Source organism: Amblyraja radiata, chromosome 20, assembly GCF_010909765.2.
Source record: "Amblyraja radiata isolate CabotCenter1 chromosome 20, sAmbRad1.1.pri, whole genome shotgun sequence".
In the NCBI taxonomy this organism is placed as follows: Eukaryota; Metazoa; Chordata; class Chondrichthyes; order Rajiformes; family Rajidae; genus Amblyraja; species Amblyraja radiata.
This window is the reverse complement of record NC_045975.1, coordinates 28,262,193-28,334,281: the sequence shown is the minus strand read 5'-3', so window position 1 is coordinate 28,334,281 and position 72,089 is coordinate 28,262,193. Positions and strand designations below refer to the sequence as shown.

The 72,089-nt window shown below is 43.3% G+C and overlaps 1 protein-coding gene across 1 annotated transcript; it reads right to left on the bottom strand.

Moving 5' to 3' along the window:
* Positions 1-40,235: 40,235 nt before the first annotated feature.
* On the bottom strand, positions 40,236-50,815 carry igf2 (insulin like growth factor 2). Its single transcript, XM_033039158.1, has 4 exons — positions 50,649-50,815; positions 48,469-48,622; positions 45,831-46,000; positions 40,236-42,241 (listed from the first exon to the last, which is right to left on the bottom strand). The coding sequence occupies exons 1-4, from the start codon at positions 50,715-50,717 to the stop codon at positions 42,002-42,004; spliced, it is 633 nt and encodes a 210-aa protein (XP_032895049.1). The 5' UTR covers positions 50,718-50,815; the 3' UTR covers positions 40,236-42,001.
* Between the last annotated feature and the right edge of the window lie 21,274 nt (positions 50,816-72,089).

Genomic DNA, 72,089 nt, shown 5'->3' with positions numbered 1-72,089 from the left:
CCACTACCTGCAACCTCCGGCAACCACCTGCAACCTCCGGGAACCGCACGGAAACCTTGGGTGGGGCGCAAAGTCTCCAGAGGTTTCCGTTCAGGTTTCCCAAGTGGGAGAGGGGCATAAGGCAGCAGGTCTACCACTGCACCACTGAGCCGGTCTGATTGGAGAAGGAGCAGTGAGCATGCAGAGCAGGAGAGGCTGTTGGGGAAAGGGAACTGGAGTTGTAGAATGGCTGCAAGTGAGAGTCACATCCACCCAGAGAGTACACGGGGCAATTCTTCTTCAGCGGGATCGACATTTGAGGTTCCTGTGCTCACTAACAGGTTGTAGCCTCCAGCATCTTGTTTTGTTATTAACTGCCGAGGTCACTGCAAAGCACAAACTTTGATGCATCACATTTCTTCCAGACGCATGCTGGAGGTATTTGCAAAGTCTTGTGGCTCACCATCTACTGTCAAAAACATTCTGTGCAAAAAGATCTAAGCGCATTGAAGATTTCCCAATCCCATCTAGTGCAGGGTTCCTTGATCATAGAGATGAGATATTGCAGGCACCACGTGCCAACCTAGAAACCATTCGATGAACAACTAAAGTGCAGTCCTGAGCTACTATCTACCTCATTGGAGACCCTCGGATTATCTTTGATCGGACTTTACTGGACTTTATCTTGCATTAAATATTATTTACATTATTCCCTTTATCATGCATATGTACACTGTTGATGGCTTGATTGTAATCATGTATTGTCTTTCCGCTGATGGTCAGCATGCAACAAAAACTTTTCACTGTACCTCGGTACACGTGACAATAAACTAAACTAAACTAAACTAGATTACTTGTGATATTAGGGATAGAATCTTACACATTAAAAAAAATATCGAGTTTAAATGGTACAGGATGGCAACGTGGTGACTCTTGTGTACGGACTCAGTGTTCTACTTACACTCTTATACAGCTCCACCACCGATTTTCTGGCAACTGAGGATCCGCCACCTCCTTTAATCCAGACAAAATTACATGAGCGCACTAACTTCTCTGGGCGGCCACAGATGGCGCTGTGTGCACTGTGTGGACTTGTCCCTCCGTCCCGAAACAGTTATTTGTTTACATCTACAGTTGTTGGTGATAATCGCTCTGTTTTGTGTGATTCTTTGCTTATCTTGCTTACATGACCCTATCTATGGCTTCTAAGCAAGGTCCCAGTGACAGCCATGGTGTAAAGCGTAAGCACATTTAATTTACATTTAATATTTGTTTTATTTAAGTTTCTAGCAGTCCATGGTGCTTTAGAGACATGGGAGGGGTAGAATTAGTGGGTCAGAGATGTATTGTTGTATCATTATTACATGACCTCTGTTGGTCAGGTAAAATGGATATTCCGGCAAGGTTCTGGAAGCAAGGATGCCGGGAAATCGGTGGTGGACCAGTACTTAGTGTGATTGTGCTGAATGTATGGTAGGATTGTCACTGAGCTGTATGCAAAAAAACGGGTTTCATTGCACTTGGATACATGTGAGAATAACGTACCATTGGACCAGTAATTATGTGAAGATATTGAAAGAATGCACTTTTGCCACAAAGGCTGATGAGAAATTTATAAGAGAAGCTACATTTCAGTCGCATATTTGATGAAATCCCACAATTATCTGCAGTCAATGAATACTTTTGTAATACAATCCTTCTACAGGTGTCGCTGCCTCAAAAAAGCAGCCAGTATCATTAAAGCCCCACACCATGCACTTAAAGGCCATGCTCTCATTTCACTCCTGCCATCGGGAAGAAGGTACAGGAGTCTGAAAGCCATGACCACCAGGTTGGAGAATAGCTTCTTCCCAAAAACTATCAGGCTCTTGAACACCACACAGCACTAACCTCCACAGATGCTGCCTGACATGCTAAGTTTCTCCAGCACCTTTTTTTTTTTTTACTCAGGATTCCAGCATCTGTAGTCTCTTATGTCTATTTAATTGAAAGTTTCCATTTGGTTTACTGGGAGAAGTCAGGAGAATGGGGTTGAGAAGGAAAAATAGATCAGCCACGAGTAGACTCAATGGGATGAATGGTCTTATGGTTTAATTTCAATGGAAACAAATGAAAACAAAGCACAAAAGGAAATGGATGAGAGGAGATCAATGAACTAACATGTAAAATCAATAACCTTGGCAACATAAACTCACACATGAAACTCTGCACCTGAAAAATAAAGAAATTGCATAAAGACCATGGGGTACTTGAAGGATTGTAGATACCATTTAACATCAAGCAATAGCGCCAACTATCTTGATAATTGGAGAAGCAACTTTGTGGCATGGTAGCACAGCGGTAGAGTAGTTGCCTTACATCGCCAGAGATCCGGGTTCAATCCTGAGTACAGGTTCTGCCTGTACGGATAGTGTTAGTGTACGGGATCACTGGTCGGTGGGCCTGTTTCCATGCTGTAAATCTAATCAAAACTGAAAGCCAAGCCTAAAGTCTGAAGAGGCCAGTCTGAGGAAGGGTCCTGCCCCAAATCTTCATCTATCCATTCCCTTCACAGATGCTGAATTCCTCCAACATCTTGCACTTTCTCAGGAACTAATGTGCTACAATGCTGAGAACCATATTCCACACTCTGTATCTTCCCCATGCTCTATCTATTGTACTTGAGTTTGAACTGAATGTACCAATGCATGGTACATCTGATCTGTTTGGATAGAATGCAAAACAAAGCTTTCCACTGTACCTTGGTGCATAAGACAATAACAAACCTAAACTTCAACCTAAACCTGAATTATAGTATCTGCAGGTCCTTGTATCTCACTCTTAAAACCAAGGGAAATGGTAAATCCATTTAGCTTTTATTACAATTACAGACTATGTCTCTAATTTTATAATCTAGTACGCTAGTACTTGTGGTGAAGTGTTCAAGAAGGAACTGCAGATGCTGGAAAATCGAAGGTACACAAAAATGCTGGAGAAACTCAGCGGGTGCAGCAGCATCTATGGTGAAGTGATGTTGTTTTGTACATTCCAAGTAGAAGTGACTGCACGATAGGTTGGAGATTCAGGCTGCCAATGAGCACAGTTAATATTCTCAAACTTGTTTCCGAATGTTCAAAGAACAACAATAATGGGTATATGGAATGAGCTGCCAGAGGAGGTAGTTAAGGCAGGTACTATAACAGCACTGGGACAGATGCATGGATAGGAAAGGTTTAGAGGGATACGGGCTAAACGCAGGCAAATAGGTGGGGCATTTCAGTCAACAAGGGTGAGTTGGGCTGAAAGGGCCTGTTTCTGTGCTGTACCACTCTATGACTAATACATACATTGATCTACCACTACTAATGAAAGAAAACAGCATCTTTGGAAATGTCTGTGCGAACCGACTGAGGAATATATTCATTTCTAGATAGCACAGCGGAGCAGAGGCAAACACCGCCAAAGACCCAGCTTCGATCCTGACCTCGGTTGCTGACTGTGTGGAGATTGCATGTTCACCCTGTGACCATGTGGGTTTTCTCCGGGTGCTCCAGTTTCCTCCCGCATCCCAAAGATGTGCGGGCTTGTAGGTTAATTGGCTTGTATAAGTTGCAACTAGTGTGAAGGGAGTGGATGCAAAAGTGGAATAACATAGATCTTGTGTGAATGGGTGATCAATGGTTGGTGTGGACTTGTTGGGCTGAAGGGCCTGTTACCATGCTGTATCTCTGAACTAAACTAAACTAATAATGCTGTATGAATATCAATGAGTTCAATAACTAGTTAATGTGTTAATTAACGTGTTGGCTGAGGCAGGAATGTTGGTAGCATTAACACAATGGGATAGCTTAGAACTAAGTGGGATAACACAGAACTAGAGTGAACCAGTGATCGATGGTTGGCATGGACTCAGTGGGCTGAAGGGCCTGTTTCCATGCTATACTTTGCAATCAATCAATCAAAGTATAATTCACCATTGATATGTGTATAAACCTATGTGTATATAACCAGGTTAAATGGTGAGGCAAGGACACACACAATAACAATCACCTTATTTATTTTGGACTTTAGAGATACAGCGTGGAAACAGGACCTTCGGCCCACCAAGTCCGCATCTCCCAATGATCACTCACCGTACACTAACACTATCCTACACACAAGGGACAATTACAAATAAATAACCAAAGTTAATTAACTTACAAGCCTGCACGTCTTTGGAATGTGGGAGGAAGCCGGAGCACCCGGAAAAAACCCCGCTGTGACAGGGAGGGCGTACAAACTCCATGCCGACAGCATCTATAGTCAGGATTCAACCTGGGTCTGTGTCACTGTAAGGCAGTAATTCTACCGCTGAGCCACCGTGCCACCCAAATCGTTCAGGACCACTTCAGACATCTTGATTGTGCGCAACACGTCAATGTGACATCGAGCTAATCCTGACCATAAATCTTCGGGTTCAAGTTTCCTACGATGCCTGGGTGACAGTGACAAATTCCATCACACTTTAAGTGTGTTTTCAAATGCCGCGTGTTAGACCACCACTGTTTACATAACTTGTTTGCGTTGTGCTTCTGATTATAAACATGTGCAGCGTTACAGTATTTTGAACTGTTTACCAGAAAATTCTGCCTCATTCATCTTGGATGAGGCTAGATTTGATGTCCCTCCAGCAAACAAGTGATTAGTTCAGACTGCCTTTCTTTGTACTTGCCTCAATTGCTTTGAACTTTCACACAATTCCACTTCCTTTTGTCAGGGAACAACAATAGAACTGTGGTGAACTAAACAGTCTTCAGCCAAATGCAATGCACCAGACAAACAAAATAACAAGGTACTTTTCAAAGTGAACCACACAAGGATTTTTACTTAATAGTCCTTCCATAACACAAAGTGAATTTCTTTATTCGATCCCAGTCTACAATTCATTTCAAATATTCATTTTACATTATATATTTGCATCTCACGCTGCCTCGCATCGCATGCATCACAGCATGGCTTGGAAATAGCTTCACCCAAGACCGCAATAAAATTGCAGATAATTGTGGATGCAGCCCAGACCATCTCACAAACCAATCTCCCTTCCATTGAATCCATTTACACCTCATGCTGCCTCGGCAAGGCCACCAGCATAATCAAGGACGAGTCGCATCCCAGCCACTCCCACTTCTCCTCGCTCCCATCAAACAAGAGGTACAGAAGTGTGAAAATGCACACATATCCCGATTCAGGGACAGTTTCTTCCCAGCGGTTATCAGACCACTGAACCATCCTATCAACAATTAGAGAGCAGTCCTGATCTACCATCTACCTCATTGGAGACCCTCAGACTATCTTTGATTGGACTTCACTGGACTTTGTCTTGCACTAAACGTTATTCCTCGTATGTTGAAAATCAGACTTGGCTAATAAAGTATGATTATGATTATGATTCATGTTCTTCCCTTTATTATGTATCTGTACACTGTGGATGGTTCAATTGTAATCATGAATGGTCTTTCCGCTGACTGGTTATAGTACAACAAAAGCTGGTCATTGTACCCCGGTTCACATGACGATAAACAAAACTCATATGGCACAGGACACTTTTGTTTTGTTGATGTACAAGACACTGTAGATGTTGGAATCTGGAACAAAACACAAACCACTGGAGGATTCTAAATGCTGGAGTAACTCAACGGCTCGGTCAACATCTCTGGAGAACAAAGGTACACAAAATTGCTGGGGAAACTCAGCGGGTGCAGCAGCATCTATGGAGCGAAGGAAATAGGCGACGTTTCGGGCCGAAACCCTTCTTCAGACTAATTGCTTGTTTGCTGGAGAACAGATAGGTGACATATTGGGTCAGGACCCTTCTTCAAACTGATTGCAGTGGGGTGGGGGGGGGGGGGAAGAGAGGACAGGAAGGACAAAATGTGGACACAGGCAAGGGGGGTTTTGATAGGTAGATGGTTGGAACAAACAAGCCCTTCGGTCCATTGAGTCCACACCGTCCTGCAATCCCCATACACTAGTTCTATCCTAGACGATTTACAGAAGTCAATTAATGTACAAACCTGCACATCTTTGTCATGTGGGAGGAGACCGAAGGACCTGGAGGAAACCCACGCAGTCACAGGGAGAATGTACAAAGTTCGTATCGACAACACCCATAGTCAGGATCGAACGTGTGTCTCTGGTGCTGTGAGGCAGCAACTCTACCGCTGCCCACTGTGCCACCTCTTTTTTTAAGTGCCTCGATTAAGGGTCCCAAACTGCAGCATCGACTATCCATTTCCTTCCACAGATGCTGCCTGACCCATTGAGTTCTCCCAGCCGGTTTTCTGTTTTGCTGTCTCCTTATTTTTTTAAATTTGGTTTGGTTGAGTTCAGTTTAGAGTTACAGCATGGAAACAGGCCCTTCATCCGACCGTGTCCATGCCGACCATCGATTACCCATGCGCTAGTTACTATGTTATCCCACTTACGTATCCTACGCACTAAGGAGCAATTCACAGAAGCCAATTAGCCAACAAACCTGCAAGGCTTTGGGATGTGGGAGGAAACCGGAGCACCCGAAGACACCCCACGAGGTCGCAGGGAGAACAATAAGAGCATCCATGATCAGGATCAAATCTGGGACACTGGCATTGTGAGGCGGCAGCTTTACTGCTGCGCCACTGTGTTGCCTCATATAGGCATGTCTAATTTTTATAAACTCACATCTACAGTTCCTTGTTTCTCCATTAAACCCTAGGATTTCAGTTTGTAAATCACTCCTCACGGGCCATAATGTTATATATAAACCAGCAGAGCTCTACAGCTAAATGTTATTCTGCACCCTCTTGTCGATGCTCACTATTAAAGACTGAAGCTCGTAAAGGTTACTGCTGGTCAATTTTTCCCACAGCATTGTTTATTTCTACATGAAGAATTTCTGGCAAATTAAACAGATAGTAAACAGCAATGAATCATTATTGCCTTCATTTCTATGACGATTTCAACTCCCCAATGCCTTGTGCCTTTGCTGTTGTGCCACAGTTTAATTTAACTTATTAGAGGTCGAAGGAATTATTCCAAAGTGTCGTAATCATACTTTTGTAAGTTGAGTTTAAGATTTTGTTTTGTGCACTTTAAGTCTTCCTGACGCAATGCAATGTCACCATGTGTCTTTCTAGTTATTTATTTAACTCTAATATGACTATTTTTTTTTCCATTTTTCCTGCCTCTAATAGTTTTTGAACCATGTTGGAATATGACTGGTAGAATTTACATTCATTTTTAAATCTTCATGACCTCAGAATATCCTCCAAAGTGCTTCACTGCTAGTTAAGAAGATCTTGAAAAATAGCCAGTGTTGCAATGTGCAATAGGACATTGGCTTTTTTGTGTGATTCGGTCTTTCTGAAGGGAATAATACTGTCAGGCTGTGGAATTAGGGACTCTGTTGGATTTCGTGGTGGGTTTGCAAAATCCAATTAACCCACCCCCAAGCTCTTAGTCAGTTAACATTACTTCAGCAGAAAGCCAGAGGAATTGGGTTATTGATGGCGTTACTGATTCATCAATGTATCACCATGTCACCGTACCTCATTCTTCAAACAATGATAGACACAAAGTAACTCAGCGGGCCAGGCACCAAGAAAAAGGACGGGTCAGGATCCATCTTCGGACAAGTGACCCGTCTACATCCAATGAACCTCTTCAAACAGCAGATGCTGGAATCTCGAGCAAGACACAAAGTGCTGGAGGAACTCAATGGGCTATTCAGCCGTCGAGAGCAAAGACGGATCTGGCGGTCACCATCAGCGTGGACCCGGTGGGTAGCCCGCGGCCACGTGCGGCGGCAGGCCTGGTTCACCGGCGCGAAGAAGGACCTGGCGGGGGGAATCTCGGAAGATGCTGAGATCAGCCCCGAAGACCGGAGAGTTGAGGAGGAGGGAGCCGCTGGCGACTATGGACGCGAGAAGTGGGCCAGTTGGAGAGGGAGCGGGTATTGCCCCCAGCGCCTGCAAGGTCGTCTGTAGGTGGTTTACCCCTGGGACAAGAGGCAGTCGGGCGAAGAGAGGGACATCGGTTGGTGGGCTAAGTCGGTCGAGGGTGATGAGGAGACCCTGCAACAGCCTGGGGCTCACCTGGATTGGGAGCACTACAGTACATCCAGCATGTGGACTGGACTTTGGACTTTGGACTTTGTCATTTGTAAATGGTGCCAAAATATGGCGACTTGTGCATGTGTGAGCTATGCAAAAAGAATTTCACTGTGCCGTGCATACGTGACAATAAAAAAAACAGTGAACCATTAATTTGGGGTTCAGTTTGATTTTACTGAACCACTTGTCATCAATTTGCAAAATCCTATTAACACACCCTCAGAATATTCAAGCTCTTAGCCTGATATTATGACCTCAGCAGCCAACCAGAGTTGAGTTGAGTTTATTGTCACGCATACCGAAGTACAGTGAAAAGCTTTGATTACATCCTAACCAGTCAGCGGAAAGATTACAATCTTGCCATCCACCGTGTACAAATACAAGATAAAGGGAAATAAAGTGAATAATGTTTAGTACATGATAATGTCCAGTAAAATCCAATCAAAGATAGTCTGAGGGTCCCCAATGATACAGATAGTAGCTCAGGACTGGTCTCTAGTTGTTGATAGGGTGGTTCAGTTGCCTGATAACAGGACCACTGGAGTTTAGGATGAGGGGGGATCTTATAGAAACATAAAATTATAAAAGGACTGGACAAGCTAGATGCAGGAAAAATGTTCCCAATGTTGGGCGAGTCCAGAACCAGGGGCCACAGTCTTAGAATAAAGGGGAGGTCATTTAAGACTGAGGTGAGAAAAAACTTTTTCTACCAGAGAGTTGTGAATTTATGGAATTCCCTGCCACAGAGGGCAGTGGAGGCCAAATCACTGATGGATTTAAGAGAGAGTTAGATAGAGCTCTAGGGGCTAGTGGAGTCAAGGAATATGGGGAAACGGCAGGCACGGGTTATTGATAGGGGACGATCAGCCATGATCACAATGAATCGCGGTGCTGGCTCGAAGGGCCGAATGGCCTCCTCCTGCACCTATTTTCTATGTAATTCTATCTATGTAATGAATTGGGCTATTGAATGCATTAGTCATTCATCAATGCATCACCATCTCACTGCACCCTATTCTACAACCAATGACCTCCTCAAACAGGAGGCACAAGGAACTGCAGATGCTGGAATCTTGAGTTAGGCATAAAATGCTGCCAGAACTCAATGGGCCAGGCAGCATTTGTGGAGGGAATGGATAGGCAATACTTCAGGTCGAGATCCTTCTTCAATCAGGACACTGGCACTGCCCCTTCATATCCTTACCACTGCTCCCGGCCTCAAACCCTCAGTTCTCAGCATTGCAAGGACATACCTTTAGAAAGGAGATGAGTTTCCAATTGAGATTGTCAAGCATTTGTAAGATGCCCCACAAAATCATGTGCTTGGTGCATCAAGACAATGGCCCCAGTTAGAACATAGACAATAGACCAGGACAGCGCAATAACAGGACCTTTGACCCCACAATGTCTGTGCCGAACATGATGCCAACACAAACTAAGCTTATCTGCCTGTACATGATCCATATCCTTCCATTCTCTGCATTGGGAGAGTCTAGAACCAGAGGGCACAGCCTCAGAATAAAAGGGTGTACCTTTAGAAAGGGGATGAGGAGGAATTTCTTTAATCAGAGGGTGGTGAATCTGTGGAATTCATTGCCATAGAAGGCTGTGGAGGCCATCAATGGATATTCTTTAAGGTGGAGATTGATAGGTTCTTGATTAGTACAGGTGTCAGCGGAAAAGATAGGTCAGCCATGATTGAATGGCAGAGTAGACCTGATGGGCCGAATGGCCTAAATCTGCACCTATAATTTATGAATCTATGAACTTACAGGGCTGTTTCACTCCATTTGCAAGCGGCAGGATCATGTTTTGATATTTGCACTTGCGTACAGTACATTGCACACTGCATCAAGTAACGAAATTATCTATTGGATGAGGTATTTGCTAACCAACATTACTCAAAGGCACGATGGTTAATTCTAATCATTGTATATACAGCTAGAGTAATAAACATTGCATGGGAATTGAATAATCTGCTCCATGCAATGACGTTGATCTTTGATATCGTATGAAAGCAGAGAACCTTGAGAAGATTAGAGCGTTTGCTTCACACTAAAACCCTCTACATCCTATCAGCTTGAAACACACTGAGCACTATCAACATAGCTTCCTTTGTATGGAACTCAGTGCAGCTGCTTTGTAACTTTGGTCACTATCGCAGTCTGAACCAAACTATTTGCAACCTTGGCTCTCTCTGACCCTGCGATGGCTTCTGATCCCACCTTTTCCATAACAACTGCTTAGTTTCACTTCCGTATCATCTCCCATTCGGTCCCTGCCACAATGCACCTTATATCTGAGTGTTGTGGCGAGGTTTCTGTTAGCCCAAACTAGACTTTTCCTTTATGCCTTCCCACCCATACCCCTTGCCACCCCAGGTACCTTCCACTGGAACCGCAGGAGATGCAACACCTGTCTTTATACCTCCTCCCTCGACTCCATACAAGGACCAACAATTCTTTCAGGTGAGACAGAGGTTCACAAGTACCCCCTCTAACCTCATCTACCACCTCTGGTGCTCCCGATGTTGGCTCCTGTACATCGGCGAGACCAATTTACTAAACACTTATACTTGGTTCATTTAGGCCAATGGGATCGCCCGGTTGCCAACCATTGCAACTCCCCTTCCCATTCCTATACTGACCTTTCTGTCCTGGGCCTCCTCCATCGCTAGAGTGAGTTCACACACAAATTGGAGGAACAGCACCTCATATTTTGCTTGGGTTACTTATGACCCAGTGGTATGAATATTGAAATTTCTCAGTTCAACTAACCATCTCATACTCCCCTCCTTTCCCCCTCCCTCCTTGCCCCGTTCATCCACCCAAGTCGTTTTACCAGTTCAACAGCTCTCCACATTGTTTCTCTTGAGATCACATCTTCCCTGGCCAACAATGGACCTACCAGGCACCCCCTGCCTGTGGACATTTGCGCATGGCCCTGATTAGTCCTGGTCTTTTCTCGCCTCCAGCTCTTAAACTCCTACCCCCCACCCCCTACTTTCAGTCTGAAGAAGGGTCCCGACCTGAAATGTCACCCATCCTTTTTCTCCAGAGATGCTACCTGACCTGACCCAAAACGTCACCTCTCCATGTTCTCCAGAGATGTTGCCCAACCCGCTGAGTTACACCAACATTTTGTGCCTTTTTTTCCCTCCATCACCTAACTCATCTCCAAGCTCCAGAATTCTCCATCTATCCTCTTTTCCAATACATCTTAAACCGAGCTCTTTAACTAACTTTTAGGCTCCCATCTTAAAATCAGTCTCTTAAGGGCCTGTCCCACTTAGGCGACTTTTTAGGCGAGTGCAGGAGACTCAACGCTCGCCACATGACCGCCACGTGTTCGCTGGTGGTCTCTGGTGAGTCTCCTTCATGGTCGCGAGGAGTTCCCGCATTCTGGGAACTAGTCACAGCCTCGGTATGGTCGTCGCAAATTTTTCAACATTTTTCAAAAATTGGTCGCCATGGAGATAATCGATAATCCTGTAGTCGTAGGTGCAGTTGTAGTTGGGTCACCATGTAGTTATAGGTAGTCGAGTAGTCGTAGGTAGTTTTAGTTAATCGCCTTTGCTGACTGGTCATTTTCATTGGCTCATTGGGGAAAAAAACCGTAAGCACGTGTTTTCCGAACCAAGGATAACCGGCCGGTAATGTTAAATGTCCGCCAAACCTCACAGCTGTGTATATCTGGCTTATTAAAAGTTCTCTGGCTTCTTAAAAGTGTCTCCACTCCTTCTCCCCCCTTCTCTCCCCTTCTCCCCTCCCCTCCTCCACCCTCTTTTAAAGGACTTACTGTACACTGTGCTAGCCGTCTTAACCTTCCTGTTCATCTGTGTGTGTCTGTATCACCTTGGCTTTGCACCGTGTGAATTTCAAAGAGTGCTCCCCTCGCTTTCCCCGGCCCCCGCCTTTGCTGTGTGTGTGTGTGTGTGTGTGTGTGTGTGTGTGTGTGTGTGTGTGTGTGTGTGTGTGCGTGCGTGTGTGTGTGTGTGTGTGTGTGTGTGCGTGCGTGTGTGTGTGTGTGTGTGTGCGTGTGTGTTCCAGTCTGACACTCGCCATTCCAGTTCCCGATTTTTCAGGCGAGTGCTGGGAACTTGACAGTCGCCTGAAAAATCGGGAACTGGAACATCTGAAAAATCGCCTAAGTGGGACAGGCCCTTAACGTTCAGTGCCAGTGTTTAACTGAGGATGTTCCTATAGAGAGTGTTACTGGTGATATATAAATGCAAAGGCATTTTAATATTTCAGACAGAAAAATGAAGTCTGAGGAAACCCGTCAATTTATTTTCACTTTACTTCTTATTTCGATGAATATTATTTTTCGTCACAGAGACATTCGAAACTTAGAAGCTTAGAAACTTAGAATCTTGAGTAAAACACAAAGCGTTGAAGGAACTCGACCGATCAGGCAGCATCTGGGAAGATAATGGATGTTTCAGGTCGAAAACCTTATCCAGACTCGAAACGTCACCTGACCATTCCAGTGTCAGATTCTGTCGATTCCAGTGCCTTCTAAATTCTTCCTGCTCTTGTGTTTCAATCACACATCATTTCTTTGGAGGAAGGGCCCCGACCCAAAACGTCACTTATCCATGTGCTGCAGAGATGCTACTTGACCCGCTGTTACTCCATCACTTTGTGTCTTTTTGTGTAAACCAGCATCTGCATTTCCTTATTTCTCCATTCCTTTACTCATCAAAATGTCACTGTCTTTTTACTACTTGGGTAATAAACATTAATTTTCCTCTGTGTAACTAGCATCCTTTTGCTGTAGAACTAACAAGCCATTTAGTAACTGAGTAACCACTGGATCCTTTTAATAATTGTGCAAGGAGCAGATTATTGATTAAATGAGTAATTACTTGGCCAGAGAGCATCTATTGAGACTTAACCGCTGTCAAACAAACAGGCTTTTTTATTTAAAATGTGATCTCTCAGACAGTTTCTGATGGAGCTTTTTATTTATTTATTTATTTTTTATTATATATTTCGAACAGAATAAAAGAATAAAAAGCAAGTGTGAAACAGCAAACAAAAAAACAAAACAAGAATAATTATAAAGTGTCACAAACAATATCTATAAATAAATGAAATCGTATGTGTCCGAAAAGGAGCAGGAAGAAGCCAAAGCTTATTAATTCCCACCCCTTATTCAACTGCTTGTAATTATCTTATACAAATTTAGCAGCTATATGTACACCATATGTACACCAGCCACTATATGTACACCAAATTATTTACATTTATACACTAATCAAATATTTACAAAGCCATACAAAAAATTTAAAAAAGAAACAGAAAAGAAAGCTTGATAGCATTTTGCTTCCAATTTCTGGAGTCAGTTTTGAGCACATGATATGACTTGTACAATGTAACTAATTGGCTATTCAAGATAGACACAAAAAGCTGGAGTAACTAAGCGGGACAGGCAGCATCTCTGGAGAGAAGGAATGGGTAACGTTTCGGGTCAAGACCTTTCTTTAGGCTAGTCCATGGCTACCCATCCACGTCAGATGCAGAAGGGAGCCTGAAGGGATTTGTATATGAAGCACCATTATTTGTTATGCTCAGTTTGTGAATGAATTTCCACCACAAAATCCCAGTGTAGCACTGTAAAGGCATGCAATCCGCAGTAGAATTTCTGGAATCAAGAAAGTGGTGGTTGGAAGTTGAGGGATTGGCTGTTTACTTTAGGTTAGTTTTGTGATACAGTGCGGAACCAGGCTTGTTAGCCCACCGAGTCCGCGCCGACCAGCAATCCCCATGCACAAGCACTATCCTACATAGTAAGGTCGATTCACAATTTTTCCCAAAGCCAATTAAACTACAAACCTGTACGTCTTTGGAATGTGGGAGGAAACCGGAGCACCCGGAGTAAGCCTACATAGTCACAGAGAGAACGAGTAAACTCCGTACAGAATGCACCCATAGTCAGGATCGAACCTGGGTCTCTGGCACTGTAAGACCGCAACTCTACCGCTGTGACCCTGTGCCGCCCTAGATCCTGGTGTCGCACTTCATAAACATGCAATCTGCAGGAGAAATTCTGGGATCAAGAAAGTAACCTATAGGTGAGGATGGCAGTTGAGGGACTGGATGATAATGGATATTTTGTCACCATCTTTAGAAGGTAAGAAGTAATGTTGCCATTATATTTAACTGATCAGCACGGAATTGGTGGGCCGAAGGGCCTGTTTCCGCGCTGTATCTCTAATGTAAAGTACAGATATGTAAAATAAGGGAGACAGTATTAAATGGTTTAACATCTCTGGTAGTACATAGAACAAGGAAACAGGCCCTTTGGCTCAACTAGTCCAGGTCGACTAAGATACCCATCTGTGCTAATTCTATTTACTCACCTTTGGCCTGTATTCCTCTAAACATTTCCTATCCATGTACCGGTCCAAATGACATTTGTAATTCCTGCCTCAACAGGTTTTTCTGGCAGCTCATTCCATCTACCCACCACCATCTGTGTGCAAACATTGCCCCTCAGGATCCTATTAAATAATTTCCCTCTCACCTTAAGCCTATGCCCTCTAGTTTTAATTCCCAAACCCTGGAAAAAAGACAGCATGCATTCACACTATCTATGCCCCTCGTGATTTTATACACAAGATCATCTCTTACATTCCTGTACTCCAAGGAAAAAACCCTAGCCTACTCTAACTCTTCCTATATCTCAGGCCCCTGGCAAACTCCTCGTAAATCATTTCTGCACTCTTTCCAGCTTAATGGTATAAATACCTTGCACCTCATGAATTCCTCTTCTTGCATATGGGGTGCACAGCCTAAAGTTGTCGGACAACTTGTTCTATTTGATCTTATTTGATTGTGCATGCCGGGTTGATTGCATTCGTGAAGGTTGCAATCTTACACCCAACCTCATGAATTGATTGCTCAACTACAGAGAGTGGCGAAGAAAGTCATAAGAGTACAAGTGTTCTGCTCTGGACCAGAAGGGTACAAGTTAAGTGGAGTTATTTAAAAATGGAGAAAAGCCCAGACCAAGAAAATCCAGATCTCATCACTGACAGTTAAATTATGAGAAATCAAAATCAAGGGCAGTTTCAAAAATTAAATAGAAAATTTAGTTTGGTTTACTTTTCACAGCTTGGAAACAGACCCTTCGGCCCACTAAAATAGACAAGCCTTAACCACTTCTGGTGAGATTTTTGTTTTCATTTAAGTGGATATGGGCATAGCCAATAAGGCCCAGCATTTATTACTCTTGAACCATTGCTGTCAAGTCAAGTCAGGATTTAGAACAGAAATATAGAAAAGAAAACACTGCAGATGGTGAATAATCATTAAAACCAAATACTGCTTGAATTCAAAGGGTCAGGCAGAGCCCATACAGAAACCAGCTCTAACCTTCCAGGCCAATGACGTGAGTTGTGCTGAAGTATTTACTTTGTTTCTCTCCTCACACGAGACATTGAATAAGAAGTTGCGTAGCGCTATTTTACATTTTCGGATCAATGTACTCGGGTTTCATGAGTAGTTCAGCTTCCTAAACCTCAGAGTAACTCAAAATCGCACTTTATGAGAACAAGATGAATCCCTAACAAAGAAATACTCTAGACAATTAGTTCAAGGCTTCGGGACAATTTTTTAGTGGCAATGATTACTATTCTTTATGACACAATCTTCTCTTGTTCTGATAGCACACAATGAATGGTAAGGGTCTGGGGAGTGTTGTATAGCAGAGAGTACTAACTGTACTAGGAGTACAAGTACTGTACACAGTTCCTTGAACAGGTAGATAGGGTGGTCCAAAAGGCTTTTGGCACATTAGCCTTCGCCAGTCAAAGTATTGAGTACAAAAGTTGGGAGGTCATATTGCAGTTACATAAGACGTTGGTGAGGCCACATTTAGAGTATTGTGTTCAGTTCTGGGCACCATGTTATAGGAAAGATGTTATCAAGTTGGAAAGCGTACATAGAAGATTTACGAGGATGTTGCCAGAACTCAAGGGTCTGAGCTATAGGGTGAGGTTGAGCAGGCTAAACTCTATTCCTTGGAGCACAGGAGGATGAGAGGTGATCTTATAGAGGTGTATAAAATCATGTGAGAAATAGATCGGGTAGCGCACAGAGTCTCGTGCCAAGAGTGGGGGAATCGAGAACCAGAGGACATAGGTTTAAGATGAAGGGGGAAAGAATTAATAGGAATCTGAGGGGTAACGTTTTCAAGAAGAGGTTAATGAGTGTATGGAATGAGCTGCCGGATGAGGTAGTCGAGGCAGGGACTATTGCAACATTTAAGAAACAATTAGACAGGTACATGGATAGAACAGGTTTAGAGGATTATGGGCCAAATGCAGGCAAGTGGGTCCAGTGTAGATGGGACGGTGTGGAGAAGTTAGGCCAAAGGGCAGTGTCCATAATGTATCAAGCCTGTTGATTTAAATTATTTGTTGTACCCATTAAACCAAGAGACCTTGGATTGGATTTTTCAGTCATCTGCTCACCTCTTTGGCATCCATCTCCAATGTCAAATAAGTTCATATGGATTACCAGCATCCAGTAGCCATGATGTTGTTATGTTGGTTGACAGGACAATCACATTGAATCAATTCACTGACAAATAAATAAGGAAGGAAGAGTCACGATGACAGCTAGAATCTTGAGCAAAATGTGAAAAAAGTGTTGGAGGAACTCAACGGGTCAGGCAACATCCATGGAGGGAATGGATGGAAAATATTTTGGGTTGAGATCCTTCTTCAGATTGCTGCCTATGGAAACACAAGAAGCTACAGATGCTGGAATCATGAGCAAAAGACAAAGTGCCGGAAGAACTCAGAGGGTCAGGCAACATCGGTGGAGGGTATGGACAGACGACAATTTTGGACTCGATCCAAATCATTGCCTGGCAATTCCCTCCACTGATGCTGCCTGAGCCATTGAGATCCTTCGGCACTTTGGTTTATTTTGCTTGTATTTTAAACATCTCACAGAACTGGAAAAGAAAATTGAAGGATATATAATTAAGGAAGAGGCTGAAATATCATAAATACATTTTTAAAATTACTCTAATTACAATGCAAATGCATAAAAATATATATTTTTGGTGCTAGAATGTTTGCTGAACAGTAATTCTAGGAATTAAACAAATAAAAAAAAATCTGTTACAGCACTTGCAACAAGTGTAGGTTTTGCTGTATTTTGCAATGTGACTAGTTAATAAGTAGGTAAAATGTCCTTAAATTTAATGATTTCCTGTGATAGTGATGTAGAATATGGAATCGAGGGCAATCTGGACGTTTTGCTGAATCAGCAATGCTTCAGGATTTCCACACTGCACGATATTGATGTGAATGTACTGAAGATATTGTCAGTTTCACAAGCTTATAAAGACAAATACACTTTTGCGAGGTTACATCTCCTTTAGAGAAATGGCAGACAGTTTAAACCTAGCAAGTTTGAGCTGTCGCATTTTGGGAGAGCGAATATAAGGGGTAGGTATACGATTGTTTGCAAGACTCTTAACAGCATCAATGGGCAGAGGGGCCTTGTGGTCAAGATCCATAGGTTTAGTTCAGTTTATTGTCATGTGTACATAGGTACAGTGAAAGGCTTTTTGTTGCATGCTCAAAGGAAAGACAATGCATGATTACAATCAAGACATCCACAGTGTACAGATGCAGGATAATGGGAATAAAGTTGAGTGCAAGATAAAGTCTAATGAGGTAGATGTTAACTCAGTTGGTGAAAGGATGGTCCAATTGTCTGATAACAGCTGGGAAGAAACTGTTCCGAATCTGGAGGTATGCGGTTTCATGCTTCTGTACCTCTTGCCTGATGGGAGAGGGGAGAAGAGGGGTGAGACTCAACATTGATTATGCTGGTGACCTTTCCAAGGCAGCGTGGCTTAGATGGAGTCAATGGAAGGGAGGTTGGTTAACGTTACCTAGCCACGTTCTCCAGAGATGCTGCCTGACCCGTCAAGTTACTCCAGTACTTTGTGGCCTTCTTCTCTCCAAAGAATGGCTTGCTGCCACGCACAATCAAAAGAGAGGTAACAATCTCAGCTTCAGGTAAAGAGTGATTTTGATGAAAAAAATAATCGCACCGTGCAAAATGGTGGAGAAAGAGATGGAGAATGATGAGATGGGTGATGTCCAGATTGGTGTTGTCCAGATCTGCTCCTGTATATTTACAACTGATTCAACAGATGCATTCAGTAAACACAATGACTCACTTTGTGTCCCCACTTGATGACTCAATTGTCCCTCATTGTGCGACTGACAAACAACTTGTTGCAAGATCAGCCGAACAAAGCTGGCATCTTTCAGGCAAGATGCTTGAAGATCCCCAGAGGCCAAGCATCATTTATCCCTCAGCCACCAGCAGTAACTGGCAGCTTTGGCAGAAACGAGGAACTGCAGATGCTGGTTTCCCACACCTCCCCACCTACCCCACACGCAAAATGTATTTGTGATTAGTCTGTTTGAAATACATTACATGATCAGACACAGCAAAAGAAAGATAGATATGTTTAGAGGTACAGTGGAATCAGGGCCTTCGACCTATCAAGTCTGTGCCTCCAAGCAAACTAGTTCTATCCTACAGACTAGGGACAATTTACAGAAGCCAATTAACCTTCAAATTTGCATGTCTTTGGAATATGGGAGGAAACCGAATACCTGGAGGAAACCCACATGATCACAGGGAGAACGTGCAAACTCCGTACAGACAGTACCTGTAGTTAGGATCGAACACAGGTCTCAGACGCTTTAAGTCATCAGATATCTTCCTCCATGAGTACATGAAGGGCTGTAAAAACTAAAGCATATTCCCAGAAACTGTAGGAATAGAACCAAGGAGAGAGTTTGTCCTCTTCTTGTTTGAAATTGTGAAACATAATTGGCAGTATGGAGAGTCTCTGGGCACAGAAGTGATAAGAAAATGTTTACTCAGCTAACCAGCTACGATCCATATGACTAAATGAATAACTATTCCATTTTGAAACTACTCTTGACAAGATCCAGAGCATAATTTCAAATATGCGAAGGCAATTACATTGAATTAATCCTTTTTTACAAAAAAAAACACCGTCTGTTTGAAACATTCTTTGTTGTAACAATAAATCTAAGTTCAAGTGAGGAAATTGTTCAATATTAGATTATTTTTTGTAGAATGCACCATTCAAAAGAATCTGATTGAGATTTATATATGCAGAAACTGAGCAAACGTAAAAGTATGGAGTGCAATAAATCATCCCAATTATTTTTGTACGGTTGTTCTACATAAAATCCACAACAGAATATCAGAATCATGGAGCATGGAAGGAATCCATTTGGTCTATTGTACCTTTCTGAAAGAACTAGTCAATTAGTCCCAGGCCCCTTCCTTTTTCTCAAAGTCCTGCATAATTCTGTCCTTTTCAAGCATACAGTATATCCAATTGAGATTGTCAAGCATTTGGAAAATGCCCCATGAAATCATATGCTGGGTGCATCAAGACAATGGCCCCAGTTAGAACATAGACAATAGAACAGTACAGCACAGGAACAGGACCTTTGACCCCACAATGTCTGTGCCGAACAAGATGCCAAGATAAACTAAGCTTATCTGTCTGTACATGATCCATACCCCTCCATTCTCTGCATATCCATGTGTCTATCCAAAAACCTCTTAAGTGTGGAGAGGATGTAGCCACTAGTGGGAGAGTCTAGAACCAGAGGGCACAGCCTCAGAATAAAATGACGTGCCTTTGGAAAGGAGATGAAGAGGAATTTCTTTAATTAGAGGCTGGTGAATCTGTGGAATTCATTGCCACAGATGGCCTGTGGAGGTCAAGTCATTGGGTAGTTTTAAGGTGGAGATTGGTAAAGGGCATCAATAGTTATGGGGAGAAGGCAGGAGAATGGGGTTGAGAAGGAAAGTTAGGTCATCCACAATTGAATGGCAGAGTAGACCCGATGGGCCAAAGAGCCTACCTCTGTTCCTATGACGTACAAACTTGTGAAATGCCACTATCATGTCTGCCTCCTCTGGCAGCACGCTCCAGGTACCCACCACTCTCTGTGTAAAAAAACCCCTGCCCCGCACATCTTTAAACTTTGCCCCTCTCATCTTAAAGCTCTGCCCTCTTTGACGTTTCCACCATGGAAAAAAGGTTTGCACATCCTGCCATACACAAAGACCTTTGGAGCGTGTGAAAGTGGTCCACAAAGTAGAGTCCAGTTAGATTTTTTCCTTGAGCAAGGAGCTTCTAATTCTCCTTGGTATAAAGGATTTCAGTGCCCAAGATGCGAGTCCTTATTTCAAAATAGCCATTGATAATCATTCGTTCACAATATAGACAAATTATTATAAGACATTTGTGGTAATTGTAGTAAAATTGCAGTAATTATCAGGACCCAATAAGTTTAAGGCAATGTTGTGACTCCCTATCTTAACTCTCAGTTTCCATGTATTATGCAGCTGAACACAAGGTTTTTTTTAAGAAGAGCAGAATTGCTGCTTTATATTTGTCAAGTCTTAAACCTGCTTCCTCAAAACATGTTTCAACCAAGAACAGCTAATTCTGCAGCTCTTATGTCACTCTTGTGAACCACAAGGCACAAAATGCTGGAGTGACTCAGGGGGTCAGGCATCATCCCTGGAGAACATGGATAGGTGACATTTTGGGTCGGGATTCTTCTTCAGACTGGTTGCACGGGTGGGGAGGAAGAAAGCTAGAAATGTGGAGGGGTAAGGTAAAGCATGGCAGGACATAGTTGAACACAGGCCAGGGGAGTGGTTTGGTAGATGGATATTTGGATGAAGGGCAATGATGAACACACACAAGGTGAGACAAAAGGATTAGAGTTGTGAATTGTGAAGCTAGAGGATTGATGAGATATGAATTGTGTAGCTAGAGGAAGGAAATGTAGCTGATGTTTTTGCATGAATGAGTTAAACAGCATCAGTGTTATGAAGCAATCATTCAGAGGAGAAATTGAGCAAAATAAATTCACTCATATCTACATATCTTTGAGATTCTGTGAAAGTGCATTAATTACTGCAATCATTCTTCACCCATAAAATACCTTCAAAGTGCAGAAGATAGGAAAAGATGCAATCCTCCCGTGAGAACGTTCTCAAACAACCCATCTCTCTGACTTCAGACATTAGAGATACAGAAACAGATACAGCGCGACAATGCTGTAGATTAGGAATAGGTGATGGTTCAGGTCAGAACCCTTCTAAGGTTCTGATCTGAAATGTCATCTATTCCTTTTCTCCAGAGATCCTGCCTGACAAACAAAATTAATGTTTTAGGTCAAAGGCAACTGAGTGTTTTATGTTTTTTTACCAGAGATTTTTGCAAATTTAAAGGGGGCAGTGAGGTGCAGCTGGTAGAAGGCCACAGCGTCAGAGACCCCGGTTCAATCCTTGGCTGCTGTCTGTGTGGAGTTTGCACGTTCTCCCTGTGACTGTGTGGGTTTCCTGTGGGTGCTCGTTTTCCTCCCACATGCTGAAGACGTGTGGGTCTGTAGGTGAATTGGCCTTTGTAAATTACCTCTGATCTGTAGGGTTTAAGAAGGAATTGCAGATGCTGGAAATTCGAAGGCAGACAAAAGTGCTGGAGAAACTCAGCGGGTGAGGCAGCATCTATGGAGCGGCGACATTTCGGGTCAAGACCCTTCTTCAGAGGGAGGAGGTTGTTAAACTGTCTTCGGAGAGAGGAGGAGAACTTCTTCAAAGTAGGCATACCTTGAGGAGATTTCGCAGTGGAGTAGACAAAATGATTAAGAAGGAACTGCAGATGTTGGAAAATCGAAGGTAGACAAAAATGCTGGAGAACTCAATGGGTGAGGCAGCATCTATGGAGCGAAGGAAATACTCAACGTTTTGGGTCGAGACCCTATTTCCTTCACTCCATAGATGCTGACTCACCGGCTGGGTTTCTCCAGCATTTTTGTCTACCTCTGATCTCTTGGTAGTGGGATAACATAGATCTATTTTGAATGGGTGATCAATGGTCGGCATGAATTCAATGATCCGTAGCACCTGTTTCCATGCTGTATCTCTGAACTAATTAAAACCAAACTAAGTTCTGGAGGAACTCAACAGGCAATGTATGTGGAGAGAATGAACAGGTAATGTCTTGGGTTGGGATCCTTCTGCAGAGTTTCTGAAGAAGGGTCCCAAACTGAAATGTCACTTGTCCACTCCTTCTCCAGATGCTGCCTAACCCTTTGTGTTCCTCCAGCACTTTTTTTGTTGCTCATGACGCCAGCATCTGCAGATCCTCGTGCCACCAGAGGCTTCAGGATAGGTATTGCAGATGACTCCTGCAGAACGTGGAACAGTTCTAGTAATGGCCATGTGGGAAGATCAGATGCACAGATATCTTTGTCAAGAGTGTTAAATTGTATATGTACCAACAATAGAATAATGAAATTCTTCCTGCCCTTTAGCACAAAAGGACAGTTAAAGATCCTGAACTCTGCACAAAATGCACTTTCCTTATAGGATCTCAATCTTCATGTAGTCCAGAGTCTCTTTGCATTGGGCTATCATCAACAGCAATCCTGAACGTTCACCATTGTATCCTATGCCACTGAAGATAGTACACATCCCGATATCCCATTCAGATTGGTCTGTGAAGGATGGAAGATGGATAATGGGGTTCGCATTGCAAGCCAATGAAGTCCACATTCATTCAATGGTAATAAAATACTCGGTGAACTCCATTTGCAGCCGATGGAACTTTTCAAAGCACAAAATGGGAAATGGCGTCTTTCAGATTGAAACACCACATTTCAATCTGTTCACAATAAAATAGCTGTCATCACTGTATCCAGCAATGGAACAACACTAACTAACTTGTTTCTGTTGCTTTTTGCCCTGTGCATAAATAAGGGCACCTAGGGATTAGAGCAGACTGATCAGATATTTCCTCTCATGATGTTAGCAGTGGCTTGCTGAGAAATTTCAGAGAGAAATTCATTATCTATCTTGTTGTAGGACAGGAGTAGGGGAGAGTTGGACATGTGAGAAACAATAGGTTGCAAGGAAACTAGTCAGGATTGATGCCGTGGATACAAGGAATTACAGGGAATAGAGGGATATGGATCATCTACAGGCAGATGAGATCAGTTCGGCAAGGCATCATGTTCAGCACATGATGTCTAATGGGAAAGTCTATGACCAGAGGGCATAACATCAGAATAAAAGGATGCACCTTTGGAAAGGAGATGAGGAGGAATTTATTTAGCCAGAGGGTGGTGAATCTGTGGAATTCATTGCCACAGACCAGGTCATGTTAGGTCATTGGGTCATTGGCGGCCATGTCATTGGGTATTTTTAAGGTGGAGATTGACAGATTCTTGGTTCGTAAGGGTGTCAAGGGTTATGAGGAGAAAGCAGGAGAATGGGGTTGACAGGGAATAATCAGCCATGATTGAATGGCAGAGTAGATTCGGTGGGATGGATGGCCTGCTTCTGCTTCTATTACCTATGAACATGAATTTATGAACAAATATTAAAGACAGAAGGGCCTGTTCCTGTGCTGGACTGTTCTATGTTCTATGCAGATGCTGGTTTACAAAAAAGGGCACAACGTTCTGGTGTAACTCAGTAGGTCAGGCAGCATCTTAGGAAACCATGTATCCATGATCTCCAGAGATGTTGCCTGACCCACTGAGTTACTCCAGCACGCAATGTCCTTTTATTTAAGGAATGATACTGCTGAGAATGATCTGAGAACTGGCATAGACTCAATGGGCTGAATCGCCTCCTCTATTGTAAGTAAATATGAGAAATGTGAGAAAAATATAATCCACCAGGTAATGATTTATTTCCATGAATCACCTGTAAACCTGTTGGGCAAACCATTGTCATGGCAACCAGGGTGTTGTTCCTTCCAGGTATTTTCATTCTGATAATAATTTCACAAACACCATTGGCGGGGATGAATATGTGTTGTTATTTGGGTTATTATTTATGGATTATTATTACAACAAAACACACAAGTGCAACCTTCTTGCTTTTATGAATAATACATGGACAAATCATTGAAATTATTACCTAAGATAGACACAAAGTGCTGGAGTAACTCGGCGAGTCAGTCAGCATCGCTGGAGAAAGGGATAGGTGACGTGTTGGGTTGGAACCCGTCTTCAGCCTAGCAGGACTGATCTCAGTCTGAAGAAGCGTTCCAAATTGAAACGTCATCTATTCCTTTGCTCCTGGGATGCTGCCTGACTCGCAGAATTACTCCAGCATTTTGTGTCTATCTTCGGTATAAACCAGCATCTGCAGTTTATAAGGAATAGAAGTAGAATTAGGCCATTCAGCCCATCATGTCTATTCCACCATTCAATCATGGCTGATATATCTCTCCCTCCTAATCCCATTCTCCTGCCTTCTCCCCATAATCTATGACACCTGTATCAGTTCCTTCCTAATACAGAAATAATGACCTTTTTGTACATCGTGTTTAGAAAAAGGAATTAGAATGTAAAATTAGTTACTAAAGATGCTTATAAGAATAAAAAGTTTCTCTTGAGCAACATCTCAATTGTCCTTATTCGTCATTTTTTTTAGTACACTGAGATTCAGAAACGTAGCTTCACACATTATTTTCTAAGTGAAACCACACTGCTTTATCATCGTGAATTAATAGAAACCCTTGGAACCTGATCCCTTGTTAGTCATATAAACAAGTACTTAAGTGACGCTCAGATATGAGTCATTAATTTTTCAGTGGCAACTGATGTTAGTTGATAATTATACAGAAGCATTGGCCTGGAAATTCATTCACACACAATGTCTATCAGCACAGTTCAGTTTCAGCAGTGCCATATTATGCTCAGCTAACTCCCAGTTAGCATATTCTAATTAGGAAAAAAACATTATGATTTGAGATTCATAGGTGTACAGTCACTAGAATGATGCAGTCCAGGTAACTCATGATAGTGAAAGGTCTAGAAAGGGTGTGGATAATGAAATACCTAGAAAGGATGGAAAGGGAAAGATGATTCCAGTAATGGGAGAGTCTAGAACCAGGAGGGCACAGCCTCAGAATAAAATTAGGTACCTTTCATTATTGGTATTAAAGGACGTACATTTTAAAAGGACCTACCTTTTTATTCTGGAGATGAGGAGGAATTTCTTTAGTCAGCGGTTGGTGAATGTGGAATTCATTGCCACAGACAATCTGTGGAGGCCAAGTCATTGGATATTTTTAAAGCAGAGATTGATAGGCTCTTGATTTGTGAGATTTCATTGGTTAGTGGCAGAAGGCAGAGGAATGGGTTTGAGAGGGAAAATACATCAGCCATGATGGAATGGTGGGGTAGACTTCATGAACTAAATGGCCTAATTCTGCTCCTATGCCTTATGATCTTATTATGGTTATCTATGATTCTCATGTGTTCAAGCATTCAAGCACATATACTTTGGAGGAATATAGGAGGTGAAAAAAGCCCTAACTAAGTTACTAAGCATGGCTGAACAAGCTATAAATGAAGTGACTTAACAGAGATTAGATTATTGTTTCCCACATTTAAGAAAGTAGTTATTATTCTAAATGCCAACTTCATACCAACTAATATATTTCAGTTAAATAATTATGATACAGATAGAGCATACAACACAGAATATAGTAGAATACACACAGGAATAGGTCCTTTGGCCCACGATGTCTGTGCCATCATGTCCATCTTTTTACTGCCATCAGACCATAAGACATAGGAGCAGAATTAGGACATTTGGTCCATTGAGACTGCTCCGCCATTCGATCGTGGCTGATCTATTTTTTAAATCTCAGCACCATTCTCCTGCCTTCTCCCCATAACCCTTGACACCCTTACTAACCAAGAACCTATCAATCTCCACTTTAAATATACCCAATGACATGGCCTCCACTGCCATCAGTGGCAACAGATTCCACAGATTCACAGGTGAAAGAAATTCCTCCTCATCTCCAGAATAAAAGGTATGTCCTTTTATTCTGAGGCTGTGCCGTCTGGTCCTGGTCTCCCACTGCCAGCAACAGCCACTCCACATCCACACTATCTAGGCCTTTCATTATTCAGAGATGGGGAAGGGGGGTGAAAAATGAGAAAGTAAAATAAGAGGCCATTCCTACTGAATATTTAATTGTGTATACATATATTTGCCAAAGGATGACTACATGGCTGCAAAGAGGTCCTTAGTCAGTGGGTAGTTAATCTGTTGAACTCATTGCAACATAGGGCTGTGGAGGCCAAGTCATTTGATATTTTTAAGGCAGAGATAAGCAAATTCTTGATTTGAACAGGTGTCAAGGGTTATGGGGAGAAGGCAAGAAAATGGGATTATGAGGCAGAGATCAGCCATGATTGAACGGTGGAGTAGACTCGATGGGCCGAATGGCCTAATTCTACTCCTATAACTTGTAGACTTGTACGAAAGACAAAGGATGATTCCACACATCTCTGTAATGTTATGATCAAAGTTTTCTCCCTTTTGAAGACTAACCAGAATTTTGATATATTACAATGCAGAAATTACCAACAAATATAATGCCAAGGATTATAACTTAAACCTTGCTTGTTTAACCTTTTAATTAGTTAAGACTCTCAGCTGCTGTGGTAAGATTTACACCCTGTGAAATTTGTCGCAATTGCAAAGTGTTAAATGTGATCATTGACAACACGTAACTAACTGCTGGCAACTGGGGCTCATTCTACACTTTAATTTCTTGATGCAAAAGCTGTTTATGTTTACTGTGACAATGACTCACACAGTCAGAGATTCGGATGAGCTCTGTGAGAAATTATGTGTTTGGTCATTAAGTAGAAGTGGGAATTGAGTGCAGTGTTCAAAAATACATCCAACCTGCATCCAAAAATGTGAGCTGCACTTAAGAAAGTATTAAATTATCCCGAACCTGGATTGGATTCCAATAGAAGTGCAAATATAATTTTCATATATTTAGTTCAGTCTTATTCAACTCCTTCCTTATTGTGGCACAGTGGTGCAGTAGTAGAGTTACTGCCTTATAGCGCCAGAGACCCAAGTTTGATTCTCACCACGGGTCCTGTCTGTGTGGAGTTTTTATGTTCTCCCCGTGGGTTTTCTTCAGGAGCTCCGGTTCCCTCCTACACTCGTACATACAGGTTTGTAGGCTAATTGGCTTGGTATAATTGTAAATTGTCCCTAGTGTGTATAGAATACTGTTAGTATGTGGGGATCACGGTTGTTGCGGGCCAAAGGCCCTGTTTCTGTGCTGTATATCTGAACTAAACTAAACTTATTGTAGATTGTGAAATCAAACCCAGATGGATGGCAGCATCGTGCAAATCTTAGCAAATAACCAAGTTTTCAACCAATTAATTAAATCATATAGAATTTAATGAAAATTTAATGTGGAATAGTGTTGAGCTGGTGTGAACAGGTGATCAGTGGTCTGCGTGGACTCAGTAGGCCGAAGGGCCTGTTTCCATGCAGTATCTGAACTAAACTAAACTAAACTAAACAAAACTAAACTTGTATCTGTAATGGAGCTCATGAAACTACCAGGGTATTTTTAAGATCCAAAGGTAGACACAAAGTGCTGTGGCAACTCAGCAAGCAAGGCAGTATCTCTGGACAAAAAGAATGGGTGATTTTTCGGGTTGGACTGAAAGTAGGGGGGGTGGGGGTGGGAGATGAAGAGCTGGAGGCGAGAAAGGACTCGGACTAATCAGGGCCAGCCACAAATTATCTTGGGCAGGGCGATGCATGGTAGGTCCATTGTTCGCCAGGGAAAGTGTGATCTCAAGAGAAACAATGTGGAGAACTGTGCAACTGGTAAGATGGCTAGCGTGGAGTAAAGGGGTAAGAAGGGAAGGAGGAAGAGGAGAGGAGGGTCCACCTGCATCTTTGACCCTGCATCTCCTTCTGTATCTCTCCTGTATGTTACCTTAAACACTCAGTAATGTGGTTGACTCATAACTTCCCCCTCACTCCAAAAGACCAGAGATTTATCACCACGTCACCATCACAAGGGCAGGTCAGGGTGGACTACAAATGTTAGCTTTGCCAGTGATATCAACATCCTGTGAAAGAATAAAACAAAATGAAAAATGTAATAACTAGGAAACTTGTTGAAATAGACAATATAACTAGATGGACGGTACAGTTGCGCGCTGGTATATTCGCAACCTTACAGCGCCAGAGACCTAGGTTCGATCCTGACCACGGGTACTGTCTGTATGGAGTTTGTACGTTTCCCCCGTGACTGCCTGGGTTTTCCTCGGGTGCTCCTGTTTCCTCCCACACTTCAAAGGTGCACAGGTTTGTGTTCATTGGATTCAGTAAAATAGTAAATTGTCCCTAGTGCGTAGGATAGTATTAGTGTATGGGGATCGCTGGTCGACGTGGACACGGTGGGTCAAAGGGACTGTTTCCACATTGTTTCTCTAAACTAAACTAAACTAAAATATGAGGAAGATAGTTGGGGCTACTGCCTCATGTTAAATGTGTGTTAGTGCTAGTGTACGGGGGGATCGCTGGTCTGCACAGACTCGGTGGTCCGAAGAGCCTGTTTCCTCATTGTATCTCTAAAAAGTCTAAAGTAAAGATGATCTCAACCCGAAATGTCACCTATCCAAGTTCTCCAGAGATAATACCGGACCTGCTGAGTTCCTCCAGAACTGTGTGACCTGGTGTGTATTAACCAGCATCTGCAGTTCTTTGTTTCTATTAAGGCTAGGTAATATTTGGCACTACTGTCCATAGATTAATCCCACTTGAACAAACTCCAGATAGCACCAATAATTTAGAGAGATGCAACTGTAAGAAACATCAAGCTGCAAGAATGGTGGATGGAGAGCACTGCCTACCACAGAGAAGCTGTTAAAGAGAGAGGGGTTAGTTGGAGTACTGAGGTCCAGAATAGGATCTTGTATATCGGCGAGACCAAGCACAGACTGGGCGATCATTTCGCTGAACACCTACTCTCAGTCCGCCTTGCCCTACATGATCTCCTGGTTGCCAAATATGTTAACTCCCTTCCCATTCCCACACTGACCTTCCTGTCCTGGCCTCCACTGTCGGAATAAGGCCACACGCAAGTTGGAGGAGCAGCACCTCATATTTTGCTTGGGCAGCTTACAACCCAACAGTATGAATTTGATTTCTTTAAGTTATAGTAACCCTTCCATTCCCTCCCTCTGTGTCCCTCCCCCCACCCTAGTCGTTCTGGTAATTTCACTGTTTATATCCCTTCATTATCACCTCCACAACAATAGACCAATGTGGGCTCCTCGGCCATCGGTGCCAGCTCTGATTTTTTTCTGTACCTTTTCTTACTCGTTTCCCTCTCCCCTGATTCTCAGGCTGAAGCAGGGTCTCTTCCTGAAATGTCACCTATCCTTTTTCTCCAGGGATGCTGCTTGGCCCGTTTGGTTACTCCAGCGTTTTGTGACTATCTCCAAAATAGGATCCATTCAGAACTCAGTCATTAATGTCTTCCTTGAACCCTGCTCTTGAATTAATGCTGTCAGCAGTTTCATTCCCCTTATGTTTAACTTGATGCAAAATATCAATTCATTACTGGAAGGGCCTTTATTGTCTTCATTCAACCCACATGTTTATCTTACTTCATATCAAGACACGTCGACCAAGTGTTTAAAAGTGCTTTGTTTTAGACCGTGAATGTTTAAAATCTACAATTTTGCATTTGATCTTGGTGCTCTTGCCATTACAGACATGTGCAGATCAGCGCTGTTGAAGAACGGTTTTGTTTCTGTACTGCTTTCATGATTAATATTCTTCTGAGTGTTGAGAAGCACATGGCTGAAGCTGCCATCCATCTGGATTTGATTTGATAATCAGTCTTGAGGAAGGAGCTGCGTCTTTGCTTCTTGTTTGCCACCCAGAGAGGGCAAATGCAAAGCGTGCAGTCCCTCAATCTCAAACAGAAACAACATGATGTGCCATTAACCCCTCCTCGTCTTCCACTGCTGCCTTAAGAATTGTATTGCTAAAGAAACAGTCGTGTCTTTTGAGATCAAGTGTGGGTGATTACGTTTAATTTATGTATCCGTCTACCTTTAGAAACAAACACAAGGTGAAAGATTACTTAGGTATTATGAGTTTTGCCAGATGGAATCTTTTGTAATATTTTCCAACGGAGCAAAGTTAAAAGGACAGTAAAGGTGACCTGATCTAATTTCCTGCCATATCTAATAGCTTTTGTCAATGATAAAGATGACCATCATCTTCCATTTGTCCTCATCCTTTGAAATAACTACTGCAGAATGTGTTATAGAGGGTATTCTGACAAGATGATTCTTTAGTTTCTCAGTTTAGTTTATTGTCACGTGTATAGGTACAGTGAAAAACATTTGTTGCGTGCTATCCAGTCAACGGTAAGGCTATACATGATCATAATCAAGCCATCTACAGTACAGATACATGATGAAGGGAATAATGTTTAATGCAAGATAAAGTCCAGTTAAGTTCGTGGGTCTCCAATGAGGTAGATGGTAGCTCAGGACTGTCTGGTATGGTGACTGCCTTGGTCATAAATCCTGAATCTGCAGAGAGTGGTGAACACAGCACAGTCCGGCACAGGCTTGTCACTTTCTTCCATCTTCATGGTACGTTGCGTCAGGAAGGCTGGAAGTATCATTCAGGCTGCTTGTTACAATGGCCATTTGAAAATCGAAGATAGACAAAAATGCTGGAGAAACTCAGCAGGTGAGGCAGCATCTATGGAGCGAAGGAAATAGACAATGTTTCGGGTCGAGACCCTTCTTCAGAAAGATATGGGGGGGGGGGGGGTCTAGATGCGAGAAAAGCCAGAACAACGCAGGGCCAGCAACATATGACTTAAGGAAGGGTGGAGCCCATAATGGCCCATTGTTGGCAGGGGAAGAAATTAACATTCATATCGCTGTTTTGTTAGCTGCTCAAGCAAAATACGAGGTGCTATTCCTCAAATTTGTGTGGCCTCACTCTGACAGCGGAGGAGGCCAAGATCAGAAAGGTCAATATGAGAATGGGAAGGGGAGTTAAAATGTTCGGCAACTGGGAAATCTCCTCAGGTAAATCTGAGGAAGGGTCCCGACCCGAAAGGGGGAAGTACAATGGGGTCTGAGGGTCCTTGTTCATCAGTCAATGAAAGTAAACATGCAGGTTCATCAGGTGGTGAAGAAAGCGAATGGCATGGTGCCCTTCATAACAAGAGAAGTTGAGTATAGGAGCAAAGAGGTCCTTCTACAGTTGTACAGGGCCCTAGTGAGAACACACCTGGAGTATTGTGTGCAGTTTTGGTCCCCTAATTTGAGGAAGGACATTCTTGCTATTGAGGGACTGCAGCGTAGGTTTACAAGATTAATTCCCGGGATGACGGGACTCTCATATGCTGAGAGAATGGAGCGGCTGGGCTTGTATACTCTGGTATTTAGCAGGATGAGAGCGGATCTTATTGAAACATATAAGATTATATAAGATTATTAAGGGTTTGGACACCCTAGAGGCAGGAAACATGTTCCCGATGTTGGGGGAGTCCAGAACCAGGGGCCACAGTTTAAGAATAAGGGGTAAGCCATTTAGAATGGAGATGAGGAAACACTTTTTCACACAGAGTTGTGAGTCTGTGGAATTCTCTGTCTCAGATGGGGGTGGAGGCCGGTTCTCTGGATACTTTCAAGACAGAGCTAGATAGGGCTCTTAAAGATAGTGGAGTCAGGGGATATGGGGAGAAGGCAGGAAAGGGGTACTGATTGGGGATGATCAGCCACGATCACATTGAATGGGGGTGCTAGCTCGAAGGGCCGAATGGCCTACTCCTGCACCTATTGTCTATTGTCTATTGAAACATCACCTATCCATGTTTCCCAGGGATGCTGCTTGACCCGCTGAGTTACTCCAGCACTTTGTGTCTTTCTTTGGTCAAAGCAGTAGGTTTTAAGGAATTCTAAGAGAGGGGGAGAGATGGACATAGTTAGACAATCAGTATTGGGTAAAACACAAAGTGCTGGAGGAAATCAGTCGGTTGGGCAGCATCTGTGCAACCCGTTCCCTCCACAGATGCTGCCAGTTAGATGCTCCAGCACTTTATATTTTCACCAATGTTCTAGCATCTGCAATTCCTTGTGTCTCCAATCAGTTACTAGGTACCTGATATTGTGACTGAGAAAGGATAGCCCCTCATGAACAATGGCATGTGGCTTTGATTCGTCTCCTCTATCAGCAGATCTATTTTCGAATAATGGAATGCCTGGACAGAGTGGATGTGAGGAGAGGATGTTTCCACTAGTGGGAGAGTCTAGGACCAATAGCCATAGCCTCAGAATAAAAGGCCATAAAGGAAATGAGGAGGAATTTCTTTAGTCCAATTTATTTAGTCCAATTCATTGCCACAGAAGGCTGTGGAGGCCAAATTAATGGATATATTTTAAGATGGAGATTGATAGATTCTTGATTATTGAGGGTGTCAAGGGTTATGGGGAGAGGGCAGGAGAATGAGGTTAGGAGGGAGGGATAGATCAGCTATGAATGAATGGTGGAGTAGACTTGATGGGCCGAATGGCCTAATTCTGCTCCTATAACTTGTGAACTTGTGATAAGTCCTCTCTTTGCACAAGCAACCAATTTTTCTTTGCTGACAGTAAAAAAAATGCCAGAAAATAAATTCCTTCCTCTTTTAAACGTTGGCCCTGTTCTGCACTACATTTTTCTTGGCTTTTCACCATAGTTTTCCAACAAGAAAACAGCCACTGTAATCTGTCAGTGCCATTGGCAACAAACGTTTAATCTCACATTACTGCTGACACAATGATTGGAATGTCACAATGCCATATATTCACTTTGCCTTTTATCCAGATACGCTAATGGCATAAAGGCACTTACCCTCTCACCCCCAATGTCTCTCTGTTATTTGGCACTGATCAGCAACCACCATTTAATACTAGCCCATAATTTAACCTTGCCAACCCTTTCAAAGTTCAAATCAAGGTGGTTACGATGCTTTTAATTTTTTATTTTATATTTATTGCATGGGAGAACAACACTCTCAATTTACCATTAATATAAAAATATGAAACTGGCAGTTGTGATTATAATGTGGAGAAGGGAGGAATTTCTTTAACTGAGCAAGTCTATTTTCAGTGTAAACCAGCATCTGCAGTTCCTTCCACACATGCCTGGCGTGATGTATTTTAAACGCCTGGGTAAGGTTGCTCAAGTCAAGAAAGTAAACAAAACAGGATGATAAAAAAATATATTAACTTGCGATTTTTGGTCAGATTCTTGCAAAATCGTTGTAGTGATCATTAAAATGCTAAACGTACAGATCGAGCCAAGAGTCATACGATGACGCAAATGCAGACACTGCAAGATGTGTTGGAGAGCACTGTGGTCTGGCATGTGGATGGAGTGGAAGTGCCTTTAGTGGTTAAGGTTCATTGTGTGAGGGAACTGGAGAACAGAAAACTAATCCCCTTCCTGCTGCCCATTTGTGCTTTTCTGACATCCCGCCCATTGTGCAGAAGCTCAGGTCTGTTCACTGGTGTTTCAACCAAACCCTTTTATTCGTATTTGACCCCTTTAAATTCCATATATAGTGGATTTTTTTGCTTAGATTTTGTTGTTGCAACTGGGTTATGAGCAACCCATACATCGGAACACAGAAAAAGTCACCAAGTGCTTAAGTAACTCAGCGGGCCAGGCAGCATCTCTGGAGAAAAGGAATAGGTGACATTTCGGGTCAGGACCCATCTTCAAACAAGGGTCCGAACCTGAAAAGTCAACTATCCATGTTATCCAGGGATGCTGCCAGGTCCATTGAGTTACAATGTGTCTTTTTTTGTAAACAATCATTTGCAGTTCTTTGCTTCTACAGAACACAGAGGAATGTTGAACATTCCTGGTTTCCATAGTTCAACCCTATAATATGGCTATCATAATTTTATAAGCCTCATAATGTCCCCTCTTGATCTTCTCTACCCCAGGGAAAGCAGACATATCCTCTCCAGTATAGCCACTCCAGCCTCTCCTGGTTGAAAGGGAAAGATAGATCAGCCATGATTGAATGGCAGAGTGGACTCAATGGACCGAATGGCTTACTTCTCCTGTAACTTATGAACTTATGAATTTATAATTTAAAAAAAAAAACTGCAGATGCAAAGATAACAAAGATAAACACAAGATGCTGGAGTAACAGCGGGTCAGGCAGCATCTCTGGAGAAAATGGATGGGTGACGTTTCGGGTCGGGACCCATCTTCAAACTCGTCTCTCTCCAGACCCTTCTTCATACTACAGTCCAGTAGCCTCTCCAGACTCTGCTCATAACTGCAATGCAGGCAACATCCTGGTGAATCCTTTATGCATCCTCTCCAAAACTATCATTTCGGTCATCTAGCCTGTTTTGGTGCCATTGGACTTTGTCATGGGATCATCTGAAGAGAGGCAAGGTTTCCTGTTTTATTCCCTTGACATTACCGCTGAAAAGAAACACTTTGGATATTTGTCCTCACGCTGTTCGAAGGACCCCTTCTCTTTACAAATTGTCAGCTGTTAGTTAGCTTGCAAAACAACAGTGATAATCAGTGTAATGTTGAGGCTTAAGTTCTTTGGGAAGTTCTATGGACATAAACGGAAGTTCATTCCTCCACTTTAAACCTCATCCAGAGCCTACTGCCTAACAGTTTAACAGCTAACATATGGTGGTACTGTGGACCTAACGTATGGTTGTAATCATCCTTGGTGTAATATGTGCATGTAGATTAAGAAAGCACAATTAATCGATTTCTGTTTACTTTTCTTGGCTCAACTTATCTCAGCTATTAAATATAAATTTGTATAAGTATAGTTTATGGTTCTGTGACAGTCTGCTTCAACACTGCCAACAGTTTAATACACTGATGAAATGCTACTTATGCAGGATATTTGAGATAACCTTAGTTGACCACAGCTTCTTTCCCTTTTCTGTGTGTTTTTCTTCCTGGAAAGGCTATTAGTCCCTGTGGTGAAAATAAACTTCATAGGACGTGTTTTCGTCTCTTGGTGAAACCAAGCATCGCCTGTCCATTTCCCTCCACAGATGCTGCCTAACCTTTATCGTTCCTCCAGCAGTTTGTTTTTTTTACTCCAAATTCCAGCAACTACAGTCTCTGGAGTCTTCATAACCTTTAATAACCATTGTTCGCATTATTCCCTTTATCATGTATGCGTACGTACACCACAGATGGCATGATTGTAACCATGTATTGTCTTTCCGCTGACTGGTTAGCAATCCACAAAAGCTTTTCATTGTACCTCGGTACACGTGGCAATAAACTGAACTCAAACTAATGACCAATAACTAAGGGCACCTCCGATGGCATTTAAGAATCAGCCACATTGACAGATCTGAAGTCGTATCTGGTAAAACTTCTTCCCTGAAGGATATCAATGAAACAGATGAGGTTTGCAACATTCGCAGTTTTGTGGTCATTAATGACTAGTTATTTTCCAAAATAAAAACTGGTGAAGATTATTAATTGAATTTAAATCCCACAATTACCACGGTGGCATTTGAACATGGACCTCTAACCACTGTTCCATCACCACAACCCCTTCACCTTTTATTGTTGCCAATTCGAAAACGCTGTATATGATGGATAAGGCAAATACTTCAACCAGTAACGTAAAAAAGCTTTATCAAAACTGGTGAATAAAATCATCGGAAAATTAAGTTTACAGAGGAGGCCATTTCATTCTTCAATAGAGTGAATGTGGAGAGGATGTTTCCACTAGTGGCAGAGTCTAGATCTAGAGGCCATAGCAGGTAGAGATAGGTTTAACTTGGCATCAGTGTAGATTGGTTTATGCATGAAAGCCAATCATAGTAGAATAGCATCACTGACCCCACCCTACTGTATGATTCATACTAACACCCACTTCCTACATTAGTCAGTCTTGGAAGCGGTCAAGATGTATTAACAACTAACGACCTGCTGTACCGTTATAATATGGATACTGATTAAAGATGATCTTGAACTTCAGATTGTGTACTTTGGTTATTTACAACCAGTTTCGGCACAGACATTGTGGGATGAAGGGCCTGTTCCTGTGCTGTTCAGTTCTACGTTCTAAATAATCTGCCCCACAGGGTGGCACAGTAGCGCAGCGGTAGAGTTGCTGTCTACAATGCCAGAGAGCCGGGTTCGATCCTGACTACGGGTGCTGTCTGTATGTTCACCCCGTGACAGTGTGGGTTTTCTCCGGGTGCTCTAGTTTCCTCCCACGCTCCAGACATAGAGGTTTGTAGATTAATTGGCTTCTGTAAATTATAAATTGTCCATAGTGTGTAGGATAACGTTAGTGTGTAAGAGGTATTCGCTTGTTGGCACAGACTCAGGGGACCGAAGGACCTGTTTCCACGTTGTACTTCCGAAGTTTCAAGATTCAGCAGAAGAGGTCTTATTGAATATAAGTGGCACATCTGCATAGTACCCAGTATGGGATAGAGAGGTAAGTGTGTGGTGAATTACAGGTATCATCGATGGCTAAACTATTAGATGACTATATGGTCAGGACAGATTTAGTGGGATATGGGCCAATGTAGGCAGGTGGGACCACTGTAGATGCGACGTTGGGCCGAAGGGCCTTTTTCCACGTTGTATGAATATGACTATGACTTAAGCATGGAGGTTGTGAAGGAAACATTTACTGTTGTATATTAAATCGAAACAAGGAACAGCAGATGCTGGTTTATAAAAATAGACACAAAGTGCTGGAATAATTCAGCGGGTCTGGCAGCATCTCTGGAGAATATGGATAGGTGATGTTTTGGGTCGGGAATCCTATTCATGTTCTCCAGAGATGCTGACTGACTCACTGAGTTTAAACTTTAGACTTACAGTGTGGAAACAGGCCTTTGGCACACGAAGTCCACGCCGACCAATTCTCTGCCACAGAAGGCAGTGGAGGCCAATTCACTGGATGTTTTCAAGAAAGAGTTAGATATAGCTCTTAGGGCTAATGGAATCAAGGGAAATTGGGAGAACGCAGGAACGGGGTACTGATTTTGGATGATCAGCCATGAATGGTGGTGCTAGCTCGAAGGGCTGAATGGCCTACTCCTGCACCTATTCTCTATGTTTCTATAACCAGTAACCATCCCGTACACTGGCACTATATAGGGACAATTTACCTATAAACCTGTACGTCTTTGGACTGTGGGTGGAAACCGGAGCACCCGGAGAAAACCCACACAGCCACAGGAAGAACGTACAAACTCTTTACAGACAGCACCTGAAGTCAGGATTGAAACCGGGTCTCAGGCACTGAAAGGCAGCAAATCTACAGCTGCACAACTGTGCCACCCGTTACCCCAGCACTTCCATACATTTGTTTGATATTAAATGTGTTTGGAAGGCCAGATCCGTTAGACAAGTGCAAAGGGAGAAGCAATGTGATGGAAGGAATATCTAGTGTAGATCATTGTGGAGCGGGCCAGAGGATTTAATTCGTAAAAACAACAACTGGAAATCCACAATAAATTTAGAAAATGCTGTAATATTTAACAGATCAGGCAGCATCTGTGAGATAACAACAGTTAACGTTTTAAACAGAGAAGGGGGAGGGACGGAGACACTAAAGGGGATGTCTGTGATAGGGTGGCATCTGGCGAGATGGTACAAATAGCATCTCTGGAGCGCATGGATACGTGCCACTTCAGGTCGGGACCTTTCATCTGAAGAAGAGGGTCTCTGGTGCTGTAAGGCAGCAACTCTACTGCTGTACCACCGTGCCACTCTTCAAGCAAAAATCTTATTTATAACTGTGCAGCTCAGTTGATAACATTGTTGCTTTTAATTAGAATGGTTGACTGGAGCATTAATAGACTGTCTAAACGGCCTGTCCCACTTTCACGAGGTAACACAAATTCTCCCAAGTTTTCCCCTTGATTCAAACTCGCAGAATGTTCGTAACGAGGTCGTAGGAGTTCGTAGATATATCGTAGCGGCTCGTTATGCTAGCCGTAGGTACTCGTGGCATCTGGTAAGTTGGGACGTTTTTTCCAGCCCGATAAAAAACGTCCACGAGTAAACAAATGGTCGGGATGAAAGAAATTGCAACTTTTAACTCGTAAGGAGGGCATCGAAATAGTCGTAGAAATTCGTAGACATACTCGTAGGAGTTCATGAACATAGTCGTGGAAGGTCGTAGGGGTTCGTAGATTACCACAATCTTGATTTTTTTTTTAGGTCATTTAAACTCGGCAGAGGTTTTGAATGAAGTCATGAAAGTGGGACAGGCCCTTAAAGCTCCATACAATATTGAGGGAATCCTGTACTGTGGGGGGTGCTGATGAGGATACTATGATAAAAGGAGGCACTATCTGCAGGGTGCAAAAGATGCAATGATGGTACCCATAGGAAGCCCAAGAAGGTTGGGTCAGATAGAAATTTATCCCTCACCCAACATTGAAAGGACAGATGATCGGGTAATTTAGGAGCAGAACAGTCAGAAGAAGGGTCCCACCCAAAAAAATCATAGGTCTACTTCCCTCCATAGATGCTGCCTGACCTGCTGAATTCCTCCAACAGTTGTTTTTTGTTTTGGAGTTGATAATTTGCTATTTGTGGGAGTTTTTATTTCCTATGCAAGTTGCTTACTGTGTTTCAGTAGCACAATGGCACAACAATAGAGTTGCTGCCTCACACCGGCAGACAGCCGCGTTTGCTGCCTCACACCGGCAGACAGCCGCGTTCCATCCTGACTACGGGTGCGTCTCTGTGCGGAGTTTGTACATTCTCCTTATGGCCTCATTGGTCTTCTCCCACATTCCAAACAGGTTGTGGGTTGTTTGGCTTCTGTAAATTGCTCTTTATGTGTAGGATACGAAAGTAGGATAACATAGACCTTGTGTGCGGGTGATTGATGGCCAGCCTGGACCTGGTGGGCCGAAGGGCCTGTTTCCATGCTGTTGGTCTGAAATAAACCAAACTAAACAATGCAACAGTGACTACAAAGTGACTTCACTGGCTGTAAAATGCCAAGATGATGAGAGCCTCTGTAGAAAAATACCGAGCTTCCTATCAGATTCAAGATTCCCAGCAAGTTAACTCAGGTCATCTTTCTGTTGGTGCATATTTTTGTATGAATGACTACTTATTAGAATTTGTTTGGCATGGTTTACTGACAATGACAGTGCAAGTTGAAGTCTAAAGGGAGTCATGAATTGTGCACTTATATCTACGCTCAACATCTATCACCAAAGTTGATACCGTCAAAGAAGAAACAGTCTGTTCTTCATTGAGCCCCTTAATTATGGTAACACAGCCAAAATGTTCATGTTTTTCCTAATGTCTTTTCCTTATTGAAAGCCCAATGGGTTACAAGGGACAAAAGGTCTCTTGCAGTTCAGACACAGCCCTTTCCACTAAACCTCCGCTCGTTCTGTCGACAGATTTTTGTTTAAGTCTTTGCCAATTGCAGTTCAGATGTTTACACAAAATGGGAAAAGCCCAACCGGTGAGCAACAGGCTATTCATGGTTGTACCTCAGCAGCTAAAAGTGCAATGTGATAATATACACACATCACATGCAACACTCCCATAAACGAGTCTTCGATACATCAAAAATATTAGAAATCCATCCATGGCCATCACATAGTTGTCCATAATCCCCAAACAACTCCAGATACGCCTCATATCCCACCACCATCTGATGACTAAGTTAGCCTCTGAAACCATAGTATACACAGTCTCCAGAAAATAAAAACACTTATTTTTGTATTATGAATGTTGCCAGCTGACACTTTACAAATAACTGTTTACTACATTGAAGTTCCAGAAACCTTCAATTTCATGATTACTGGCCAACCACCCAATGCAAAAGGATACACATGTATCTTATGTTGGTTATGTGTTCTCAGAGATAATAATGATGTACAGTTATTGCTAGAGCTACTAATAGATACTTGAGAAGCTGAAGAAGGGTCTCGAGCCAAAACGTCGCCTGTCCATGTTCTCCATGGTTGCTGCCTGACCTGCTGAGTTACTCCAGCACTGTGTCCTTTTGAAGATCAAGTCTGCCTTACTTCAGTTTTAAAGTAAATTGGAAGCAAATTTGCACGGCAATTCCATAGGTCTGACATTTTTTCTTCGAAAACTACCTGCTGCAATTATTTGCACCAGGGTTTAAAACAGCCATGAGAAGTGAGAACATTGTAAATGTATTGTAATAAATTGTTTTTATTGATATTAAAAAGAAAAGTACAATGATTGTGAATCTCATCTTTCTCTATTGTTGGTTGAGTGCACATGTTAAATACATGACATTATATTAGTTAACAAGAGTACACCTTAACTGTATTTGCTAAAACATTAAAAAAAGTAAAAAGCTTTTAACTAATGCGACTGCAGATGTTTCCTTTCATACTGGCTGATGCGAACGTTTGACAAAAGAACTAGATTTTCTGATTACTATTTTACATGATGTAAATTTTGAGATTTTCTTTCTCTTTTTAAAAAATCTGAAGCTTTCCATTTTTCGACAAAGCAACGGTGAATGGAATGAGGAGTCACTTAAACCAGAAGTGATTCACAAAACTGATAAGACACAAAAGTTGTTAACACAATGCTGGTCTGAAAACAAGATCAAGCACTAACCAAGTAATTACACTTGATTATACCATGGCTGACAGCAGTGAGCATGGGTATACATAGTTTCCACAAAGAAGGAGACCCGGGGTCATCTGGTTGAAACCTCACAGAGGTTTCCAATACCAAATAACACCCGTGAGTGTGCGCGTACAGGAGAGAGAGAGAGACAGAGAAAGGAGAAATAATTTCTTTACATTTTTTGGTACAAAGCATCTACGAAAGCTTTACTAGTACAAAATTAGACAAAATAGTTTATAATAGTCTTTGCAGTTACTCATCAGTGCTAAGTACATTATTTGGACCAATTTTTTATATATATTTTACATAAAATAAATAATGCCTTTACGCAGTGCCATTTTTTTTTTTTAATAGCTTGGCGGCTCAACACTGCAAGATATAGCTCAGACTAATTCCAAAAAGAGACTGCTTCTGGTCACTAAGTTCGAGTTCAAGTAAATTTTCAAAGCAAAGCAAGTAACTAAGAATAAGAAATAAAGTTGCAAAATATAGAAAAATTAATTACAACACTGCTGTTTCCCTTTGATTTTTGTCTTTTTAAAAATGCCTTTTGCCTTCTCCTTGCCTATCTTGCACCGCCAAAACCAAGCTAAATATTTTTTTTTTAAACGTTTCCTAAAACGGAAAGTTCATTTCAAGTTCTGTTTGATGTTCGTGCATTTATCAAATCTCAATTCTTCGAGTCAGCTCTTTTGCTTCTTTTAAAGAAAGTTAGCACCGTAACACAAGTGTGCTGACCACACTTATCATTCAAAGAAATAGTGCCGTTGAAAGAAAAAATGATCAACAAAAAGACGCAATCTGCGGCATTGTGAGCCTGCACCCAAACCACCGTCTTTAGTCACCACAGGACCTCCTAATCTCATGATTTAGAAAACGGTGCAGGATCTAGATGACATTAAGTATTCCACAAAGTGTTGATATCCCTTTTTGGGTAGGTGCAAGAGCAATCATGGGTACACTATCTAGACTCCATTGCGTGACATTTGTATGGAAAATGAACTGCACTCTTCGGTGTGAGCCCTTTGGCCCAAACAACTCCGACGTCGCAACTTCTTTTTGCCAGCCAGGCTTTACTCTCAATGGGCCACACGCGTATCATTGCACTTCTTTCTTGGCTGACGGAGAGGGGATGGGTGGACAGGTGGGTGTAGTGGCTTGGTGGAAAGACCGAGTGGGGAGAGGGAGGGTGGGGGGGGTGGGGGGGATGGGGGCGCGGAGGTGGTGGAACCCAGTTGGAATGCCACAGAAATGACGTCATGTACAAAGCTATAATCCCTGTCTTTTACCACATGAAATGTGCAAAATATTTCTTCATCATTCCTGACTGAAGTATTTCTTTGATAATGCTCGGACATCCAGGGGTGGTTTGACAGGGAGAGTCAGAAGTGGCTTGTGCGTTTCGACATACTGCAAGCTCTGGACTTCTTCAATTTGCCTCCTGAGCCTCAGGGCCATGTGACTTGGAATAATGCCTCGTCGTAGACGCTGGGCAGATCTTTTTTGCCAGAAGTCATATTTTGAATACTTGGCAACCAAAGGCTTCCTAAAGTTTTCCTGCAAATTAAACAAAACAGGCATTAGCAGCCATGCCAATTGCATGCCATAATAGCATCAAAGGGTTATCTGATGTTCCCAGCCTGAGCGAACTGATAAGCAAACTATCATGTCCCATTGTTCACTGGCTTAGCACTGCCAGTTCTCAAACAAATAGCCTGAACTACTGTCAACCGGTAAACAAGCCCTTTAAAAAGAGACTGGAAGACTTTTTTTTTTGTTCTCCCTTTTCTGAACACTTCGGTACTTTTCAAAGTCTTACCTTCCCAAGAGAATCAACAACAGGTCATTAGAAATGAGAAGTTTCAGTGCGGGGGGCATGGAGCTTCACCGGGCGTGAACAAAGGTCAAAGTTTAGGTGATGACCCGGTAGCCCCCAATTACATAGGCAAAGTAAGGAACAGTATATCACCAAGCTGCCGACAAGCTCTTGTGACTGGTGTCCCAAAGACCTTTTTGTCCTGGGCCTCCTCCACTGTCAGGATGGATCGAAGGATCAGTACCTCATATTTTTGCTTGCACAGCTTACAACCCAGCAGTATAAGTATTGATTTCTCTAATGTCTGCTAACCTTTGCATTCCCTCTCGCTCCATCCCTCCCCCACCCTGGTCATCCTACTAGCTTCACTGTCTTCCTGCTTACTTTCATGGTTTGTATCCACTCGTTATCATCTTTTCCACAGCCAACAATGAACCATTGTGTGCTCCACCTTTCCTTGATCATTGTTGCTGGCTTTGATTTGTTAATTTCATACCTTTCATTCACATCTTTTCATATCTCTAGATTCCCTCTTCCCTGACTCTCAGTCTGAAGAAGGTCCCGACCCACAAAGTTACATATTTCTTTTCTCCAGAGATGCTGCCTGACACGCTGAATTACTCCAGCATTTTGTGCCTATCTTCAATGTAAACCAGCATCAGCAGATCCTTCCTACACATCCTGAAGAAACCAGTTGCATTATTTGTGCTTTCCAATATGTAATAGGTTTTCAATTTTAGGCGGCAAATAAAAAAATATTGGGTAATGAGTTGACGGAGTGGAGCGGGGGGGGGGGGGGGGGGGGGGGGGGGGGGAATGGGTCGGGGTTAAGGTTGGAGGGGGTTGGCTTTAAGTAATCAAAACACGATGGTGGTAAATGGACCTTCAGTTGACATTGAATTAATAGTCATGCCTTTCCCTGGTAGGTTGCTCCTGAAAATAGACGTGCCCTCCCTGGCCTTGCACTGAGATCTCTCTCTAGGGAACCCTAACTGAAAAGATCTCTTTCAATAAAGTTCTTTATTTTAAACGAAATAATCTCTCAGATGGTCTTAATTTTGCACTGGCATCAGAAGATAAAAGCCTTAAGCTAAAGACTCAGTTGTTGAAAGTCAGATAGCAATACTTTATGTCACAGGGGAAAACAATTCACTTAACGTCTCTGACACTATAAAAACCCTCCAGGAATAATGCATGGGCAGCAAATGGAATCAATTGTGTTTTGATCATTTAATGAATGTTTTAGGTGTGCAATGAAAGCAGACTCCAAACTACTTAAAACTGGCTGATGCTTTCACTATTATGAAGGCTTTTGACTGATATAAGTAAGGAAATTACACAAGCAGAAAGGTTACAAATTGCTCACAAAATTGACAATAACTTAGCACAAAAAAGAGGATAAAAGAACAGTAGGTTGCACTGATCTGGAAGGCATAGTTTTTAGAGGGTATACTATGGAAACAGGCCCTCCGACCAACGGAGTCTGCTCTGACTGGCGATTACCTGTACGCTGGTTCTATCCTACACACTAGAGACAATTTACAGAAGCCAATTAACCTACACATCTTCATGTATTTGGAGTGTGGGAGGAAATCGAACACCCGAAGAAACCCCACGCGGTCACAGGGAGAATGTGCAAACTCCATGCAGACAGCGCCTGCAGTCAGGTTCGAACCTGGGTCTCTGGCTCTGTGAGGCTACAAATCTACCTCTGCGCCACCATAGCCTTAAAAGCAAGGTGGAAGTAAATTTGATAGGAAACCCGCAAAACAGGCACAGATTATACATAAACTAGAAGAATATACAGCACATAGGAAAGACCCAAGGGTTTCGAACTGGTTGATTTGTCCTTTCAATGAGCTGGCAATGAGGAGCAAATGGCCAGCCACAGTGTGTCATGCAGACAACTGTCAGCATTGTGCACATATTTACACTTGAAGAGAAACAAGTGCCTTACACACAGATGTGTTTATGGGTTTGTTTGCAGCTTTAGTGTCACCCAAACCCATAACTGCTGAGATTGAATTAAAGAAGCTGTTATGATTAATGAACTATTTTTCTTAAGAATATCAGGCATGACTTAGCTATTTTGCACAAAACTTTATCGAACACTTTATTTAGTATTTAGAGATACAGCATGGAAATGGGCCCTTCAGCCCACCGAGTCCATGCCAACCACACTCATTCTATGCTATCCCACTTTTACATCCACTCGCTAATCACTAGGGACTATTTACAGAGGCCAATTAACCTATAAAATCGCACATCTTTGGGATGTGGAAGGAAACCGAAGCACCCAGAGGAAACCCATGCAGTCACAGGGAGAACGTGCAAACTCCACACAGACAGCACCCAAGATCAGGATGAAACTTGGGTCTCTGGCAGTGAGACAGCAGCACTACTAGCTGTGCCAATGAGCCACCCTTAACATATTTTTTATTATTACAGTCAATTGACATAACTGGCAATAATAGAGGGAAGGTTAACATGTCATACTCTCTCAGAAGCCAATAAATCAAATGGTTGTGAAGAGGATTTAGTTTATTCAGAGATGTAGCATGGAAGAAGGCCCTTCAGCCCACCAATCACCTGTTCACACAATTTCTATGTTATCCCACTTTCTTATTTATTCCCAACACATTAGGGTCATTTCTGTTTATAGAGACCAATTAACTTACAAACCCACATATTTTTGGGATGTGGGGGGAAACCGGACCTTCTGGAGGAAAACCCATGCGGTCACAGGGGGATCGTGTAAACTCCACACAGACAGCACTAGAGGTCAGAACTGAACCTGGGTCTCTGGTGCTATGAGGCAGTGGCTCTACCAGCTGTGCCACTGTGCTACCCAATACAGTGGGAACAGTGTGTAGGGAGGAACTGCAGATGCTGATTTAAATCAGAGACAGATACAAAAAACTGGAGTAACTCAGCGGGTCAGCCAGCATTTCTGGAGAATAGGAATAGGTGACGTTTTGGGTCGAGACCCTTCTTCAGACTGTAGGAACACCTTTCACCTTATCTGTAGACTGCCTGGTATACTACCTAATACTAGCAACAACTAGAGAGTGGTCCTGAGCTAATATCTACCTCACTGGAGACCCTTGGACTATCTTTAATTGGACATTATCTTGCACTAACCTTATCGTGTTGTGTGGATACACTATGGATAGCTTTTCATTGCACCTCAGCACATGTGACAATAAACTAAACTTAAAGCTAATATTTCACCCCCCCCCCCCCCCCCCCCACACACACAAACTTGCAGCATTGCTGCCTAGTTGAAAGGTTCTTGAAGAGACCACCTTCCTAATGGAACAAATCACACACCTTGTTTGCTGGTGGTAGAAGGTTGAACGGTGTGCCGGAGAGATCTCGCTCTTTCTTGACTGGCTTTGCACAGTAGAGTTCTAGTAGGCCCAGGTCGCAGCTACGGAAGCAACATTCTTCTACTATTCCTCTGTTCTGTCGTCGGCTGTTGGATCGCCCTGTCGGTCTACCTGAAAGATTGGAAATAATTTATCTTTTTCTTCCCCTTTAGTTTAAAACATTTTTATTCCAGAATCTCCCTGTTAACATTGGCTTACAACGATGGAGAAAAGATCAACTGAATTTGCAGATTTTTTTATTTATTTTTTTAAAAGCAATGACTATTTAACTTTGCCAACACAGCAGGAAAAGTCCTTGTAATGGGGTCCAATGAACTATGTACTATTAGCTGTAGGATTTGAGTTAAAGATAACTCTGGCCAAAGTTGTGGGCAATCACCTTTTATGTCAGCGTTTGCTCCGAACTTTGCCCATGTTAACTTATTCCAGTAGTTCAGATACTGTAGACAGGAATTATCCTTTGGGGAATCTCACTGATGACTGCATTCCTTTTTCTCAGGTCGATGGAGATAGCATCACTTTCCGTCCCGGGTGCACACACAGAAATAAAAACACTTAAGCCACATTGTTATGAAAGATTTGCTTTTCCGTGCAAAGGCTTTATCTTTCTCTTGAGGTGAAAAAAAAGGCCTCTCGTCATATTCTTATTTTCATCTCTACTGCCGTGTGCCCTTCACTTGTGAAGATCTCCAGATGATCAAGCCAGATAAACAACAATACAGGCATGTTGACTCAAGACATAACTATGCCTTCATTGCTAACCAAAGTCCTACAAATTGGGGAATTTGTTAAAAAATCAGGCTAGACCACATTTGTTTTAAAATGAGGCCAATTTGTTTGTACAGGCAGAATACCAGATACAACAATTGGAACTCAGGTCTAAAACTGTCACATGCGTGAAAAAAAACCAAAAATAAATTCTTTCTTCCCCCAACCCTTTCTTCTGCAGAATATAGTTACAGAAGCCCAGATCATTAAAAATGTCTTCAAATGAAAGATGGAATGCAGCAGCGGTATTACTTTAATCAGAAGAATGTGGAAATAAACAAGCACTCCATTGTGACTATCAGCAGTGGTTTAGCTTTGTGTCCTTGTCAAACACGAGAGGGAACGCAGGAGAAATGTGCTTATTCAGCACAAGTGCAAGCTTGGAAATGGGCTCATCCACAGTGTGTGTCAGTGACACCTGCCTGTTGCTTCTTTTCTCCTATTCCAGCGAGATTTGTGAACATTACAAGCTTTGCAAATTGGCACAGGGCTCATCCTACACGTGGTGATCAAGATGTTTGAAGGAAATGACAATTCAGTTTAAGTTTCCTCAATCATTGGGATCAAAGCTTAAAAATCTCAGGAGGATCTCTGGAGGAAAAGGATGGGTGACGTTTCAGGTCGGAACCCTTCTTCAGACTCTTAAAAAGCTGCGAATGTTACCACTAATATTTATAGTCACAAGCTGGGAGCTAATATACAAAATAAAATCCAAATCCAGCAGCATTTATTATTGATTAACACCATGAGAAAGTATTTAGTAAATGATCCGAGGTTCAAATGTTTGGTCTTTTTAAAAGTATATCCTAACCCACTGCAAGTCACTCAGAATACTTTGCGTGTTGGCACAGAGGGGTCTCGAGGTTTATTAAATAGCAATATTAATTTTCATTGACATGGCACAGCTTGGAGGGATGCTGGAGCTCAAATGTAATTTGAAAATTTCCAAATCACAAATGGATGCTGCAACTCAAAGGTTCTTTGAAAAGTTTAGAATCACAAGTGCGCAAACACTTGAAGGAAATGCTTTTCCTTCATTACTGTTTGCATGGAAGCAGAGTTGATAGAACATTCAAAAATATTATCCTTACAGTACAAGTGTAAACACATACAACTCCATCAGATGAGTAAAGCCTTTCAATGGACAGAATTAGATGAGGTCCAGGCTGTGGTTCATGCTTGTGTCTTGCAACCTCACCACTCCACAAGACCACGAGCCACCTGCACCTCAGCATCCATTGACCTATATCCTTATTCTCACGTAATAAATATATATCATTGGAATTGAACTTTGCAATGACAGCTCCTGGTCACAATTCCCAAAGTAAAATAATTCTTAGTTCTGCACTTCCAATTATTTCAACATGGTCCTGAATATTGCATTGCCTAATTTGCAGATTGCCGGCTGTAACATGAACTCAATAAAGTCTCTTTAAGGGAGTCATTACTAAATGTCACTGTCATGCGGTGAAAATGCAGCATGACAGGATTCAAGAGAAGCACTCAGTGTGAGGAAGCACCACCAGAAAACACTGGAACACACCGATAAGATTGGCAGGCTCCATAATCTCCACAACAACAAAAATAATAATTGAAGCCACAGGCTCTATTATGGAGATTTAACTGAGTGGCCACCTCCTTCAGCGTGTGCCAAGTAATCACCAAAGAGCAGGATAATAGTAATTGGGGATTGGGATGGGGGGGAGGGGGTGTTTGAGAAAGATAAATCAGATTGAGCAAATTTCCATATACAAGCCCCTCAAGGCAATTCTTTAGTTTCTGTTTTTTTGGCATACAAGGGGTTAACTTACTGAAGTAAAATCCTCTTTCACCACACACAAACTGTAGTGTGTCCACCAATTCACCGCCACATAGTGTTTCAGCTGCAGACACTCCCTCTATGATGTACATTGTGAAAGCGATGGAAATGAACAGCAGATGCCTGGTTGGGGACATCTTTCTGCCCTGGAAAGGAAAACGAAAAAAGTTTCAATCAGCTGAACATGCCAATTCCCAATTATCTTAAAAAGTCTCTACAGTAGCTTCCCCTCACTGTGTTACCACGTGTTATTTTGTTTTGACAAGACCATTACATCCCTACTGATATCATTGGGGGATTGGAAAAAGTTGCATGTTGGCAAGTCAAAATTCCCACTGGCTCCATAAAGAACTTGAAGCAGGAGCTTGATTTGTAAGATGGCTTTGATTAGCTCTGATCCAAATAAATAATATCATTACATTGAGTCAGAGCGGAGATATTATCCTTGTAACACAAGCAGAATGGGAAATATGCATTCCAGAATTCAGTTCAGTCATCGCTAGCGTGTTGTCCAAAACCTCTGATAACATCAGTTTGGTCTACTACTTCAAAAGCAAAACAGGAGAATGAAAACTGATTGCAAAAGACTTAAATTCTGCAACATCGCCAAGCAGCAGACATTGATGCTAAATGGTATCATTTCTCCCTCAAGTCCCATCAGCTGTTATAAAAGACTAAAAGCACACAGGACTGCTACTGACAGTCTGTCAAGTCTTTTTAGCAATGATTAAGCCAGATTTTGAAGTTAATAAGCATCCGTTACTAGCACAAAATGAAATATTGGGCACTGTCCACGGTACCCAGACCATGGTATTGAATGATGCACACACCTTGCAGTTGTGAATTATTAAAAGCAGAAAACTCCATGGGAATTGTGTGTGGTCTGTAGCGGTGGAGAGCGTGAATGATTAAAGCAGTCACAAATCCTGCACTTCATCAATAATATGTAATTGCTATAGTTACAGAATTTGGATTAAAATGTGCTGATTTATTTACTATATGTCTGAACTACTCTTTAAGCTTTACAAGTTTAAAATTAACAACTGAGGTCACAATTTCATAAATTAGATAAACTGCAAAATAGTTTGAGTGATAACAAATAAATTATTGAAATTAGAGTTATTTCTGATCGTATGAAGTAGAAAATACTTCTTGTATTTCCGAGTCTAGAAGGAATTCCAATACCTATTTTATAAATATACATCTGAATATCTACAATCGATATGCTCCAGTGTCGATGAAAGTTCGCCCCAATTGTCAAAACTACTTGAAAGACGTACAAAGCGAACTGCTCCCAAACTGCAACTGGACTTTACATACAAAGATTTGGAGTGAAATAGCCACTCAAAACGTCAGTATGTTCATGAACACCAGAGCAGTCTGTGTCATTCACTGAACGGCATTCTCCACTTTCCCTTGTTTAACTTCATTGAGAGCGATTTTCTTGGCAATTAAAAAAAACTGCTTATAATGTTGCAATTTGTCAGAAGAACGGTTTTGTAAACACTAATTATCTCATAGCTAAACTAGGTTGGTGTCTTGTGTATGGGAAGCGTGCACTGTCAGGATGCAATAGATCTCAGCGATCTGTTTTGTCCGGGTGTAAGATTTTACAGTCAAGTCAAATCAAGGAATGTAGCGGCACACAAGAAGGATGCTAACGCTACCCAGTGGAATAGTCTGGGAAGCTCACTCCAAAACCAGGCTGTGAATAGCGAGCTGAGCACAAAACAAGAAATAAGGAGCATCAGATTACTTCTCTGTTCTCAGGGCCGGGTGTTTTTTTGTTTCTACGTTATTGTTAATGCACTTTGCGCCCGATTTTAAAACTACCGAAATACGTTTGGAAACTACTGCGAACGACGGAGGAAATCGAAAGGCGGGGAATCGACCCCAAAAAAAGCACTGTGGTATGCACAACTTTTCTAACCCTTTTTGTTAAAAATCGATGTGTTCTAAATAAAGTGAGTTCATTTTTGTTTTGCAAATGAAACCAAAAAAATGCAAAAACCCGATTAAAAACAAAACGCCACCAGCTAGCACACTTGTAAAATAAATTAAGTTACCCAACGTTAAAAGTGGTTGCAACTAAGCAGTGAAATTAACAGAATGGAAACAAACGATTGCGTGCTAAGAGTTTTAAAATGAGATGCCTGGTTAATGCATTGTTACCTTCACGGGGTTGTCGCGGCAAGATGTGTCTGCACAAGTCGGGCAGAGAGCTGGGCATTTGGGATCCATTGTACGGCGGTTGTGGAGACGGAGGGGCGCACTAACCAGATGAAGTTCCTTCAAACGCTGCTCCAGAGTTCAGGAGACAGATAGAATAGAGCGCCCGCGCTCCTTATATACCCGCAGCGTGATCCGCAGCACGCAAGGCCACGCTCCGAGGGGTCACAGCCGCAGCACGGAGCTGGCAACACCGTCTCTCCCCCCTCTAGCCGCACAGTCGGCTTGCTTTCCGCCAAGACCGTGCAACAATTAGCCTTCCTGCAAAATAAAACTGTTTGTGCTATTCCTTTTCTAAAAGATCGTTGTCCTTCCCTCCCTTGCCCGTCTGGCTGTTGTCTTGTGTGTGTGTGAGTGTGGGTACAATTGTGTGAGTGTGGGTTCAATTGTGTGTGTGTGAGAGTTTGTGTAATTGTGTGTGAATGCGTGTGCATGAGTTTGTGTAACTGCGTGTGTGTGTGCTTTTTGTAACTACTTTCTAATAATGCCGTTGTGCTTCAGATCTGTAATGTTAGGCGCTCAATTTGACTTTTTTAACGCATAGACGCCCTCACTCGCCTGTCCCCGAAAAAAATATATTATTTAACGTGGATCTATTCTGTCACTCTTGTTTACCATATCTCACACCCCTAACGGTCCTCTTTATGTTGACAACTTTTGATGAGGTATCCAACCTCCCCCCCCCCCCCCCCCCCCAGTGATCTCAGGGAAGGAGGGAGGGGGTGGATGGAGGGAGGGCGGAGTGTGGGGAGATAGCATTGTTCTGCACTTGATAGCAATCACTAAGGTATAGGAGGATGAAAATTAACGTCCAGGTTCAGGAGCAGCTTCTTCCCTACAACCATCACGTTATTAAAGATTACAACTTGGGGACATTATTTTTGACTTTGCACTATTATTATCTATTCATTTAGTGTCATAGTCATACAGCGTAGAAACAGGCCCTTCGGCCCAACATTCCCACACTGACCAACATGTCCCACCTGCCTGCATTTGACCCATATCCCTCTAAACCTGTCTTATCTGTGTAACTGTCTAATTGTTTCTTAAACATTGCAATAGTCCTTGCTTCAACTACCTTCTCTGGCAGCTCGTTCCATACACCTACCACCCTTTGCGTTACCCCTCAGATTCCTATTAAATATTTCCCCTTCACCATGTCTTGTTTTATATATATGCTGAACTTTTTTCATTGTTTTTTTTATGGGTTTTACAGAGTACTATGTTTACATATCTGTAGATATGTATGAGTCTGAAGGGTCTCGACCCAACACATCACCTATTCCTTTTCTCCAGGGATGCTGCCTGACCCGCTGAGTTACTCCCGCATTTTGTGTCTATCTTGGGTGTAAACCAGCATCTGCAGTCCCTTCCTACACATGTTTAAATACCTGTTGTGCTGCTGCAAGGAAGAATTTCATTGTTCCCTTTCTGGATATATGACAATAAAACACTCTTGATGATAAATAATGAGGTTCAGTCAGTGTGCGGAGTGTGGCACGGGGAGATTGGAAATTGGACTTTTTTTTTAGAAATACTCTAATGAATTAGGCATTAGGGTTTCAATGTCAATTCCTCCCCTCTCCTTGAAATGGGTTGAGGAAAAACTGGGGATGAAGTCTCCAGTTCACTGTATTTGGGACCTGACATCATAAGGGACATCAGGTCAATATGGAGAGGTGGGTAACAATGTTAATTAATTAATATTGACCTGCCAAAGACAAATTGGGAGTGTAAAACAAACTTTTATTGACTATAGGTGCTGTCTGTATGGAGTTTGTACATTCTCCACATGACTGTGTGGGTTTTCTCCGGGTGCTCCGGTTTCATCCCACACTCCAAAGACATACAGGCTTGTAGGTTAATTGGCTTCAGTAAAAATTGTAAATTGACCCTAGTGTGTACAATAATGTTAGTGTATAGCGATCGCTGGTCGCCACTAATTCGGTATGCCATAAGGCCTGTTTCCATGATGTATCTCTAAACCAAACCAAGTGGAACTAAACTAGCGTCACCATCTTCCTGCTGTTTATGTAGGCTTTGGGAAACCCAGCTGTGGCCTGGAGGTGGGAGCTGTTGGCTGCACCCAGTCAGAACCTTTCTCATTGTCCTTTGCAAGCCAAAGGGTCACCCATTTCCCCAATGTCAATAATAGTGGTGCAGCGGTAGAGTTGCTGCCTTACAGCCTCAGAGACCTGGGTTTGATCCTGACCACTGTGCTGTCTGTACAGAGTTTCTACGTTCTCCCTGTGACCGCTTGGGTTTTTTCCGGGTGCTCCGTTTCCTCCCACATTCCGAAGATGTGCAGGTTTATAGGTTAATTGGCTTCTTTAAAAATTGTTCCTTGTGCGTAGGATAGAATTAGTGTACAGGCGATTGTTGGTCGATGCAGACTCGGTGGTCTGTTCTCCCTTTGACCATGTAAGTTTCCTGTGGGTGCTCCGGTTTTCTCCCACATCCTAATGCCGCAAGGGTTTGGAGGTTCATTGGCCTCTGTAAATTGCCCCAAAATGTGTAAGGAGTAGAGGAGAAAGTGGGATAAGATCGAATTAATGTGAACATCGATAGTCGCCGTGGACTCGGTGGGCCAAAGGGTCTGTTTCCTCACTGTATCTCTAAACTAAACTAAACTAAACCCACTCCCTCAGCATTGATCATCGGGATGATGAAGGATCCCGACCCGAAACATCGCCTGTCCATTCCCTTCACAGATGCTGCCTGACCTGCCGAGTTCCTCCATGGCTTTGGTATGGACACCCCTCAAACAAGGGAAGGGATATCACCCCAGGGGGCCACATGAGTGGCAAGGGTGTTTTATTAAAGGCAGGTGTGAACATTACTGAGTATGACAATATTGAATCAAACGACACTGAGAATGTCTGAAGAGTTTTTGTACAGTTTTTGTTTTGTATATTTTTTTATTCTGAATAAAGTTTATTTTGGAAAAGAATTTTAAAAAATCATTTGGTCTGAAAAGTCTGAAGAGGAGTCCTGACCTGAAACGACACCATCCATGTTCTCCAGAGATGCTGTCTCTCTCGCTGAGTTACTCCAGGACTTCTCTGGCAAATCAACATCTGCAGTTCCTTGTTTCTAAGAATCACTTTGTGTTTTGCTCAAGATTCCAGCATCTGCACTTCCCTGTGTTTCCCTCAGTATTAATACAGGTCAACACATCATCTACACATCTCCTCAATCGCAATAATCCGATTACCGATCAGCCATCTCCCATTGCTGATCGCAGCCTCCCTCCCTCCTTTCCCAAGCCTACCTGTGGACATCCCCCCAAGACTGATCCATTTGTCCAGGGTCCTCTGTGACCTCCTGCCACTTGTTCTGTGTCCCAGAGCTACCACATAGGGAGTGGAAAAAAGTAAAAGGAGAAAAGGTCTTGCCGTTAGCTCTGGCAGCATCTCTGCATCTCATTCTTCTGCCCCCTCCCTGTCTTCCTGTAAAGAATGGAGCCATGCTGTCTGGTTTCCATTTCAGCAATTGGTGGCCAAATAATTCCACATCTAAATACTGGATTTAAAAACTATATAGATGGCAACCTTAAACTGATTCACATTTTTCACACACAACGATACAATTGCCCTTGCTTTAGTTTCCTTTGCTGTTCAAATAATAGAGGTTTGTTCTGGAGTTAATTCATCATAGTGATGTTTTAACAGGGCTCTTATTTAACTGAAGCTTGTTTATAAAGAGAAGAGTGGTCAGGCTCTTGCTTTTACTGTTTACCTGCGATGTTGAGGTCTAAGTAGTGGGTTATGTGAGTGATTCAAGATTTGATCTGTTTGCAGGGGCTGGAGAGTTTAGTTTAGTTTAGGTTTAGGATACAGCACAGGCCCTTTGGCCCACAGAGTCTACACTGACCATCGCTAATGCCTGGAATGCATTGCCGGGGTGGTGGTAGAGGCAGATACGATAATGGCATTTAAGAGGCTTTTAAACCATTGATAATGTTCACATGAGTTCGATGTTATCCCACTTCCTCATTTACTTCTTACACATTTGGGGGAAATTTACAGAGGGCAATGAACCTACAAACCCACGCGTCATTAGGAGTTGGGAGGAAACCCACAGGGTCGCAGGGAGAACGTGCAAACGCCACACGGACAGCACCCGAGGTCAAGATTAAACCTGGGTCTCTGACATCGTGAGGCAGCGGCTCTACCAGCTGCGCCATTGTACCACCTCAAGAGGGGAGAAGAAACAGACACAAGACCCTGCTCCTGATTGTCATCTCGTGACTCCCACCAGAGGTTTGCACATATGCATCTTGACCCAACAATGTATCTGCTTTAACATTCCCATCTGGATGTTCAAGGCCCTCGAGGTTCCAACAATCGCTTCTCATTGTAATCCATCCCTCTCTCCAACTCTCCAAGAATGTTTCCTTGCTCTCTGATTTGTTGTGTGCTCCCCACTTTCTTTGCCTCATTAAGGGTAACCATGCTTCTTGAACCTAAACTCTGGACTACCCCTTTCCAAACATCAGGCAAAAGGTGTAGAAATGTGAAAACTGACATCTCCAGATTCAGGGGCAGTTTCTTCCCAGCTGTTATCAGGCAACTACCAACAAACTAGAACGCAGTGCTGAGCTACTATCTACCTCATTGGAGACCTTCAGAATATCTGTGATCGGAGTTTTCTGGACTTTATCCTCAACTAAACGTTATTCACATTGTTCACTTTATCATATATCTGTACACTGTGGATGGCTCGATTGTAATCATGTATTGTCTTTCCACGGACTGGTTAGCACACAACAAAAGCTTTTCTCTGTACCCCAGTTTACATGACAATAAACTAAACTCAAACCTCTCTCCTCATTGGACTTTTTTCTGATTCCACGTTTGGTCACATATCCTTATATTGCCCTCCTTGGTTTCCTTCAAAACACTTAAGAACCCACTTCCTTGAAATGCAAAGATCAGCGTCCTACTCTCACCTCCATTCAGTGTCTCCTTAATTCCCAGCTGGGAATGCTTTGGGAAACTTAATTACATCAAAGGCATTAGCTAAGTACAGCACGTTGAAGCCAACCTTTACAATAACTTAAGAATATTGATTTCCCCATTCATTTGACCCTCTCCTCGTCATAAGAACAAATCATTAAAAAAAATTCATCAGCGCCAATGATATGTAGAGTACAGTGGGAAAGAACTTACATTAATATTGTGCCAATTGCATCCTGTGGAGATCCCAAAGGACCCAGCAGGAAATGAATTACTTTGAACAGCCACTGTTGCAATGTAGAAAATTGTGGCAGAGAATTTTCCTTACGAGAGAGGAGGCCAGCAGCCCATTGAATGTATGTTGAGTTGAATTGAGTTTAGTTTATTGTAACGTGTACCGAGGTACAGTGAAAAGCTTGCGTTGCATGCTAACCAGTCAGCAGAAAGGCAGTACATGGTTACAATCGGGCTGTCCACGATGCACAGATACATGATAAAAGGAATAACGTGGATTGTAATGCGTGATTGTAGGTCCACTTCCGCACGAAGAGTTGCCCGGGTTGGGTGCCATCTTGGATCCACCTCCATCTTGGATCTCACTGGGGAGCGTGATGGGACTAGCGTGGATTGGACATCTTGGCCTGTTTCCGTGCCGTATGACTCTGCAACCCTGTATGACTCTGGTCCCGTCCAACAATCGCCCCCAGAATCTGAAGTAATTGTCCCCAGTCTGAAGAAGGGCCCTGACCCGAATTATCACAATTTCCTTTTCTCCAGAGATGCTGCTTGACCCGTTGAGTTACTCCAGAATTTTGTGTCTATCTTCCCCATAATCGATGTTCCCCACATCCGCATGAATTCTACCAGCCATCTATAAGAGGTTAATTTACAGTGGCCAGTCAACCTACCTGCCAGCACTTCGGAAATGTGGGAGGAAACTGGAGCACTTATGTAGTCACAAGAAGAACGTGCACAATGGCATAAAGATAGCACCGGAGGTCAGGATTGAACTCATGTCACTAGAGCTGTGAGGCAATGTAATGCCCGAAGCTGTGCTGGTCGACCAAGCCCCACGCAGTAGAAACAAGGACCTGCAGATGCTGGTTTACAGAGGAAGACACGGAATGCTGGAGTAGCTCAGTGGGTCAGGCAGCATCTCAGGAGAAAATGGATAGGTGACGTCTCAGGTCAAGACCTTCTTCAGATTGATAAACAGAGTACTGGAGTAGCTCAGTGGGTCAGGCAACATTTCATGGGAACATGGATAGTTGATGTTTCGGGTCAGGAACTTCTTCAGTAGCCTAGTGGGTCAGCCAGCGTCTCAGCAGAACATGGATAGGCGATGTTTTGGGGCAGGATCTTTCTTGAGACTGATACACAGAGTGCTGGAGTAACTCAGCGGGTCAGGCAGCATCTCAGGAGAACATGGTTGGATAATGTCTCGGGTCGGGGCCCTTCAGTGATCAAGTCGTGAATCTTCGTATTGCTGGATGAGAGGAAAGTGGAGAATGCCTGCAAATGTTTGCTGCTAATAATGCCTGCTAATATTTAGAAAGACTTTGCCTGAAAGCTAATCAATCCAAAGGGTTGACATCAGGCTGCCAAATCGTCTGTTTGAACCTCTGATTGAATCTTCACAAGAGACCCAAAGCCTTGTATGTTCAAGGGCACCATGTGGACTGCCCAGAGTAAGTCAGGTAGTCTGGGGTGGAGGCACTTAAGAAGGGAGCAGGGTTCTGGGTTTTAAGTCATACAGTAATAGTGTCACATAGTGTGAAAACAGGCCCTTCGGCCCAACTTGCCCACACTAACCAACATGTCCCATCTACACTAGTTCCACCTGCCTGCATTTGGCCCATTTCCCTCTAAACCTGTCCTATCTATGTACCTTGAACTTTGAACTTTTGTGTCTTGAATTTTGCGAATGTACCTGCCTCAACTATCTCCTCCGGCAGCCCGTTCCATTCACCCACCATCCTTTGTGTGAAAAGGTTACCCCTCGGGTTCGTATTAAATCTTTCCCTCCTCATCTTAAACCTACGTCCTCTGATCCTCTATTCCCCTACACTGGGCAAGAGACTCAGTACGTCTACCTTAACTATTCCTCTCGTGATTTTGTCCACCTCTGTAAGATCACCCCTCATCCTCTTGCACTCCAAGGAATAGAGTCCTAGCCTGCTCAACCTCTTCCTATAGCTCAGGCCCTCGAGTCCAGGCAATATCCACATAAATCTTCACTGCACCATTTCCAGCTTGGGGCAAGAGTGTGCAACTCACTTGACGCATTTGACACTTACTTTTTTTCTTTTAGCTGACATTGGTTTGTGTTAAAAAAAACCTCACACACACAATGTGACCCGATCCTAGTGCATTTTGAAAGATATGGGCAGTACCAGTGACCAATGACAGTTTCACCATTGGATCCCATGCTACAATCTTCACTCTATGCAGATTTTTGACATGTTTCATCTCGCACTGTGACACACAGTTTGGGCCCACTCAGCAGCCATGGGGATGGAAGGAGGGGGGAAGGGCAGAGCAGGATGATGCGAATAGTTGGAGTGTCATCTATAATTTTTAATTTGTGGCACATTGGCGCGGCTAGTAGAGATGCTGCCTCACATAGGATGGGTAACATAGATCTAGTGAGAATGAGTGATTTGTGGTTGGCGTAGGAATGGTGGACCGAAGGGCCTGTTTCCATGCTGTATCTCTAAACTAAACATAGACAAACTTAAGGTGAGAGGAGCAAGATTTAACTGGAGTTTGAGGGTGGTATATATAGGGAATGAGTTGCCAAAGGAGGTAGACACAAAAAGCTGGCGTAACTCAGCGGGACAGGCAGCATCTCTGGAGAGAGGGAATGGCTGACGTTTCAGGGTGAGACCCTTCTTTATTCTGAAGAAGGGTCTCAACTCGAAACGTCACCCAATATTTCTCTCCAGTGATGCTGCCTGTCCCACTGAGACTCTCCAGCTTTTTGCATCTATCTCTGGTTTAAACCAGCATCTGCAATTCCTTCCTGACAAAGGGGGTAGTTGAGGCATGTACTATAACCACATTTAAAAGACATAGGTGCGTACATGTAGATGAAAGGTTTAGAGATAAATGGGCCAAACACAAACAAATGGGACTAGCTTAGATGAGGCATCTTGGTTGGCGTGGACGAGTTACTTCCATGCCGTTGCTTCTAACCCAGCAGAATTCAAACTTTGTAGCTGCATCTTCAGTGGTCGAAAATATTCCAGCAGAGTATTTGCACAATTCTTCCTCCAAAATAAGAAGCTTTTTGTTGGTTCTCCAAAAGCGAGCCAATTCTGTAGAGACATTTGGCTTCAGAGACCACAAAACCTGCAGTGCCTGGTGCAGTTGTTTACTGAGAGATTAATCTGATTCCCACCTCATTTAGTCCCCCTTCTGCAATCCCCAACACTGCAAACCTGTCGCATTTTCGTTTCACCCACAGGATCACTACATGGAGACCAGTTAGCATCTGAAAAGGGAGGAAAGATCAGAAAGTGGACAAATCAGGGTCTTGTCTGTGCATGCCTGGTAGCTGGTCATATCACAAGGTGAGAATCTGTGATTGCTTTTGGTAATCTGCTCCCGCCTATAACGAGGAAGGAGACAAGAGCAGAAAAGAATGTCTAAGCCTTGACTGGAAGCATTAAAACAAACCACTCCTAATGTTTAGCAGTGTTAAATTAATAAAGTATACATATTTAGTGCACTTGCAGCCTGGAGCTGCCCTTATTTGTCAGACAATGGAATGAAGATAACCTTTTTGCTTTTGTTTTAATGGATGATAACCTCGTTAGAGCTATTTTCTTTCAAATAAAAGGGCTTTTGTATGCTGTTGGAGTCTGTGTTAAGTACTTGTTCTGAAGAGGAATTAACGGTAGATCATTCCCCACTGGAAATTTGGTGATTGCTAAACAGAAATCCTTTGTTTAATTTAAAACATTTTAATGTATATATAAACTCTCCCGACCACAAGGTGGTCACTATGTACAGTATAAACAACTCAGCAAGCTGTGTTCCAAGTGCTGTGGTATTCCACCAAAGAGCCACCTTGAGTTCTGTGAGTTAACAGCTTCATTTTTAGTTTGGAGATAGAGCGTGGAAACAGGCCCACCAAGTCCGTGACGACCAGCAATTAGTGACAATTTACAGAAGTCAATTAACTTACAAACCTGGACTAGCTCAGCGGAACAGGCAGCATCTCAGGAGAGAAGAAATGGGTGACGTTTCGCATCGAGACCCTTCTTTCCGACCCGACCCGAAACGTCACCCATTCCTTTTCTCCAGAGATGCTGCCTGTCCCACTGAGTTGCTCCAGCTTTTTGTGTCTTTCTTCGGTTTAAACCAGCATCTGCAGTTCCTTACTACACAACCTACAAACCTGTACGTCTTTGGAGTGTGGGAGGAAACCGGAGCACCTGGAGAAAACCCATGTAGAAACTATGTACAGACATCACCTGTAGTCAGGATCGAACCCTGGTCTCTGGTGCTGTAAGAGAGCAACTCTATCATTGTGCCACCCGCCAAAAGCCACCCAGTGATGTGAGAACAAGTGAAGGAGAGAACCGCAGGGAGGGGCACAGGGTGGGACAGTGGCTCAGTGGTGGTGTTGCTGCCCTACAGCACCAGAGTCCCGAGTTTGATTTTGGCTACCAGTGCTGTCTGTACAGAGTTTGTACATTCTCCCTGTGGGGGAGAGGGGGAAAGTTCCTAATCAGGAATCTCTGCTTTAAAAATACCCAGTGACTTGGCCTCCATAACCGCCTGTAGTGTATGGGTGATCAATAGTTGGAGGCCTGAAGGGCCTGGTTCCATGCTGTATCTCAAAAACTAAAGCTTAAAAACCAAAACAAAGAACACCAAAACCAATGCATGGGCATGGAAACACCCTTTGTTTAATGCAGCCACATCAATGATGGCCTAATCTGAACCAAACAATAACTTTCACCCCCGGAGTGCTTTTAACAGCAGCAATCTTATCACAGGTAGCTCTATTAATCTGTTTGCACTTCACTTTTTCTTGGAAAATGCAAGTCACAGATGTGACTTTAATAACAAAGTGTATGACTGTATCCATGGTCATCTAATCCTTGCCAAGTCTCAAGTGGCAATTTACTAGACGTAACCTTCATTGCGACTTTGGTATTAGTCAGGGAGTTATAAAGCGTGGAAACAGGCCTTTCAGCTCAATTTGTCCAGGCTGACGAATTTGCCTACCTGAGCCAGCCCCATTTGCCCGTGTTTGGTCCATGTCTCTCCAAACCTTTTCTATCCTACCTGGTAGACGCTCCTGTACTTTTTAAGTCTTTCCCCTATCGCCTTAAATCTATGCCCTCTAGTTATAGACTTCCCTACCCTGGGAAAAAGAGTTGAGATCACTCACCTGAACTATGCACCTCATGATTTGATCTACCACAGGGGCGGCAAGGTGGTGCAGGAGCAGCAAGGTGGTGCACTGGTAGAGTTGCGGCCTTATAGCGCAAGAGACCTGGTTCTATCCTGACCTAGCGGGACAGGCAGCATCTCTGGAGACAAAGGATGTGTGACGTATTGTGTTAGGTCCCTTCTTCAGACTGAAAGTAGAGGTGAGGGAACTGGAGGTAAGAAAAGTCCAGAACAAAGCAGGGCCAAGGAAGATGACCAAGGAAGGGTGGAACCCATAATGGCCCATTGCTGGCTGGGGAAGCGAACAGTGGAACTAGTAGGATGTCCAGGGTAGGGGAGGGGGGACAGAGAAAATGCAGGGGTTATTTGAAATTAGAGCAATCTACATTCTTACCTCTGGGTTGTAAGCTACCAATGTGAAATATGAGGTGCTGTTCTTCCACTTTGCGTGTGGCCTCACTCTGACAGTGGAGGAGGCCCGGAAGAGAAAGATCAGTATGGGAATGGGAAGGAGAGTTAAAATGGTTGAAAACCGGGGGATCGCATAGGCCAAGGCAACAGAGTGTAAGTGTTCAGCGAGACCATCGCCCAGTTTGCATTTGAGCGTTGAACCATTGTACATGATCCAGACCCATGGAAATGTAGCTGCCTTGTGACTGTCCTCTGAAGTGACGAGGTGAGGGACTCAGGGATGGGCAATAGGGGTTGATCACCAGTTGAGGGTGAATAGTATGGGTGTTCAATGGGTTCAGTTCCAGGCATGCTATGGGTAACACTGACAGTGCCAAACCAAGGCAAATCAGTCTGAAGAAGGATCATAAAGTCATAATGTCATGTGAGGAGCAGAATTAGGCCATTCAGCCCATCAAGTCTACTCCACCATTCAATCATGGCTGATCTATATCTTCCTCATAGCTCCCATTCTCCTGCCTTCTCCCCATAACCCCTGCCACCCGTACTAATCAAGAATCTATCTATCTCTGCCTTAAAAATATCCATTGATTTGGTCTTCACAGCCTTCTGTGGTCCTGATCCGAAACGTTCACTTTCCATTCCCTTCAAAGATGCTGCCTGACCCGTTGAGTTCCTCCAGCTCCTTGTACTTTGTTCAACTCACTGTTGTGTTAAAAGTCTATCTGATTTCTACTTTCACCACCCTTAATCAAAATAAAGATAAGGAACTACCTGCTGTGTTGTTGTCGCCCATTTTGTTCTGTCACAGATTTGTCAGAATTTCCACCCTATGAGTTAAAGGTAGATCTAATCGAATATAAATCGAGTATATATTCCAGGCAGGCGAACACTACTGAGGAAACTGCTAGATTAACTCAGCGGGTCAGGCAGCATCCCTGGAGAACAAGGATAGGTGATATTTTGGGTCAGGATTCTTCAGGCTCAACATGGATAGGTCACGTTTTGGGTTGGGACACTTCTTCAGACCCAACCCAAAACATCACCTATTCATGTTCTCCAGGGATGTTGCCTGGCCCGCTGAATTACTCCAGAACTTTGTGTCTTTCTTTGGAAAACCAGCAACTGCAGTTTCTTTTTTTCTTCAGCCGAACTCTGCTGTTTGGAGGAAGCTCCATAATATTCAGTGGGATCTATCAGAGAGCCATTAACTTGAGATTGACCGATCGATCGATTGATTGATTGATTGATTGATTGATTGGTTGATTGATTAATGCTTTAATATCACGTGACATGTAAAAGTGAAATTCTTTGTTTTGCATATCATACACAAGGTATGCAAAGAGTCGCCATGTATAGGGCTCCACAAGCTAACAGTGTTCAACGTAGCCCCCAATGGTTCCTCTTTGTTCTACCGGCAGCCCCCCACACTGTGTCTTTCTTTGTTCTAGGTGTCCCCTCCATGCCGGGTCCCTCTTTGTTCACTCATGCTTCACCCACCCCCCCTGCCAGGTCCTTCTTTGTACCATTCAGGCTAGCTTCAAAAAGAGTCAAGAGTGAAGAATGTTTCATTGTCATATGTATGGACAATACATAATGAAACTCTTACTTGCAGCGGTATAACAGGTCTGCAAACAAATTACACATACGTTTGCCGTAGGCCAAGGCGGACTATGCGTGATGATCGCCAAGTCTGCGCTTGGTCTTGTCGAGATGCCCTCCAGCATTTGTAGTTCCATCCTGGGAAAAAAATTGATTCAAAATTGTGGGATTCATTTCGAAAACTCGATAGGAGCAGCTGTTCCAGGGCAATGAAGGGTGTGCTCTCGGTGTTGGCCTTGCCAGCTAAGCTCACATCTAAGCTCACCTACAACTGTGACGGGTAATCCTTTCAAGAAGTAAATGACCAACAAATTCTGGACAACAAAACACTAACAGGAGGTGACTGCAGATATCTGCGCATGGTAAAGACCTGGACACAGGCATTCACTGGTCTTTAATGAACTGCTCCTTAATGTGCAGCAGACAGCAAAGATGCCATCATATCTGCTGCTGAATATTCACAGCGGACGGTAACACAATGCGGAAATCCAATCTTGCTTGTCTCAAACTATTTATTCTAGTTTTCTGTTTCTTTCTTTGAAGCAGTTATGCTGATGAGCAAATTATTAAATTGTCAATAATGTAACCGTTTACAGAGACGTTACTCTTTTGGAACTATCAGTCTTAGCTCATGCGTAACATTTGTAGATAAACTTGTTTAGTTTAGTTTAATTTAGTCTAGATGTTCACTGTGGAAACAAGTCCACACCAGCCAGCGATCAAGCCGTACACTATCACTATCCTACACACTATGGACAATTCACAATTTTTACTAAAACTAATAAGCCTACAAACCTGTACGTCTTTGGAGTGTGCACCCGGAGAAAATCCACACGGTCGCAGGGAAAACGTACAAACTGTACTGAACCCGTATTCAGGATCAAACCCAGGTCTTTGGCGCTGTAAGGCAGCAACTCTACCGCTGCGCCACTGTGCCACAGTTTTAACTGTGTGCGGAGATTTTCCCCCATAGCATGGGGAGTTAGGCAGATTCTAAAACCATATTGAAAAAACGACACAACGTTCTGGAGTATAAACGGATCAGGCCGCATCACTGGAAAACATGGATAGGTGACGTTTCGGTTTGGGACTCTTCTTCAGACTGATTGTTGGGGGATAAGGGGGGGGGGGGGTGGAAGCATGAAGAGATGTGGGGGTGATTGCTGGCAATCCTGGCATGTGGATCGAGTCTAGGTCAGAATTAGGTCAAAGAGCGAGAGAGCAGCAGGAATGACAGAGGGGCAGTGAGAGAGCATCTCACAGCAGTGTGTTGAAGGCTTCCCACCTGAAACGTCACCCATCTTTTATCTTCAGAGATGCTGCCTGACCAGTTGAGTTACTCCAGCACTTTGTGTCTAAATTTCACAGAACTTCGCTCGGAGAGTGGAGAACTTCTTCAAAGTAGGCATACCATGAGTGAAGCAGTAAAATTTACTGGTTTACAAATAAAAGTACCAGCAACATCACCTATCCATGTTCGCCAGAGATGCTGCCGGACCTACGAGTTACTCCAGCATTTTGTGTCTATTTTAGTAAATTAGCATCTGCAGTGCTTCTAGTTTAGTTTAGAAACATAGCATAGAAACAGGCCCTTTGGCCCACTGAGTCCATGCCAGCCATCAATCACCTGTTCTCACTAGTTCTATGTCATCCCACTTTCTCATCCACTCCATACACATTAGGTGCAATTTACAGAGGCCAATTAACCTACAAACCTGCATGTCTTTGGGACTTTAGAGGAAATCAGAGCACCCGGTGGAAACCCACGCAGTCGCGGTGAGAACGTGCAAACTCCACACAGACAGCACCCACATTAGGGGCAATTTACAGCAACCAACTAATCTACCAACCCACACGTCTTTGGGATATGGGAGGAATCTGGTGAAAACACTCCAGAAAATCCCTTTGGTCACAGGGAGAATGCACAAATTCCACACAGTGCCCAAAGTCATGATTGAACCTTGGTGGCTAGAATTGTGCACCAGCAGTACTATCTGCTGTGCCGAAATACTCGTGTTCATTAATGAAAGGACCCTGTTAGTATTGTAGAGTCAATGGATCTAATCCTATTCTATACTGTCCTTTTGCTGTCCTTTTGACATTTATTCGGACAATAACCTTCTTCATGGTTGGGGAAAAATGGAACCTGCAAAGTAATACCAAATTAACAGGCGATCTATCAGTTTAGGGCAGTGAGAATTATTTTGGCCAAACTAATTGGAGGTGAAGCAACAAAATGGAGGGGAACAGCACAGGAAGAGGTGGGGACCAGGAGAACACAACATAGGCCAGCAGAAGATGGCCACAGATAGTCACAACGTGTTGGAGGATGAAAATGGGTGACCATTTGGGTCGTGACCCTTCTTCAGCCCCAAAATGTCACCCATCCTTTTTCTCCAGAGATGCTCTCTGACCCGCTGAGTTACTCCGGCACTTCATGACTATTTTAGGTATAAACCAGCATCTGCAGTCCTTCCTAAACAGAAGATAACCACAGTTTTATTGACTCTTAGAAAGAAGCAGGGACGGTCAGAAAAAAGTGAAGTTCAGGAACAGGGTCAAGCAGAAATAATGATGACTAGATGTGATCAGCAGGAAGGCGTGCGGACGACAGGAAGATATGGGGACCAATAAAAAGGTGTAAGGACCATCAGTAAAGATCAACGAAATGAAGCCTCAGATCTAATAGGACATGTTTAGATGGGGCATCTTGGTGGGCATGGATGAATTAGGCCGAAGAGCCTCTTTCTGTGCCGTATGACTCTACCAGAGTGGGAATCCCAAAGTAATGAGGGAAGAGTAGAACGGACCAAAGAGGAGGGGCCGTCAGATAGGAGTGGGACCCAGAAGAAAGAAGGGCCCAGCAGAAAGTAGCAGGGCCAGCAGAAAAATGTGGGGACCAATAGAAGAGGGTGAAGACCATCAGGAAAGGGTGGGACCATCAGGAAAGGGTGGGCACTGGGCCTGCACTTGCTGGAGTTTAGAAGGCTGAGGATGGACCTCATTGAAACTTACCGAATAGAGAAGGACCTGGATACAATGGATGATGAGAGAATGTTTCCACCAGGGAGAGTCTCGAACCAGAGGCCATAGCCTCAGAGCATCAGGACATACGTTTAGAAAGGAAATGAGGAAGAATTTCTATAGTCAGAAGGTGGTGAATCTGTGACAGCTGTGGAGGCAAAGTCAATGGGTATTTTTAGGGCAGAGATTGACAGGTTCTTGATTGGTAGGGTGTCAATGGTTATGGGGAGAAGGCAGGAGAATGGGGTTGAGAGGGAAATATTTAACAGCCATGATTGAATGGCAGAATAGACTCGATGGGCCGAGTGGCTAACCTCTGCTCCCATGACTTATGATCATGAACATATGGACCATCAGGAAAGGGTGGGGACCATCACAATGAAGCAGAAGTAACAGGATGGAATATGTTCCAAAGTTAGGGAATGGCTGCAACCATGTACCTTTCCATCTCGAGGGATTGTGAGAAAGTCTAATTCGACCTCAGGCCACAAGAGTCATCGTGATTTTGTTTTTGCAGCAACTTACCTCTCCATTCCTCCCAGCAACGTTAGCTGCCGAGGCTCACGTGTGAAGAATGAGCCTACACCCTCTGCACCCGGCCTGAGTCTGTGTAACATGTGAAGCGGAGTTCATGATTCATCCAAGGCAAGGAACTGAAGCATAGTAACACGACCACATGGTATCAACCACCAGCAACTCAGGAGCTGCTGCTGTCTTCTTGACTCTGTGTTGCACTGTTATTCTACGTTCCCTGGGCCCCGTGTGTGACAGGGTAATGCAGTAATTACACACAGTACAAACTATAATTATTGCGCGTACGCTGTTGTTTTTCACTTGCTCTGCTGACATCCAGTCCACCCCACTGTCTATCACATCCTTCGGATTGCTGCTGCACTTGTTGGAAGCAGTTCAGTGCTCACCCTTCCCCACTCACTAGCGACAGCAATGTTTTAATCCACCAGCAGCTTTTCCAGTATTCAGGGGAACTTTGCTCCGAATGGTCGGGAAGAAGTGGGTGTTAGGATTTGGGGAGGCGGGTGGCGGGTGGGGAAAGTGAATGTAGAACTTGCTTGTATAAAGCAGAGGTTCCAGGCCACCCACAGGCAGACCCGAGACAAAAAAAAAGGCAGCCCTGTTCTGCTAGAACCACTAGTGGGAGCTCTTTAGCTTTGTCGTCACAGGCACCTGGCGGCAGAAGGATAAAGTCACAAGTGAGAAGAGTACCAGTGCTTTTGAATACTCGAGGGCTGTGATGTTAATGCCACAAGGCTGTCCCTAACATCACAGCAGTGCAGTTGGGTAGACTGTAAGGCCAGAAACTTCACATTATACATAGTCATAGTGCAGGGAACAGGCCCAAAATAGAGAGAGTACAGAGGAGATTTACTAAAATGTTGCCTGGGTTTCAACAACTAAGTTACAGAGATAGGTTGAATAAGTTAGGTCTTTATTCTCTGGAGCGCAGAAGATTAAGGGGGGACTTGATAGAGGTCTTTAAAATGATGAGAGGGATAGACAGAGTTGACGTGATCAAGCTTTTCCCTTTGAGAATAGGGAAGATTCAAACAAGAGGACATGACTTCAGAATTAAGGGACAGAAGTTTAGGGGTAACATGAGGGGGAACTTCTTTACTCAGAGAGTGGTAGCGGTGTGGAATGAGCTTCCAGTGGAAGTGGTGGCGGCAGGTTCGTTGGTATCATTTAAAAATAAATTGGATAGGCATATGGATGAGAAGGGAATGGAGGGTTATGGTATGAGTGCAGGCAGGTGGGACTAAGGGAATAAAATTGTTCGGCACGGACTTGTAGGGCCGAGATGGCCTGTTTCCGTGCTGTAATTGTTATATGGTTATATGGTTAACTTGCCCTCACCAAACAACATGTCCCACATGCCCACATTTGGCCCATAGCCTTTCAAACCTGTCCTATCCATGTACCTGTCTAAATGTTTCTCAAAAAAGTACAGATATAAGTTACAGATAATACAGTGGATAGAAAAGGACACAAAGTGTTGCATTAATTCAGCAGCTAGGCCGGAGAATATGGACAGGTGGGTCGAGTCATTTCTTGATGAGGTGACACTCGTGATGTCACCTACCCATGTCCTCCAGAGATGCTGCCTGACTTGCTGAGTTACTCCACCACTGGCATCTAACGTTCTTTGGTTCTACTCTCTAGCTTCAGATTATATACTTGTAATGCATTTGTACTAATTCTATTACAGAAAATTGAGATTATGATTCAGGTTAATTTATTGATACCTACATCAGAGTGCAAAGAAATTCCTTGTTCACTTGAAGCTCAATAACATGGTAATGATAGATACAGGTCCACCACTGTTTTCCGGCACCCTTGGTTCCAGACCTTTGCCGTATTATCTGTTTTGCCGGACCAGAGGTCTCGGCCTCAGGGGGCCGTGACACCAGCCGTACACAAGTCTATCCTATACACTAGGGCCAAATTTACAGAAGCCAATTAACCTATAAAACTTGCACGTCTTTGGATTGTGGGGGGGAACCAGAGCACCTGGAGAAAACCCACGTGGTCACAGGCAGAACGTATAAACTCAGCACCCATAGTCAGGATTGAACCCGGGTCTCTGGCACTGTAAGGCAGCAACTCTACCTCTGCGCCACTGTGCTGCCCTTGTACATAGGTGTACAGGGAGCAGAGCAGGCGAATGAGTTTCCCGAGGAACACCAGTACTGAGGGTCAGGGTGGAGGAAGTGTTATGGCCAATGCTGACCAACTGAGGTCAGGAAGTACAGAAGCTCGCTGCAGATCGGCCGAGGACCAGAAGTTTAGAACTAAGAAATAAATTACAGCCTGTAAAAAAATAAAGTCAAAGCTGAACAATCTGTGGTGAAATTGATTACGATAACTCGTTAGTTAAAAGCACCAATTTAATCCTGAATCAATGGCAATACTCACGAGTTGGATGAGCATCACTCTTGTCAAAAGCTTACGCATGGGGCAGCACAGTGGAACAGCGGTAGAGTTACTGACTTACGGTATCCGAGACCCGGGATCGATCCTGACAACGGGTGCTGTCTGTACGAGTTTGTATGATCTTCCTGTGACCGCATGAGTTTTCCCCAGGGACCTCCAGTTTCCTCCCAGACTCCAAAGATGTACAGGTTTGTCGGTTAATTGGCTTCAGTAACAGTGTCCCTAGTGTGTGGGATAGTGCTTGTGTACAGGATGGTCACTGCTCGGCGGAGACCTAAGGTCTGGATCGAACCCGGGTCTCTGGCGTTGAAAGGCAGCAACTCTACCGTGTGCCACTGCCGAGATGAGTGTAGAGGAGGGGAAAGGAATAGGGTGTCGGCATAGGGGGGGGGGTGAATAAATGGAAACTCACATCGCCTACAATGTTTTCATTGAAGTTGCCCGATGGTATGGAATTTAGTAAAAGTAACACATGACCAAGGCACCTGTTACTCTGCATTATTTTTCCCCCATTGCTCATCTTGTCATTGAATGGTGTCCTTCAAACAGAAGCTTCTCTTATATACACCTTGCATTGTTTCAGGTTCTTCCAACGTGCTTAGAGGCCATTAAGTAGGTTTGATGCATAGTCACTGATGGAATGTAAAAACCGTGGAAACCAATTTGCCTTCATTAAAGGACACAAAGTGCTGGAGGAACAGCGGATCATGCATAGGTGGCTTTTTGGGTCAGGTCCCTCCTACAGACTAGTCTTCAGTAACTTTGAAGTTTAATCAGTGGATCACCTGCATATATTGATATAAGTTGAAGACAATGTATTAGCAGGGCAGTTGAGGTGACTGCCTAATTTTACTTTGCGTAATGGAGTGGGATCTATGCTATCCAGTATCGTGGTTTAATGTGGAGGAAGGAACTGCAGAAGGTACACAAAATTGCTGGGGAAACTCAGCGGGTGCAGCAGCATCTATGGAGCGAAGGAAATAGGCGACGTTTCGGGCCGAAACGCAGATGCTGGTTTATACAGATAGATAGACTCTAAATGCTGGAATAACTCAGCAGGTCAGGCAGCATCTCTGGAGAAAAGGAATAGGTGACGTTTCTGGCTGAACTCTTCTTCAGACTGAAAGATAGAGAAGGAATCCTCGGTCTCCTCCATTGTCAGAGTGAGGCCACACGCAAATTGGAGGAACAGCACCTGATATTTTGCTTGGGCGGCTTACAACCCAGCGGTATGTATATTGATTTCTCTAATATCAAGTAGCCCCTGCATTTATTGCTCCCCTCCTCCCCCACCCTGTTTGTCCCACTTGTTCAACTGTTTGCATCCTTGTATCCCGCTCATTAGCGCATCATCCGTATCCAACAATAGGCCATTGTGGACTCCACCCTTCCTGAGGTCATCTATTGCTAGCCCTTTTTGTCCTGGCCTTCTCTACCTTTCAGTCTGAAAGAGGTTTTGACCCGAAACTTTACCTATTCCATTTCTCCAGAGATGCTGCCTGACCCGCTGAGGTACTCCAGCATTTTGTGTCTATCTTGGTTTAATGTATAAGCTGGAATCATTGACACTGCAGCATCCACTCAGTACTGGGGTAGAAATCCAGCAAGCATAGAGTGCTTAAATATTTCAGGGGGCTAACTTTTGGGATTCTATTTCGTTTGGGCTAGACATTGTCATTAACTGACCTCTCTGAATTATAGGATTGTGATTTTAGTTATAGAGTATAACGTGAAGCCTAAAATTGCTGTCAGCATTAAGCCTAATGCCTGCAGAGTTGTGAGTGTTACAGATCAGTAATTAGTGAGCTTCCGTGAGTGCTTATTTATTTCCTGCTTCCTGACTGCTGCAACATTACTGTGCAGTGAAAGTAAACTCTAAGTGCTAAAGATGTGCGCTATGCTCATTAACCTTTCTACTGCTGATAATATAGCTTGTGGATATCACATTGCACTCTAATGCAATGGTAATGCCTTGCATGTACAGTATAAAGCTTTGTATTGATGCAGAAGTTAGTCTGGTGTTCCTGACTGCTTAGTTGAAGGTGAACTGGCATCGGAACCATCTTTGGGGTTACAGTCAATGGGTAGACCACAGAGAGGGTAGACCTCGGGTGCTGTCTGTGAGGAGTTTGCATGTTTCTGTGACCACCTGGGTTTCCTCCAGGTGCTCTGGTTTCCTCCCATTCTGCCTCCTACACCATTCCTGGCAGCACATTCCAGCCACAGATCTCTAATGTGTCGGGCAAGACGTGACCCCCTTCAAACCTTTCAAATGAGATGTAGAAACAAGGAACTGCAGGTGCTGGTTATACCAAAGATAAACACAAAGTTGTGGAGTAACTTAGTGGGCCAGGCAGCATCTCTGGAGAAAAAGGATGAGTGATGTTTTGGGTCGGGACCCTTCTTCAGTACACCAATGCAGTTTCTATCATTCATTAAAACTAGGTCAACGATCCAAAGCATGGGATTGGACTGTGCTGGTCTAGAGGCGTACAACATGGAGAAGTATAGCATGGAAATAGGCCCTTCGGCCCACAGTTTGTGCCAAACATAATGTCAAGATAAATGAACCTCATCTACCGACACATAATCCATACCCCTCCATTCCCAGCATATTCATGTATCTATCTAAAAGCTTTTTAAATGCCTCTATCATATCTTCTTCCACCAACACCTTGGGCAGCGTGTTCCAGGCGCCTACCATCTTCTGTGTAAAAAAACTTGCCCTGCACATCTTTGGCCCTCTCATGTTAAAGCTATGTGTATATCCTGGATATGGTATATGGTATATGGATACACTGATCTGTTTTGTAGTAAATGCCTACTATGTTCTGTGTGCTGAAGCAAAGCAAGAATTTCATTGTCCTATCAGGGACACTTGAACTTGGACTAACACAGCCCATCATGTCAGGAGGAGCTGAGACACAGATGTTAGCTGGTGCACAGTGGTAGAATACACCTCTGCAATCCCAAACCAGTTAGTCAGATGTGTTGCAGACTGGGAGACTCCCATTCATCTGACAATTGGAAAGAA

What these genes read in the sequence shown, in the direction of transcription:
- igf2 (XM_033039158.1), bottom strand. Translation starts at nt 50,717, where the DNA reads ATGGATCCCAAATGCCCAGCTCTCTGCCCGACTTGTGCAGACACATCT. An exon ending in GCCGCGACAACCCCGTGAAG is followed by an intron (nt 48,623 to 50,648) that starts GTAACAATGCAT and finishes TTTCCTTTCCAG; the next exon opens with GGCAGAAAGATGTCCCCAAC. An exon ending in TGAAAGAGGATTTTACTTCA is followed by an intron (nt 46,001 to 48,468) that starts GTAAGTTAACCC and finishes CCAATCTTTCAG; the next exon opens with GTAGACCGACAGGGCGATCC.